This window comes from Pleurodeles waltl, chromosome 10 (genome assembly GCF_031143425.1).
Source record: "Pleurodeles waltl isolate 20211129_DDA chromosome 10, aPleWal1.hap1.20221129, whole genome shotgun sequence".
Lineage (NCBI taxonomy): Eukaryota > Metazoa > Chordata > Amphibia > Caudata > Salamandridae > Pleurodeles > Pleurodeles waltl.
In genome coordinates, this window is record NC_090449.1 from 421869660 (window position 1) to 421941748 (window position 72089).

A 72089-nucleotide genomic window follows, 5' to 3' on the forward strand; every position below is an offset into this window, starting at 1 on the left:
GCCCTTGATCCCCACCTCCTACAGGTAATTGATATACTGGTGGCCATGGGACAGTGGGGCTTTATGCCCTACAGGATGACCAGACACAATCTCCATAGGCTGAAAGGCTGCCTAGTGCGGTGTGAACAGATTGCAGAGCCATCGCTCCTTCTTTTTTTGATGCTGAAAAGATGTTTGACTCCCTTGGCTAGCCTATGAAGAATGGGGATAGGTATGAGGTTTATGTAATGGATGGGCCTACTGTGCAAAGACTAGGTGGTCAGGGTGAAGAGGACCTTCTCTAGAGGGGCACCAGGCGGGGGTGTCAGCTCTCCCCTCTGCTGTTCATGCTGTCCATGCTGGCGATCAAATCTCTGGCATGCTGGTTGCAAACAGATGCGCTACTGCTCAGACTGAGATAGGACCCAGACTGAGAAGATTTTGTATATACTACACACAAACAACATACTACTGTACTTGGCTGATCCTCATCAATCAGTACCCAGGGTGCTGGAAATGCTGCAGGTGTTTGGCTCCTTTTCAGGGCTGCAAATTAACTAGCACAACAGTATTGTGTTCCTGCTTTCCGGGGGGACGGCAGGCAAGGCCTGGCACTATCCTCTGTTGTGGCAGCCCAAGGGGGTCATATATATGGGAATATTTGCTACAGAAAATCAGGACCTGTTCTTGGCAGAAAACCTCAGAACAATCCTGGACTCCTATAAACTGAGGCAGAAAGATGGAAAAACCTGCCACTATTGGAGAGACCCTCTACAAAATGATTTACTTCCCAAAATTTCTCTATGTCCTTTAAAATATCCTGTTCATGGTCCCTGAAGAGTTCTTTCGGGTGGTGGCAGAAGTCTTGTGGGGCTTATTGTGGGGGTGGCAGGACACTGAGAATAGCCTGGATATTCCTTACAAGAAAATCGCTGGCTGCTGGCATAGTCCTCCCCGACCTACATTTGTACTATTGGGTGACCAAACTGGAGACAGTCAATGACTGGGCCTTTTCCTCACAACAGGAATCCTGGGTAATGGCTCACAGGAGATCAGAGGACATGGAAGGGTATGTCTGATGACATATGATAAAAAGGGGTGACTCTGCTGCTGATCCCACGGTGGTCGAGATGCTACCAGAGCTGTGGGATGGAGGGGTGGATTACTCTATGGGCCTCTGACCTGTTGAGGGAACTTTGGGCTGTTGATGGCCATGCTAATTGGGACCTGATAAGAATATCCAAGGTGGCAGTTGTCTGGAGGGGCCACATGATGATACAATATTTGGTAGGTGCAGAACCAATTCAGACTGTCTTGGGGTGAATATCTGCACTACCTGCACCCACAACATCTCCTTTGACAACATGTGGAGGCCCTGAGGGAGGCCCCGGATATATCACCCCTGGAATACAGAGTACTGGGGCTCCCTCACTAATCAAGCAGTGTCCAGGCTTTACTTGACTATCCAACAAAATAGCATCCTCCCACTGGACTACCTCCAAGAAAAGTGGGAGTGGAACTTGGGTAGACCAGAGGATGAGGACTGTGGGATTGCCTGTAGGTACACCTGAAAGGTTGGACATGAGCTCCAGATTTCAATTAGTTAAATTGAAACTCTTCCATAGGGTCTACTTCACTAGAACTAGACTGTTTCACATTGGAACTGAATTTGGCACCACTTGGCAATTGAGGACTTTCAGCAAGAAAGTCCAGGTGCTGGCAGATGAAGTCTTTGATATCCCTGAAACTTCTAACAGGATGCAAGCTAAGTTCAAGCCCTTAAAGAACCTTGGAGAGCAGGATGTAGGAAGCAAAGTCCAGTCTTTTTACTCTCAGGACAGATGCAGCAAGCAGCAGGCCAGCACAGCAAAGCAGTCCCTCTTACGGCATCTAGCTCTTCTTCCTTGCAGAATGTCCTCAGTCCAGAAGTGTTCTGAAGTTGTGGTCTCAGAGGCCCAATACTTATACTCATTTCTGCCGTTCAAGTAGGCAAACAGGAAAGTCTTTGTAGTGCAGAAGACCCTTCTCTCCTGTCCTGGCCCCAGATACACTCCGGGACATTGGAGACTGCTTTGTGTAAGGGCAGGCACAGTCCTATTCAGGTTGCAAGTGTCAGCTCCTCCCACCACTCTAGCCCAGGAAGACCCATCAGGATAGCCAGGCACAACTCAGCTTCCTTTGTGTGATTTTCTAGAGTGAATTCACAAACAGTCCAACTGTTATTCTGACACAGATGTGTATCCCACAGACAGGCAGAGGCACAGAATGGTTAAGAAAGAAAATGCCCACTTTCTAAACGTGGCATTTTAAACTTACAATCTAAAAAACAACTTAATCAAAAGATGTATTTTTAAATTGTGGGTTCAGAGACCCCAAACTCCATATCTCTATCTGCTCCCAATGAGAAATTACACTTAAAAGATATTTCAAGGCCTGCCCCATTTTAACCTATGAGAGAGATACTCCTTGCAATAGTGAATATAGCAGTATTTCACTATCAGGACATGTTAAACACACCAGTACATGCCATACCTTTTAAATACACTGCACCCTAACCATGGGGCTGCCTTTGGCCTACCTTAGGGGTGACTTACATGTAGTAAAAGGAAAGGTTTGGGCCTGGCAAGTGGGTACATTTGCCAGGTCGAACTAGCAGTTCCAAACTGTCCATACAGGCACTGCAGGAGCAGGTCTGAGACGTTAACAGGGCTACTCATATGGGTAGCACAATCAGTGCTGCAGGCCCACGAGTAGCGTTTGATGTATTTTTATATTGTGAGTTCAGAGAGCCCAAACTCCACATCTCTATCTGCTCCCAATGTGAAAATACACTTAAAATATATTTCAATGAAATCCCCATGTTACCCTATGGGAGAGATAAGCCTTGCAATAGTGAAAAACGAATTTAGCAGTATTTCACTATCAGGACGTGTAAAACCCACCAGTGCATGTCCTACCTTTGAACTACTAATAGCATTTGATTTACAGGCCCTGGACACACACATTGCACTTTACTAGGAACTTACCAGTGAATCAAATATGCCAATCATACATAAACCAATCACCCATACAATTTAGACAAAGAGCACTTGCACTTTAGCACTGGTCAGCAGTTACCCCCACTTTTGGCCTGTTTGTGAGTGTGTGTCAGTGTGTTTTTACTGTGTCAAATAGTGCACACATTATTTCACAGCCATTTTCACTGCACTTAAGTAACTTAGAAGTCACCTATATGTCTAACCTTCATTAAATGAAGGCTAGGTGCAAAGTTACTGAGTGTGAGGGCACCCTTGCTCTAGAAAAGGTGCCCCCACATAGTTCAGGGCCAATTACCGGGATTTTGTGAGTGCGGGAACGCCATTACACGTGTGCACTACATATAGGTCAACACCTATATGTAGCTTCACATAGGCAGTCAACTTAATAAATGGTGATGAGGCCCAGGCCACTGGGACACAGGTGCCAGTATCACTTTGGTGACTGAAAACTTGGTGTCATCTGCACAACACCTCCTTGGACAGAAGTACCAAGTTACTGATGTTAATAACTCCACTCAGTCTCTCCCCTTAGCTGTAGTTCAACTTAGTTGGGGTGGAATTACTGGCCCAAAGCAGGTGGTAGTATCACCTAGCTTACCTGTAGATTGTCTCTTAGAGAATGACCTTGAGGCCTCAGGTTGGGCTGAGGTAGAGTTTAGGACCCATGCATCCATGCTGGGTATCCCTGAGGAATTGCTTCCTCTCATTTCTAGTGAAATAAAAAAAGCAAAGGAGAGATAAATGCCTGAAATCTCAGGATGCCCCTCCACCAACAAGTAAAAAGGGTGTCAAAGTATCTCTTCCCCACCCTGCCACTAAGGATACCTTTCCTGTGGTGGGAGAAGCCTATTCTGGGGTGGAACCTGTACCAAAGGAGCCCTCAGCTACCACAGCTGGACTCCCAGAGGTAAAAGTACCTCTCTGTGGTACTACTAATCCGGATGTGCAAAATTGTGCCATTTTAGTAAATATGGAGCATCCCTCCAGCACTCCCTGAGAAACTTTAGTGCAGCAGCCCTGCACTGCCTCTAAACACTTAGGACAGCAGCTCTGTCCCAGTGTGGAGCTTATAGGACAGCAGCCCTGCTCCAACTCAAGAGAAACTGCAACCCTGTTCTATCTTACAGCCACACGGACAAACTTTTTTCCCAGCTATGGCTTTGTTGAAACAGCATCCCTTCCTAGCATTCTCTTCATTTGACATAGGCCCAGTGGACCAATACCACTGCCCAACTTTAAAACCTACTAATAGGAACTCTGAAAATTTACACTCACACTTTTGGTTAGGTAAAAATCTCCAAACAGGGTGGTTTACATCCCCACAGGGAAGTAATCATACAGTGCATAATAAAGGGAGTAGCCACTCTATTGCAGAACTACTCCCCACTTATCACCACTTAGACAATAAAGTCTCAACTGGCCAAGGTTAGCCTTATTGTCCTTCGTTTGGGGGGAGGGTTATGTGAGAAAGTAGTCTCTTTCTAGCATGGTTACCCCTACTTTCGGCCCGTTTGTGAGTGTGTGTCAGTGTGTTTTCACTGTGTCACTGGGATCCTGCTAGCCAGGACCCCAGTGGTCATAGTGAAAACCCTATATGTCAGTGTGTTTTGCCTGTCTCACAGGGATCCTACAACCAGGACCCCAGTGCTCATAGTTTGAGGCCTAATGTTTGTGTTGTCAGTAGTGCTTAACTGTGTCACTGAGGCTCTGCTAACCAGAATCGCAGTGCTTATGCTCTCTCTGCTTTTAAAATTGTCGCTATAGGCTAGTTACTTTGTTTACCAATTTCAATTGACACACTGGACCCCCTCTTATAAGTCCCTAGTATATGGTACCTAGGTACCCAGGGCATTAGGGTTCCATGAGATCCTTATGGGTTGCAGCATTTCTTTAGCCACCCATAAGGAGCTCAGACAAACCCTTTCACAGGACTGCCACTGCAGCCTGCGTGAGATAGTCTAACTTTCCTTTAATGAAGGCTAGGTGCAAAGTTAATAAGTGTGAGGGCACCCTTGCACTAGCAAAGGTGCCCCCACATAGTTCAGGGCCACTTCCCAGGACTTTCGGGGACGCCATTACACGTGTGCACTACATATAGGTCAATACCGATATGTAGCTTCACAATGGTAACTCCAAATATGGCCATGTAAGGTGTCTCAGGTCATGGAATTGTCCCTCCCCTCCCATTCCAAATCTGGTATTGGGGAGCCAATTCCATGCACCCACCATGGACCCCCAGTACTGCCAAACCAGCTTTCTGGGGCCTGCAATGCAGCTACAGCTGCTGCCATCTCACAGACAGGGCTCTGCCCTCCTGGGGTCTGAGAAGCTCAGTCCCAGGAAGGCAGAACAAAGCATTTCCTTTGGGAGCAGGGTGTCACACCCCTTCCCCTTGGAAATAGGTGTTACAGGCTGGGGAGGGGTAGCATCCCCCAACCTCTGGAAATGCTTTGAAGGAACAGATGGTGCCCTCCTTGCATAAGCCAGTCTACACCGGTTTAGAGACCCCCAGTCCCGGCTCTGGTGCAAAACTGGACAAAGGAAAGGGAAGTGACCACTCCCGTGTCCATCACCACCCCAGGGGTGGTGCCCAGAACTCCTCCAGTGACTCCCAGACCTCAGCCGTCTTGCTTTCCAAGGTGTGGGGACACTCTGGGGGCCTCTGAGTAGCCAGTGCCAGTAGGTGACGTCAGAAACCCCTCCTGATAGGTCCATACCTGATAAGGAAGCCAATCTCCCTCTCAGGGCTATTTAGGGTCTCTCCTGTGGGTTTCACTTCAGATTCTACTTGCAAGTTTCCAGGACGAATCCTCTGCAACTATTACTTCAACCTCTGACCTCAGATCGACCGCAGACTGCTCCAGGAACTGCTTTAACAGCAACAAAGTATCTAGAAGGGCTACTTTTCCTCAGCAACTTCAGCTCCAGCCAGCAACTGCAACAGTTTCCATGGTGTGCACGCTCTGGGGACTTCCTGTCTTCACCCTGCACCAGAAGGACTGAAGAAATCTCCCGTGGAGTGACAGAGACACTTCCCTCCTCACGCAGGCACCTTCTAAGTCGACGACCGGTTCTCTTGGACTCCTCTCCTTGTGACGAGCGTGCTCCTTGGAACACAGGTGGTGGACCCCTTCAACACAGATTGTCCTAAGGTCCTGCTGTCCCAATTTGGAGGAGATAAGAGCTTACCTTCCCCGAGTACGACAGTACTCCTGTGCACCGCATCTTCTTCACCTCCTGAGGCCTCGGTGCACTATTAGCAAACTTCATTCATGCATAGCCTGGCCCAGGTCCCCAGCAGTCTATCCTGCGATGCTCAACACGCTGAGTTGACCTCTGGCGGCGTGGGACCTTCCTTTATAGTGCTGCACCAACTGCATTTTGCACCTCCTTTGTCCCCATGTCCTGGGACTCCCGTGGGTGCTGTCTGGTCGACTGAGGGCTCACAGAAGTGCTGAGCACCCCCTCTTCCTCCTCACGCAGAGTTGAGGCCCCCAGGTTCCTCCTGGGTCCAGACAGCGCAACTTTGACACAAAATGCAACTTTGCTGGAATCAAGGCTTTTTGGATGAATCCAGCGCCAAAACTTGCCTGCTTCCAACATCTCTTTGTGGGACATCCATTGCATCATGCAGGAACCCGCTGACATCTTCCTTGGGTGCATTTCTGCAGTCTTCGTCCAACCAGGGACTCTTCTTTTGCACCCTCTTCTGGGTTGGCAGGGGCTCCTGTCCTTCCTGGAACTTCTTCCGACTTATGGACTTGGTCTCCTTCCTTTGCAGGTCTTCAGGTCCAGGAATCCACCATTTGTTGTTTGCAGTCTTGCTTGGTTCTTGCAATAACTCTAATCACGACTTGTAGTGTGTCCTATGGAAACTTGCAGTATTTTACTCCTACTTTCCTGGGCTCTAGGGTGGGGTATTTTACTTACCTTTGCTGTATTCTTACTCTCCCAGCGATTCTCTACACACTACACTTGTCTAGGGGGAATTCATGATTCGCATTCCACTTTCTTAGTATATGGTTTGTGTTGCCCCTAAACCTATTTTCTCCCATTGCATTGTATAGCATTTTCTATTGCTTGCACTATCCTATATCTAAGTACTTACCTTATTTTGGTGTCTAGTGTATATATTGTGTATAATATTTACCTCCAGAAGGAGTATTGCCTATGAGATATTTTTGGCCTTGTGTCACCCAAATAAACTACCTTTATTTTTGGTAACACTGAGTATTGTCTTTGCTTGTGTATAAGTACTGTGGAACTATAAGTGGTATTGCAGGAGATTTGCATGTCTCCTAGGTCAGCCTACGCTGCTCTGCTATAGCTACCTCTATCAGCCTAAGCTGCTTCAACACTACTACATTTCACTAATAAGGGATAACTGGACCTGGTGTGAGGCGTAAGTACCCAAGGTACCCACTACAAACCAGGCCAGCCTCCTACAAGGATTAACATCAACATTTTGAAGCAAAGTTCCGAACTAGAGTCAAACATTTTGATGCCAGTTCCCCTAACTGCCAACATGGTGCGTCGTATCTTAGATATGGCGCACACATGGTAGTGTTAGGAGTGCTCTAAGGGGCGCCAGGACAGTGGCGCTGCACTGGGTGCGGCGCCACTTTCCTTAAATCAGGCTCTTTCTGCGCCTTGTAAATGAGGCCCTCTGTGTTTTTTTTGTTTAAGAATAACCCCCCTTCCCTTATCGGCGATGCTGGTGTTTTTTTAAGTGTGGCCACTGCCCCCCAGCATTTTCATCCACCATCTTTATCTTTTTTTTACCTACCTGAGCTCTTGCTTAGTCATCTTTTTCTGTCTGTTTTCTTTCTTCTTTTCTTCCCGTTTTCTTGTTTTTATCTTTCCAAGTCACAGTAGACAAAAAACAAACAAAAAACTGCTGCTTATTTTTTTTATGTAACCATTTCCTCCTATTTTTAATATATTTCTTCTTACAATTCTTAATATTTTAGGAATTGCAATAAATGTTTTTTTATTGCCATCCAGGATTTATCTCTGGGACACTGGAACAAAACCTGGCATCCAAACCAGTGTCTGGTATACTTTTTTAATGAAAATATTCATATTTTCATGAAAAATGTGTTCCTCATTATAACATTTCCCTAACTTGTAGATCCATCAACCTTTTTTCTATCAGGCTGGCTTTCTCCATTTTGAAACTGGGCCAAAAGAAAATCAGTATATAAATCACTCGCATTGGTTACTCTGGGCAAGGGTGCACATCCATCTAATATGCAGGAAGAGCCCGGTCCCAATAATAACTGGTCCATAGCTTCCTTTCAGTGCATCATTATATGGATCAGTACAGGATAATGTTCTGAACATAGGAAGAAGTTATCCAGGACAGCTTAACCTTTGTTACTGGTATATGAAACCATCAATGGTGCAATACAGAATGATTGGAGCCCCTGCAATATGTGATGTGTTATCCCTGAGTCACGCATATCTCACAGATATTAATTGGCTTTGGCTCATTGAAGCCCCCTTAAGTATTTGGGTGGGGGGCAGGGTCTGAAAGTCTGCCACCCCAGTGCACTGTGGCTGCGAGGGTCTACGTTGCGCCACGGGAAACCATTACTGCATATTATGCAAAGGCTTGACACTAAGGTGCGTGTGACACAAAAATAGAGCTTGTCGGGTCAATGCTCTGTTCCCTTCAGATGGACAAGTAAACCTCAACCAAAGACCATTTGTGACCTGTCAATCAGGTAACAGCTGGGCTGGCTTAAAGGAGAAGGGTAAGGAGAATTGTGGGGAAAATCAGTTTTGCAGTGGACAAAGCCGAGGCAAAAAACTCATTTTACAGCAAAAGGCCTAAGAACCTGTATGTGACGGCACAATTACTTTTACGAAAAGAACAGATGATGGACGGAATGCTGAACAATGCAAACATTCACCCCCAGTCACAAAGATCTGGGTTTAATCCATTGTTTTTTGCTCACCACCCCAGTTTGGACCCAGCCATATGCAGATCAGTCTTGACCATGTTCCCCATGGGAACAGTCCAGCCCGAACTGCCAAAAGAATTGATGGATTAAACCCAGATTTGTGACTGGGGTGAATGTTTGATTGGTTCCGCATTCTGTTCCCCATTTGTGTTTGTTTGCTTTTGTCGCCAAAAGTGCGCTGAGTATGCCCAGACGTGGGTTTCAGGCTCACTGTGCCACTGGATTCAAGCTAGCCTGGCTGATGAAAGGTGATATCCTGAAACTGGTCCCAGGATGCTTGTTTACAGTCTAGGGAGGACCTGGCCAGGCAGGCTGGGCTGGACTTTTCCCATGGGAAACAGGGTCAAGATTGATTTGCATATGGCTGGGTCAAAACTAAGGTGGCATTGTGAGCAAAAGAATTGATGGATTAAACCCAGATCTGTGACTGTGGGTGAATGTTTGCTTGGTTCCGCATTCCGTCCATCATTTGTGTTTGTTTACAATTACTTTTACTGCAAAGGGACTATAAACCTGCATGTGAACCCAGAACAGTGACTCTGTGCAGCGAGTTTGTTCCCCTACATTGTTCCTGGAACTGACCCTAGTAAGCTTGTGTTGCCACCTGGCCATGTTTTCGACTGGCTTAGTCAGTATTTCCCAGTCGGTACAAAATTATGAAATACAAGAAAACATTGTAACATGTATCCTAGAACTGCCATACTGCTCTACGTCTGACAGTTAAAGTAAACAAGGAAAGAAAAGCCATATTAGAAATGATTAGGGACGATTTTATATCAAAGTATTTTGTCTGGGCCTTTCGAGAAATCTTAAAACGCGAACAAATAACTGGTATTGTTTTCTCAAATAGTTGGCAATCCTATCACAACACTCAGCCAAAGGCTAATAAAAGTTGTGGGTCAAAGTCCCTTTTACACTTCACAACTCTGCCATGCCCCAGTGCCGAGTCCTGCTTGCAGACCATTTGTGAATAGCTTTGTGAATAAATACTAAAATTCGTATATGAAAAATAAAATATAATAAACACAAGTATGTAATAGGAAACAAGGGAAGAAAAGAAGGAAGAAAAAGAAATGGAAAAAAATATTTGACAGCTTATACTGCAATGTTCTTAGATAGGTTACTTGGTTGTAGAGCAGAGTTTTCCTCGGTACATTATATACCACTACATTTTACATATCGGACGCTAAAACGATGTGTTTAGGAGTATCTAGTCAGTTATATTTGGGATCATATCTCGCCCCGTAGATGCTCCCTTAGTTTTTTTTGATTCATCTTATTTACTCCAGTTTTCCTGGCTGAATATAAGTCCTTTTAAAAGTAACAGCGCCGGCTGGATATTGACCTGTATTCTGTTTGATTACTGTGTTTTCATTCTAGGGACCCACACATTTACCACCTTCGACAGTAAGTAAGCGTTGACTGATTCAACACATGACTATGAAAAGTAAAACATACACAGAAAGCCTTGGCTAACTTTTCGCAGCACAGTAGTACCTACATGCCCGGGAGTGTTTAAAACTGACAAGGTGGGCTTTGACCAGTAAGTGGGATGTGACAGGAGCTCCTGGGTTTCAGATGAATCAGTGGGACTTTCTAGACATCTGACCACCCACCTTCGATTTTTCCCGAATAAGTCTCCTTATTTTGTTCATCCACCGTGGATGGTCTACTTACTGTTGGGGTTCCTTTGATGTGTGCAACGTGATCCTTGTTTTAATCTCGCTTCATGTCCCAAAGTATGGTATGGTGTGCATCTCCAGTCACAGGTGGGGTGTCAGTGTTCCATCCATTTTCGCTACTCCTTATGTTGCAGCTGCTGCACATTTTCTCATTCCTCTTTCTGCTGCCTGTTTTGTTGTTCTCACTCACTTCGATGCCCACCACGAATTTCCCTTGTTTACTCCGGCCATGGGTTTCATAGTATTTTTTTCACTCTTTAGTTCTAGATCAGTTTAGGGTAGGGTGCAACACTTTGCTTCTGGGTGCCTCTAAATGGGATCCATGTCACAAGGCTAAACGTGGCCTCTTCCCACCCAGTCCTGTGTTTTGTGGGCAGGACCACGGAGAGATGGGACAAAGTTCGGTAGTTGTGGCCCACACTTCGATTTTGGCCTGAAGTTGAGCAGTGGGCTTCGAGGAGGAGGCCAGGGTACGCAAAAAATATGCAGGAATAAAAGGATGGAGCGATGGGGTCGATGTGTTCAGCAGTATAGTGATTTTCCATTTCTTTAAAATGAAAGCTCCAATCCCATGATGCAGTTTTAGCAGTCTTTCTATCTTCTTCACCACACACACCAGCCGTCTCAACGGTATGACTGCACGGAGAGCTGGTTTACTGTCCTGAAGTCAATGCTTTTACTTCCTTTTAATACAGAGGCCTAATTGTAGATTTGGCCACAGTAAATGCTTGGTGTCTAAAGAAGAAGACTTATTGTTAATGCTATTCTATAAGCTGGGTCACTAATGGAGCCCTCTAGGTAAAGATCACATGACATTGTTTATGTTCATGTAAAATTCAATAGGTTTTCTTTATTGCTTTTTAAATGTAGTGACAAAGGCAGTAGGCTGCTCAAAAAATACAAGCTGTCTTATTGCGAAAGACATATTATGGGCTTGATAAATACCTACGGGGCTTGCAGCCCACCATTGGTTTACCATTTAATGGCTTTACTTGCTTGCTGTCTATTGAATGTCTCTTCTTGTTTCAGCTTGTACATTTTGTTTTTGTCCCTCCACTAGAGCATAGCCTTTTTACCAGCCCCTTTAATTGGTTGGCTTCTATACTTCCTCTGCTTACTTTTAGGAAACAACTTGTTATATTTTGTTTAAGCACTCCATGAAAGAGCATGTTGTTTCAATCTGCCGCCCTCGTGTGTTTCTCCCCCATTCTGTTCTCTGTCACCCATTTGCATCTCTTCACTCACCTGCACTTGTGCTGCTCTCTCACACCCATGGGCTTCTCCACACATATCCCAAGTTGCTTCTTTCACCTGTGTTTTTGCCCCTGTGTTGCTTCCTACCACCCCTGCTTCTCCTCCAGCCTGCCATGTTACGTCACCCACCCACTCACCGTGTTGCTTCAGCCCCACCCGGTCTCCATCCTGCTCCCACTCATCAGTTTAATTTTTTAGAAAAGATTTCATATTACTTTTTCAAAAGAGTGTTTTGATGCTACTTCTTTTTATTTACAGACACATCTCTAACTGGCATGTGCATGCATGCATGTTGAATTCATGCACATACCTACAAAAGGATGCTGTGATTGTGTTTTATTTAACCATGCTGCCCAGGAGCCATGATGCTGTACAGCACTGGCAAAGACAATAGGTTTTATAGGTGAGACCTATTGTATTTGGCATTGCCTGTTGACTTTGTGACCAATTTCAGAAAGCCTGTAGACCTAACCTTTTTGATTTGGAAAACCCTCATCTTGACTATTAAGTCCACATAAGACCTGTGAGAAAACACACATGTTTGCATGTCACCCCCATTTGTTTTGCTGAAGTTCTTGCTGTTTTTTGCTGTCTGCACAGAGGGGTACCTCTGTCCAGTGCCCAGAGTAAGTTATGTGACAACCTAAAACACATAGAAATTGACTAATCCCTGAATGGTGCATTCAACTAACCTATTAAGCCTTAGTATATAGTGTAGAAACTGCACCCATGGCATGGAAAGATTAATGTAATCTGTGAACTGCAGCAGGCAATGTACCATCCACTAGTGTGTCAAGGAAACAATGTCTTTAGGCCTACCATTATAGCCTGCAGTTTAAACCTGTAGTGTGACCTGTTAAAATATCCTTTTGTGATGGGACAAAACATCCTTTTAAATATGAGTAAGTCATCACCCCTATGTGCATGATGTTTAAAAGTAGGACATGTAGAAAATTGAAAATTAATGTTAACATGTCCCTACAGTGACAAGACCCCAAAAATTATTTTCCCTATGTGCAGATTAAAATTCTAGTAACTCAGAGACCACCACCTACACCTAGAAGCAAGGGTGATGTACTGGGTGAAACAAGGCAGGCTGTATGAGGTAGACAACAAGGCGAGTACGCTGCTATTGTGGCTTGTCATAAAGGAAGAGGGTCAAGGTGGATCACAGAAGTTGAGAAAGAACCAGGGATGAGGGTGGGGGCCCACTCATATAGCACAAGTATTTGTGGCGCATTTCAAGGTTCTATACCGGGCTAGGGGGACTCACCTGTAGAATCTTGAGAATTTCACAAATGAAGTACCGGTTCCCAAATTACAGAGAAATTTGATTGAATCCCTTGATGCAGAATTGGCCGAGACAATAGGTCAGATGAAAAGTCCCTAAGATCTAATGGGTTTCCCTCAGAACTGTTAAAATGTGCAAATGTACAACTAACAGGCCCGCTCAGGTCAATGTACAACTGAGCCCAGAGGGGAGGCATCTTACTCCAGAACCTCTGTAGGATGCTGATTGTCTTATTCCATAAACAGAGAAAGCCCACAGAAGAACTCTCCTCCTATCGGCCTTTATCCCTTCTCAATTTGGAGGTAAAAATTCTGGTGAAGGCCCTTGATCCCCACCTCCTACAGGTAATTGATATACTGGTGGCCATGGGACAGTGGGGCTTTATGCCCTACAGGATGACCAGACACAATCTCCATAGGCTGAAAGGCTGCCTAGTGCGGTGTGAACAGATTGCAGAGCCATCGCTCCTTCTTTTTTTGATGCTGAAAAGATGTTTGACTCCCTTGGCTAGCCTATGAAGAATGGGGATAGGTATGAGGTTTATGTAATGGATGGGCCTACTGTGCAAAGACTAGGTGGTCAGGGTGAAGAGGACCTTCTCTAGAGGGGCACCAGGCGGGGGTGTCAGCTCTCCCCTCTGCTGTTCATGCTGTCCATGCTGGCGATCAAATCTCTGGCATGCTGGTTGCAAACAGATGCGCTACTGCTCAGACTGAGATAGGACCCAGACTGAGAAGATTTTGTATATACTACACACAAACAACATACTACTGTACTTGGCTGATCCTCATCAATCAGTACCCAGGGTGCTGGAAATGCTGCAGGTGTTTGGCTCCTTTTCAGGGCTGCAAATTAACTAGCACAACAGTATTGTGTTCCTGCTTTCCGGGGGGACGGCAGGCAAGGCCTGGCACTATCCTCTGTTGTGGCAGCCCAAGGGGGTCATATATATGGGAATATTTGCTACAGAAAATCAGGACCTGTTCTTGGCAGAAAACCTCAGAACAATCCTGGACTCCTATAAACTGAGGCAGAAAGATGGAAAAACCTGCCACTATTGGAGAGACCCTCTACAAAATGATTTACTTCCCAAAATTTCTCTATGTCCTTTAAAATATCCTGTTCATGGTCCCTGAAGAGTTCTTTCGGGTGGTGGCAGAAGTCTTGTGGGGCTTATTGTGGGGGTGGCAGGACACTGAGAATAGCCTGGATATTCCTTACAAGAAAATCGCTGGCTGCTGGCATAGTCCTCCCCGACCTACATTTGTACTATTGGGTGACCAAACTGGAGACAGTCAATGACTGGGCCTTTTCCTCACAACAGGAATCCTGGGTAATGGCTCACAGGAGATCAGAGGACATGGAAGGGTATGTCTGATGACATATGATAAAAAGGGGTGACTCTGCTGCTGATCCCACGGTGGTCGAGATGCTACCAGAGCTGTGGGATGGAGGGGTGGATTACTCTATGGGCCTCTGACCTGTTGAGGGAACTTTGGGCTGTTGATGGCCATGCTAATTGGGACCTGATAAGAATATCCAAGGTGGCAGTTGTCTGGAGGGGCCACATGATGATACAATATTTGGTAGGTGCAGAACCAATTCAGACTGTCTTGGGGTGAATATCTGCACTACCTGCACCCACAACATCTCCTTTGACAACATGTGGAGGCCCTGAGGGAGGCCCCGGATATATCACCCCTGGAATACAGAGTACTGGGGCTCCCTCACTAATCAAGCAGTGTCCAGGCTTTACTTGACTATCCAACAAAATAGCATCCTCCCACTGGACTACCTCCAAGAAAAGTGGGAGTGGAACTTGGGTAGACCAGAGGATGAGGACTGTGGGATTGCCTGTAGGTACACCTGAAAGGTTGGACATGAGCTCCAGATTTCAATTAGTTAAATTGAAACTCTTCCATAGGGTCTACTTCACTAGAACTAGACTGTTTCACATTGGAACTGAATTTGGCACCACTTGGCAATTGAGGACTTTCAGCAAGAAAGTCCAGGTGCTGGCAGATGAAGTCTTTGATATCCCTGAAACTTCTAACAGGATGCAAGCTAAGTTCAAGCCCTTAAAGAACCTTGGAGAGCAGGATGTAGGAAGCAAAGTCCAGTCTTTTTACTCTCAGGACAGATGCAGCAAGCAGCAGGCCAGCACAGCAAAGCAGTCCCTCTTACGGCATCTAGCTCTTCTTCCTTGCAGAATGTCCTCAGTCCAGAAGTGTTCTGAAGTTGTGGTCTCAGAGGCCCAATACTTATACTCATTTCTGCCGTTCAAGTAGGCAAACAGGAAAGTCTTTGTAGTGCAGAAGACCCTTCTCTCCTGTCCTGGCCCCAGATACACTCCGGGACATTGGAGACTGCTTTGTGTAAGGGCAGGCACAGTCCTATTCAGGTTGCAAGTGTCAGCTCCTCCCACCACTCTAGCCCAGGAAGACCCATCAGGATAGCCAGGCACAACTCAGCTTCCTTTGTGTGATTTTCTAGAGTGAATTCACAAACAGTCCAACTGTTATTCTGACACAGATGTGTATCCCACAGACAGGCAGAGGCACAGAATGGTTAAGAAAGAAAATGCCCACTTTCTAAACGTGGCATTTTAAACTTACAATCTAAAAAACAACTTAATCAAAAGATGTATTTTTAAATTGTGGGTTCAGAGACCCCAAACTCCATATCTCTATCTGCTCCCAATGAGAAATTACACTTAAAAGATATTTCAAGGCCTGCCCCATTTTAACCTATGAGAGAGATACTCCTTGCAATAGTGAATATAGCAGTATTTCACTATCAGGACATGTTAAACACACCAGTACATGCCATACCTTTTAAATACACTGCACCCTAACCATGGGGCTGCCTTTGGCCTACCTTAGGGGTGACTTACATGTAGTAAAAGGAAAGGTTTGGGCCTGGCAAGTGGGTACATTTGCCAGGTCGAACTAGCAGTTCCAAACTGTCCATACAGGCACTGCAGGAGCAGGTCTGAGACGTTAACAGGGCTACTCATATGGGTAGCACAATCAGTGCTGCAGGCCCACGAGTAGCGTTTGATGTATTTTTATATTGTGAGTTCAGAGAGCCCAAACTCCACATCTCTATCTGCTCCCAATGTGAAAATACACTTAAAATATATTTCAATGAAATCCCCATGTTACCCTATGGGAGAGATAAGCCTTGCAATAGTGAAAAACGAATTTAGCAGTATTTCACTATCAGGACGTGTAAAACCCACCAGTGCATGTCCTACCTTTGAACTACTAATAGCATTTGATTTACAGGCCCTGGACACACACATTGCACTTTACTAGGAACTTACCAGTGAATCAAATATGCCAATCATACATAAACCAATCACCCATACAATTTAGACAAAGAGCACTTGCACTTTAGCACTGGTCAGCAGTTACCCCCACTTTTGGCCTGTTTGTGAGTGTGTGTCAGTGTGTTTTTACTGTGTCAAATAGTGCACACATTATTTCACAGCCATTTTCACTGCACTTAAGTAACTTAGAAGTCACCTATATGTCTAACCTTCATTAAATGAAGGCTAGGTGCAAAGTTACTGAGTGTGAGGGCACCCTTGCTCTAGAAAAGGTGCCCCCACATAGTTCAGGGCCAATTACCGGGATTTTGTGAGTGCGGGAACGCCATTACACGTGTGCACTACATATAGGTCAACACCTATATGTAGCTTCACATAGGCAGTCAACTTAATAAATGGTGATGAGGCCCAGGCCACTGGGACACAGGTGCCAGTATCACTTTGGTGACTGAAAACTTGGTGTCATCTGCACAACACCTCCTTGGACAGAAGTACCAAGTTACTGATGTTAATAACTCCACTCAGTCTCTCCCCTTAGCTGTAGTTCAACTTAGTTGGGGTGGAATTACTGGCCCAAAGCAGGTGGTAGTATCACCTAGCTTACCTGTAGATTGTCTCTTAGAGAATGACCTTGAGGCCTCAGGTTGGGCTGAGGTAGAGTTTAGGACCCATGCATCCATGCTGGGTATCCCTGAGGAATTGCTTCCTCTCATTTCTAGTGAAATAAAAAAAGCAAAGGAGAGATAAATGCCTGAAATCTCAGGATGCCCCTCCACCAACAAGTAAAAAGGGTGTCAAAGTATCTCTTCCCCACCCTGCCACTAAGGATACCTTTCCTGTGGTGGGAGAAGCCTATTCTGGGGTGGAACCTGTACCAAAGGAGCCCTCAGCTACCACAGCTGGACTCCCAGAGGTAAAAGTACCTCTCTGTGGTACTACTAATCCGGATGTGCAAAATTGTGCCATTTTAGTAAATATGGAGCATCCCTCCAGCACTCCCTGAGAAACTTTAGTGCAGCAGCCCTGCACTGCCTCTAAACACTTAGGACAGCAGCTCTGTCCCAGTGTGGAGCTTATAGGACAGCAGCCCTGCTCCAACTCAAGAGAAACTGCAACCCTGTTCTATCTTACAGCCACACGGACAAACTTTTTTCCCAGCTATGGCTTTGTTGAAACAGCATCCCTTCCTAGCATTCTCTTCATTTGACATAGGCCCAGTGGACCAATACCACTGCCCAACTTTAAAACCTACTAATAGGAACTCTGAAAATTTACACTCACACTTTTGGTTAGGTAAAAATCTCCAAACAGGGTGGTTTACATCCCCACAGGGAAGTAATCATACAGTGCATAATAAAGGGAGTAGCCACTCTATTGCAGAACTACTCCCCACTTATCACCACTTAGACAATAAAGTCTCAACTGGCCAAGGTTAGCCTTATTGTCCTTCGTTTGGGGGGAGGGTTATGTGAGAAAGTAGTCTCTTTCTAGCATGGTTACCCCTACTTTCGGCCCGTTTGTGAGTGTGTGTCAGTGTGTTTTCACTGTGTCACTGGGATCCTGCTAGCCAGGACCCCAGTGGTCATAGTGAAAACCCTATATGTCAGTGTGTTTTGCCTGTCTCACAGGGATCCTACAACCAGGACCCCAGTGCTCATAGTTTGAGGCCTAATGTTTGTGTTGTCAGTAGTGCTTAACTGTGTCACTGAGGCTCTGCTAACCAGAATCGCAGTGCTTATGCTCTCTCTGCTTTTAAAATTGTCGCTATAGGCTAGTTACTTTGTTTACCAATTTCAATTGACACACTGGACCCCCTCTTATAAGTCCCTAGTATATGGTACCTAGGTACCCAGGGCATTAGGGTTCCATGAGATCCTTATGGGTTGCAGCATTTCTTTAGCCACCCATAAGGAGCTCAGACAAACCCTTTCACAGGACTGCCACTGCAGCCTGCGTGAGATAGTCTAACTTTCCTTTAATGAAGGCTAGGTGCAAAGTTAATAAGTGTGAGGGCACCCTTGCACTAGCAAAGGTGCCCCCACATAGTTCAGGGCCACTTCCCAGGACTTTCGGGGACGCCATTACACGTGTGCACTACATATAGGTCAATACCGATATGTAGCTTCACAATGGTAACTCCAAATATGGCCATGTAAGGTGTCTCAGGTCATGGAATTGTCCCTCCCCTCCCATTCCAAATCTGGTATTGGGGAGCCAATTCCATGCACCCACCATGGACCCCCAGTACTGCCAAACCAGCTTTCTGGGGCCTGCAATGCAGCTACAGCTGCTGCCATCTCACAGACAGGGCTCTGCCCTCCTGGGGTCTGAGAAGCTCAGTCCCAGGAAGGCAGAACAAAGCATTTCCTTTGGGAGCAGGGTGTCACACCCCTTCCCCTTGGAAATAGGTGTTACAGGCTGGGGAGGGGTAGCATCCCCCAACCTCTGGAAATGCTTTGAAGGAACAGATGGTGCCCTCCTTGCATAAGCCAGTCTACACCGGTTTAGAGACCCCCAGTCCCGGCTCTGGTGCAAAACTGGACAAAGGAAAGGGAAGTGACCACTCCCGTGTCCATCACCACCCCAGGGGTGGTGCCCAGAACTCCTCCAGTGACTCCCAGACCTCAGCCGTCTTGCTTTCCAAGGTGTGGGGACACTCTGGGGGCCTCTGAGTAGCCAGTGCCAGTAGGTGACGTCAGAAACCCCTCCTGATAGGTCCATACCTGATAAGGAAGCCAATCTCCCTCTCAGGGCTATTTAGGGTCTCTCCTGTGGGTTTCACTTCAGATTCTACTTGCAAGTTTCCAGGACGAATCCTCTGCAACTATTACTTCAACCTCTGACCTCAGATCGACCGCAGACTGCTCCAGGAACTGCTTTAACAGCAACAAAGTATCTAGAAGGGCTACTTTTCCTCAGCAACTTCAGCTCCAGCCAGCAACTGCAACAGTTTCCATGGTGTGCACGCTCTGGGGACTTCCTGTCTTCACCCTGCACCAGAAGGACTGAAGAAATCTCCCGTGGAGTGACAGAGACACTTCCCTCCTCACGCAGGCACCTTCTAAGTCGACGACCGGTTCTCTTGGACTCCTCTCCTTGTGACGAGCGTGCTCCTTGGAACACAGGTGGTGGACCCCTTCAACACAGATTGTCCTAAGGTCCTGCTGTCCCAATTTGGAGGAGATAAGAGCTTACCTTCCCCGAGTACGACAGTACTCCTGTGCACCGCATCTTCTTCACCTCCTGAGGCCTCGGTGCACTATTAGCAAACTTCATTCATGCATAGCCTGGCCCAGGTCCCCAGCAGTCTATCCTGCGATGCTCAACACGCTGAGTTGACCTCTGGCGGCGTGGGACCTTCCTTTATAGTGCTGCACCAACTGCATTTTGCACCTCCTTTGTCCCCATGTCCTGGGACTCCCGTGGGTGCTGTCTGGTCGACTGAGGGCTCACAGAAGTGCTGAGCACCCCCTCTTCCTCCTCACGCAGAGTTGAGGCCCCCAGGTTCCTCCTGGGTCCAGACAGCGCAACTTTGACACAAAATGCAACTTTGCTGGAATCAAGGCTTTTTGGATGAATCCAGCGCCAAAACTTGCCTGCTTCCAACATCTCTTTGTGGGACATCCATTGCATCATGCAGGAACCCGCTGACATCTTCCTTGGGTGCATTTCTGCAGTCTTCGTCCAACCAGGGACTCTTCTTTTGCACCCTCTTCTGGGTTGGCAGGGGCTCCTGTCCTTCCTGGAACTTCTTCCGACTTATGGACTTGGTCTCCTTCCTTTGCAGGTCTTCAGGTCCAGGAATCCACCATTTGTTGTTTGCAGTCTTGCTTGGTTCTTGCAATAACTCTAATCACGACTTGTAGTGTGTCCTATGGAAACTTGCAGTATTTTACTCCTACTTTCCTGGGCTCTAGGGTGGGGTATTTTACTTACCTTTGCTGTATTCTTACTCTCCCAGCGATTCTCTACACACTACACTTGTCTAGGGGGAATTCATGATTCGCATTCCACTTTCTTAGTATATGGTTTGTGTTGCCCCTAAACCTATTTTCTCCCATTGCATTGTATAGCATTTTCTATTGCTTGCACTATCCTATATCTAAGTACTTACCTTATTTTGGTGTCTAGTGTATATATTGTGTATAATATTTACCTCCAGAAGGAGTATTGCCTATGAGATATTTTTGGCCTTGTGTCACCCAAATAAACTACCTTTATTTTTGGTAACACTGAGTATTGTCTTTGCTTGTGTATAAGTACTGTGGAACTATAAGTGGTATTGCAGGAGATTTGCATGTCTCCTAGGTCAGCCTACGCTGCTCTGCTATAGCTACCTCTATCAGCCTAAGCTGCTTCAACACTACTACATTTCACTAATAAGGGATAACTGGACCTGGTGTGAGGCGTAAGTACCCAAGGTACCCACTACAAACCAGGCCAGCCTCCTACAAGGATTAACATCAACATTTTGAAGCAAAGTTCCGAACTAGAGTCAAACATTTTGATGCCAGTTCCCCTAACTGCCAACATGGTGCGTCGTATCTTAGATATGGCGCACACATGGTAGTGTTAGGAGTGCTCTAAGGGGCGCCAGGACAGTGGCGCTGCACTGGGTGCGGCGCCACTTTCCTTAAATCAGGCTCTTTCTGCGCCTTGTAAATGAGGCCCTCTGTGTTTTTTTTGTTTAAGAATAACCCCCCTTCCCTTATCGGCGATGCTGGTGTTTTTTTAAGTGTGGCCACTGCCCCCCAGCATTTTCATCCACCATCTTTATCTTTTTTTTACCTACCTGAGCTCTTGCTTAGTCATCTTTTTCTGTCTGTTTTCTTTCTTCTTTTCTTCCCGTTTTCTTGTTTTTATCTTTCCAAGTCACAGTAGACAAAAAACAAACAAAAAACTGCTGCTTATTTTTTTTATGTAACCATTTCCTCCTATTTTTAATATATTTCTTCTTACAATTCTTAATATTTTAGGAATTGCAATAAATGTTTTTTTATTGCCATCCAGGATTTATCTCTGGGACACTGGAACAAAACCTGGCATCCAAACCAGTGTCTGGTATACTTTTTTAATGAAAATATTCATATTTTCATGAAAAATGTGTTCCTCATTATAACATTTCCCTAACTTGTAGATCCATCAACCTTTTTTCTATCAGGCTGGCTTTCTCCATTTTGAAACTGGGCCAAAAGAAAATCAGTATATAAATCACTCGCATTGGTTACTCTGGGCAAGGGTGCACATCCATCTAATATGCAGGAAGAGCCCGGTCCCAATAATAACTGGTCCATAGCTTCCTTTCAGTGCATCATTATATGGATCAGTACAGGATAATGTTCTGAACATAGGAAGAAGTTATCCAGGACAGCTTAACCTTTGTTACTGGTATATGAAACCATCAATGGTGCAATACAGAATGATTGGAGCCCCTGCAATATGTGATGTGTTATCCCTGAGTCACGCATATCTCACAGATATTAATTGGCTTTGGCTCATTGAAGCCCCCTTAAGTATTTGGGTGGGGGGCAGGGTCTGAAAGTCTGCCACCCCAGTGCACTGTGGCTGCGAGGGTCTACGTTGCGCCACGGGAAACCATTACTGCATATTATGCAAAGGCTTGACACTAAGGTGCGTGTGACACAAAAATAGAGCTTGTCGGGTCAATGCTCTGTTCCCTTCAGATGGACAAGTAAACCTCAACCAAAGACCATTTGTGACCTGTCAATCAGGTAACAGCTGGGCTGGCTTAAAGGAGAAGGGTAAGGAGAATTGTGGGGAAAATCAGTTTTGCAGTGGACAAAGCCGAGGCAAAAAACTCATTTTACAGCAAAAGGCCTAAGAACCTGTATGTGACGGCACAATTACTTTTACGAAAAGAACAGATGATGGACGGAATGCTGAACAATGCAAACATTCACCCCCAGTCACAAAGATCTGGGTTTAATCCATTGTTTTTTGCTCACCACCCCAGTTTGGACCCAGCCATATGCAGATCAGTCTTGACCATGTTCCCCATGGGAACAGTCCAGCCCGAACTGCCAAAAGAATTGATGGATTAAACCCAGATTTGTGACTGGGGTGAATGTTTGATTGGTTCCGCATTCTGTTCCCCATTTGTGTTTGTTTGCTTTTGTCGCCAAAAGTGCGCTGAGTATGCCCAGACGTGGGTTTCAGGCTCACTGTGCCACTGGATTCAAGCTAGCCTGGCTGATGAAAGGTGATATCCTGAAACTGGTCCCAGGATGCTTGTTTACAGTCTAGGGAGGACCTGGCCAGGCAGGCTGGGCTGGACTTTTCCCATGGGAAACAGGGTCAAGATTGATTTGCATATGGCTGGGTCAAAACTAAGGTGGCATTGTGAGCAAAAGAATTGATGGATTAAACCCAGATCTGTGACTGTGGGTGAATGTTTGCTTGGTTCCGCATTCCGTCCATCATTTGTGTTTGTTTACAATTACTTTTACTGCAAAGGGACTATAAACCTGCATGTGAACCCAGAACAGTGACTCTGTGCAGCGAGTTTGTTCCCCTACATTGTTCCTGGAACTGACCCTAGTAAGCTTGTGTTGCCACCTGGCCATGTTTTCGACTGGCTTAGTCAGTATTTCCCAGTCGGTACAAAATTATGAAATACAAGAAAACATTGTAACATGTATCCTAGAACTGCCATACTGCTCTACGTCTGACAGTTAAAGTAAACAAGGAAAGAAAAGCCATATTAGAAATGATTAGGGACGATTTTATATCAAAGTATTTTGTCTGGGCCTTTCGAGAAATCTTAAAACGCGAACAAATAACTGGTATTGTTTTCTCAAATAGTTGGCAATCCTATCACAACACTCAGCCAAAGGCTAATAAAAGTTGTGGGTCAAAGTCCCTTTTACACTTCACAACTCTGCCATGCCCCAGTGCCGAGTCCTGCTTGCAGACCATTTGTGAATAGCTTTGTGAATAAATACTAAAATTCGTATATGAAAAATAAAATATAATAAACACAAGTATGTAATAGGAAACAAGGGAAGAAAAGAAGGAAGAAAAAGAAATGGAAAAAAATATTTGACAGCTTATACTGCAATGTTCTTAGATAGGTTACTTGGTTGTAGAGCAGAGTTTTCCTCGGTACATTATATACCACTACATTTTACATATCGGACGCTAAAACGATGTGTTTAGGAGTATCTAGTCAGTTATATTTGGGATCATATCTCGCCCCGTAGATGCTCCCTTAGTTTTTTTTGATTCATCTTATTTACTCCAGTTTTCCTGGCTGAATATAAGTCCTTTTAAAAGTAACAGCGCCGGCTGGATATTGACCTGTATTCTGTTTGATTACTGTGTTTTCATTCTAGGGACCCACACATTTACCACCTTCGACAGTAAGTAAGCGTTGACTGATTCAACACATGACTATGAAAAGTAAAACATACACAGAAAGCCTTGGCTAACTTTTCGCAGCACAGTAGTACCTACATGCCCGGGAGTGTTTAAAACTGACAAGGTGGGCTTTGACCAGTAAGTGGGATGTGACAGGAGCTCCTGGGTTTCAGATGAATCAGTGGGACTTTCTAGACATCTGACCACCCACCTTCGATTTTTCCCGAATAAGTCTCCTTATTTTGTTCATCCACCGTGGATGGTCTACTTACTGTTGGGGTTCCTTTGATGTGTGCAACGTGATCCTTGTTTTAATCTCGCTTCATGTCCCAAAGTATGGTATGGTGTGCATCTCCAGTCACAGGTGGGGTGTCAGTGTTCCATCCATTTTCGCTACTCCTTATGTTGCAGCTGCTGCACATTTTCTCATTCCTCTTTCTGCTGCCTGTTTTGTTGTTCTCACTCACTTCGATGCCCACCACGAATTTCCCTTGTTTACTCCGGCCATGGGTTTCATAGTATTTTTTTCACTCTTTAGTTCTAGATCAGTTTAGGGTAGGGTGCAACACTTTGCTTCTGGGTGCCTCTAAATGGGATCCATGTCACAAGGCTAAACGTGGCCTCTTCCCACCCAGTCCTGTGTTTTGTGGGCAGGACCACGGAGAGATGGGACAAAGTTCGGTAGTTGTGGCCCACACTTCGATTTTGGCCTGAAGTTGAGCAGTGGGCTTCGAGGAGGAGGCCAGGGTACGCAAAAAATATGCAGGAATAAAAGGATGGAGCGATGGGGTCGATGTGTTCAGCAGTATAGTGATTTTCCATTTCTTTAAAATGAAAGCTCCAATCCCATGATGCAGTTTTAGCAGTCTTTCTATCTTCTTCACCACACACACCAGCCGTCTCAACGGTATGACTGCACGGAGAGCTGGTTTACTGTCCTGAAGTCAATGCTTTTACTTCCTTTTAATACAGAGGCCTAATTGTAGATTTGGCCACAGTAAATGCTTGGTGTCTAAAGAAGAAGACTTATTGTTAATGCTATTCTATAAGCTGGGTCACTAATGGAGCCCTCTAGGTAAAGATCACATGACATTGTTTATGTTCATGTAAAATTCAATAGGTTTTCTTTATTGCTTTTTAAATGTAGTGACAAAGGCAGTAGGCTGCTCAAAAAATACAAGCTGTCTTATTGCGAAAGACATATTATGGGCTTGATAAATACCTACGGGGCTTGCAGCCCACCATTGGTTTACCATTTAATGGCTTTACTTGCTTGCTGTCTATTGAATGTCTCTTCTTGTTTCAGCTTGTACATTTTGTTTTTGTCCCTCCACTAGAGCATAGCCTTTTTACCAGCCCCTTTAATTGGTTGGCTTCTATACTTCCTCTGCTTACTTTTAGGAAACAACTTGTTATATTTTGTTTAAGCACTCCATGAAAGAGCATGTTGTTTCAATCTGCCGCCCTCGTGTGTTTCTCCCCCATTCTGTTCTCTGTCACCCATTTGCATCTCTTCACTCACCTGCACTTGTGCTGCTCTCTCACACCCATGGGCTTCTCCACACATATCCCAAGTTGCTTCTTTCACCTGTGTTTTTGCCCCTGTGTTGCTTCCTACCACCCCTGCTTCTCCTCCAGCCTGCCATGTTACGTCACCCACCCACTCACCGTGTTGCTTCAGCCCCACCCGGTCTCCATCCTGCTCCCACTCATCAGTTTAATTTTTTAGAAAAGATTTCATATTACTTTTTCAAAAGAGTGTTTTGATGCTACTTCTTTTTATTTACAGACACATCTCTAACTGGCATGTGCATGCATGCATGTTGAATTCATGCACATACCTACAAAAGGATGCTGTGATTGTGTTTTATTTAACCATGCTGCCCAGGAGCCATGATGCTGTACAGCACTGGCAAAGACAATAGGTTTTATAGGTGAGACCTATTGTATTTGGCATTGCCTGTTGACTTTGTGACCAATTTCAGAAAGCCTGTAGACCTAACCTTTTTGATTTGGAAAACCCTCATCTTGACTATTAAGTCCACATAAGACCTGTGAGAAAACACACATGTTTGCATGTCACCCCCATTTGTTTTGCTGAAGTTCTTGCTGTTTTTTGCTGTCTGCACAGAGGGGTACCTCTGTCCAGTGCCCAGAGTAAGTTATGTGACAACCTAAAACACATAGAAATTGACTAATCCCTGAATGGTGCATTCAACTAACCTATTAAGCCTTAGTATATAGTGTAGAAACTGCACCCATGGCATGGAAAGATTAATGTAATCTGTGAACTGCAGCAGGCAATGTACCATCCACTAGTGTGTCAAGGAAACAATGTCTTTAGGCCTACCATTATAGCCTGCAGTTTAAACCTGTAGTGTGACCTGTTAAAATATCCTTTTGTGATGGGACAAAACATCCTTTTAAATATGAGTAAGTCATCACCCCTATGTGCATGATGTTTAAAAGTAGGACATGTAGAAAATTGAAAATTAATGTTAACATGTCCCTACAGTGACAAGACCCCAAAAATTATTTTCCCTATGTGCAGATTAAAATTCTAGTAACTCAGAGACCACCACCTACACCTAGAAGCAAGGGTGATGTACTGGGTGAAACAAGGCAGGCTGTATGAGGTAGACAACAAGGCGAGCACGCTGCTATTGTGGCTTGTCATAAAGGAAGAGGGTCAAGGTGGATCACAGAAGTTGAGAAAGAACCAGGGATGAGGGTGGGGGCCCACTCATATAGCACAAGTATTTGTGGCGCATTTCAAGGTTCTATACCGGGCTAGGGGGACTCACCTGTAGAATCTTGAGAATTTCACAAATGAAGTACCGGTTCCCAAATTACAGAGAAATTTGATTGAATCCCTTGATGCAGAATTGGCCGAGACAATAGGTCAGATGAAAAGTCCCTAAGATCTAATGGGTTTCCCTCAGAACTGTTAAAATGTGCAAATGTACAACTAACAGGCCCGCTCAGGTCAATGTACAACTGAGCCCAGAGGGGAGGCATCTTACTCCAGAACCTCTGTAGGATGCTGATTGTCTTATTCCATAAACAGAGAAAGCCCACAGAAGAACTCTCCTCCTATCGGCCTTTATCCCTTCTCAATTTGGAGGTAAAAATTCTGGTGAAGGCCCTTGATCCCCACCTCCTACAGGTAATTGATATACTGGTGGCCATGGGACAGTGGGGCTTTATGCCCTACAGGATGACCAGACACAATCTCCATAGGCTGAAAGGCTGCCTAGTGCGGTGTGAACAGATTGCAGAGCCATCGCTCCTTCTTTTTTTGATGCTGAAAAGATGTTTGACTCCCTTGGCTAGCCTATGAAGAATGGGGATAGGTATGAGGTTTATGTAATGGATGGGCCTACTGTGCAAAGACTAGGTGGTCAGGGTGAAGAGGACCTTCTCTAGAGGGGCACCAGGCGGGGGTGTCAGCTCTCCCCTCTGCTGTTCATGCTGTCCATGCTGGCGATCAAATCTCTGGCATGCTGGTTGCAAACAGATGCGCTACTGCTCAGACTGAGATAGGACCCAGACTGAGAAGATTTTGTATATACTACACACAAACAACATACTACTGTACTTGGCTGATCCTCATCAATCAGTACCCAGGGTGCTGGAAATGCTGCAGGTGTTTGGCTCCTTTTCAGGGCTGCAAATTAACTAGCACAACAGTATTGTGTTCCTGCTTTCCGGGGGGACGGCAGGCAAGGCCTGGCACTATCCTCTGTTGTGGCAGCCCAAGGGGGTCATATATATGGGAATATTTGCTACAGAAAATCAGGACCTGTTCTTGGCAGAAAACCTCAGAACAATCCTGGACTCCTATAAACTGAGGCTGAAAGATGGAAAAACCTGCCACTATTGGAGAGACCCTCTACAAAATGATTTACTTCCCAAAATTTCTCTATGTCCTTTAAAATATCCTGTTCATGGTCCCTGAAGAGTTCTTTCGGGTGGTGGCAGAAGTCTTGTGGGGCTTATTGTGGGGGTGGCAGGACACTGAGAATAGCCTGGATATTCCTTACAAGAAAATCGCTGGCTGCTGGCATAGTCCTCCCCGACCTACATTTGTACTATTGGGTGACCAAACTGGAGACAGTCAATGACTGGGCCTTTTCCTCACAACAGGAATCCTGGGTAATGGCTCACAGGAGATCAGAGGACATGGAAGGGTATGTCTGATGACATATGATAAAAAGGGGTGACTCTGCTGCTGATCCCACGGTGGTCGAGATGCTACCAGAGCTGTGGGATGGAGGGGTGGATTACTCTATGGGCCTCTGACCTGTTGAGGGAACTTTGGGCTGTTGATGGCCATGCTAATTGGGACCTGATAAGAATATCCAAGGTGGCAGTTGTCTGGAGGGGCCACATGATGATACAATATTTGGTAGGTGCAGAACCAATTCAGACTGTCTTGGGGTGAATATCTGCACTACCTGCACCCACAACATCTCCTTTGACAACATGTGGAGGCCCTGAGGGAGGCCCCGGATATATCACCCCTGGAATACAGAGTACTGGGGCTCCCTCACTAATCAAGCAGTGTCCAGGCTTTACTTGACTATCCAACAAAATAGCATCCTCCCACTGGACTACCTCCAAGAAAAGTGGGAGTGGAACTTGGGTAGACCAGAGGATGAGGACTGTGGGATTGCCTGTAGGTACACCTGAAAGGTTGGACATGAGCTCCAGATTTCAATTAGTTAAATTGAAACTCTTCCATAGGGTCTACTTCACTAGAACTAGACTGTTTCACATTGGAAGGGCAAACTCAGATCAGTGTTTGAGGGGGTGTAGACTTTAGGGTACACTAATATACATCATATGGGGGATGCCTCGGTGCTAGGCGGGGCACCATCCAAGCTATTTACTGTGGAAAGGGCGCACAGAATTCCGGGTAGGCCTCCGCTACCTGGTCAACCATCCAGACCATTGATCGCCAGATTCCTAAACTTCCGGGATCGAGATGCAATCCTACAACAGTTCCGCAACAAAGGCCCATTTAACTATCAAGAATCAACCATTAACGCATACCCAGACTTGACTCAAGAGGTGCAAAGAAAACGCAACTCATATGTCAGGGTTAAGCAACGCCTGCGAGAACTTAACATTAAATATGCATTACTCTTCCCCGCTAAGCTGAGAGTGATATCAGAGGACCGCACCCATATATTCAACTCCCCTGAAGATGCCTGGACATGGCTACACGCTAAAGGCCTCGCGCGAATGGCTGATGAAGCGGAGAGAGAAGAGGAGTGGTCGACCTCGACGTCAAGGAAACGCTCAAAAAGGCGCACAAGGGTCCAACCTTCCGCCCAACAAGTAGCGGAAGAGAGAGCAAAAGTTCTGAAAGAAACTCCACTGCTAACACAAAACACTTTCGAAGCAATCAGGGAGCGACCTGAGATCAATTCGGACTCGGATACGATCAGCTCGGTCTTTACTATAATGGACGATGCAAAAGGCCCGAGGATCACCCCCAGAACTGCCGACGATCTCTGACGAGGCCCAGCGGAGCTACTCAAGGATTTGACACTAGTGGATGAGTGGGCTGAACGTCCCAGAGATCCCCTGGCACGCCGTGGGCGCACGGAGAACGAGCATCCTCCAAAATGTGTATCTTTTGCATAATCTTGCTCTCAAATGGAGGGGTTGCGACGCGAACGCGGGCGGGGCATTTCTTCTCGGGGTGGTGGGGGTGCACAAGCCTCGGGGGCGTCCACCAATAATCACAGACGTAGTCTGCGGTCCGGTGCGAGCTCCGCTAATGAGTCACATGGGACCGTTAAGTTACCACCACCAGGGAAATCCAAACGGATATAGATTTTTTTCTTTTTATATTCACGAGTTAAGTAGTTTTATTTTAGTAGACATGAGTGAGTGGGGTAAAGTTGGGGGGGTGGGTAGTAGCAATCCAACAAAAACACACACTATAGAGCCGCCGCAAACAAGCAATCACTACTGGAACAAGCAGTCAGCGCTATCAGAGGGGCAGCAAATTGGAAGACCAGGGAGCAAGACTGAGGCAGTCAAACGGGACCACCCTACATCTTCCCGTGGCACCACAAATCAGTTGCAATAGTAATCAATATGATATAATGACATGGAATGTGAGGGGAATGAGCACAACAAATAAAAGATCCCGTATTGACGCACGCCTCAAGCGACTGGGAACGCACATCGCTATCCTCCAAGAGACACACTTACTTGAACCAGATTTGCAGGAAATACGCGCGAAGTGGGGCGGACAGCTGATAGGTACAACATACTCTGCGTTCGCACGGGGGGTTCTGATATGGATTGCAGGAGGAGTCCCATACAACCAAACAGCACACAGAATAGACCCAGGTGGTAGGTTTGTGGTGATGGAAGGTCAACTGGATGGTAGACAACTCTCGATAGTCGGTATATACGCTCCAAATGGAGGTACAGCTGGATTCTTGGGCAATCTCACACCGGCACTACTAGCAAACCCATCGGCCCGGCCATTTGGGGCGGGGATTTTAATAGCATACCAGACATAACTTTGGATAGATCCAGCGCCCCAAAGAACGCAGTAGCAAGGAAGAACATCATAACCCCACTGCAACATTGGGCCGGCGACATGAGGCTTCATGATATATGGCGCACAAAAAATCCCAGTCAGAGGGAATACTCATTTTACTCACCCCCACATAGAATACATACTAGAATAGACACAATCTGGGGCACGCAGGACATAGTCGCACTGGTAGTAGGAACGGAATACCTAGCGAAGACAATTTCGGATCACTCGCTGCTGAGGGTGTCACTGGACTGGGGTGGGAGTCGACGGGTGATCCCAGCTTGGCGCTTACAAGTAGATGCGCTGCAGGACCAGGCACTGGTAGATATATTAAATACTACAATACGACAGTTCTGGGAAACAAATGACCTAACTGCAAACTCACGTGCTGTGGAATGGGATGCCCATAAAGCGGTGGTTAGAGGGCAGTGTATCACCACAAGTTGGGGAGTAAGGCGCACACTACATATCGAAATTGTTAAATTAGAAAAGGAACTAAGAAAAGCGGAAATAGCAGCTGCACGGGGAGAATCCCCTTACTCAATACTACAAGCAGCCCGCATAAAATATAACGAAGTAGACAGTAGACTCCGCTGCCATGACTATAACCACTACTTAACACGTTTGCAAACAGAGGGCGACAGGTCGGGTAGAATGTTGGCCTGGTTACTACGAGAGGACAAACTACACTCTCCCATAGGTGCCATCCGGGTAGATGCACACACCACGATTACCACACAGGCAGAGATAAAAGGAAAGTTCAGAGACTACTATAAGAACTTATATGCGAAGAACACCTTGTGTACGGCTACACAATTTGAATCCTTCTTGGGGGACACCCACCTGCCGCAAATATCTCAAGCACATAGGGACACCCTAGAAGCCCCCCTCACAATGGGTGAAATAGATCTAGCTTTAACGCAGATGCCCAGGAATAAATCGCCGGGAACAGATGGCCTCCCAATAGAGTATTACTCTACATTCTCTCCCCCCCTGAAGCCCCAGCTACTGAAGGTGTTTGAGGAAGCTTGGACAACCGAACAGCTACCCCCGTCCCAGACAGAGGCCATGATAGTAGTACTCCCCAAACCGGGTCGGGACCCCACGGACGTAAAATCCTATAGACCACTTTCACTCCTGAACTTAGACTGTAAGATATTGGGTAAAATACTGGCTAATAGACTTGCCCCCATCATGCACACTCTAATACACGAAGACCAAAACGGTTTCATCCCAAAGAGGAACACCTTTTTAAATATCTGCAGGCTTCTGAGTGTAATGGGGGATTCCCCACCTGATGCATATGACGAAATAGTGCTCTCACTAGACATAGAAAAGGCGTTTGATACCCTGGAATGGGATTACGTCTTGACTACAATGAGACAGATGGGAATAGGCCCTAATTATGAGCGTTGGATCCGCACACTATACTCAAAAGCACAAGCTAGAGTGAAGACGGGTGCAGTGATCTCCGACAGTTTCCCTATAACAAGTGGTATGAGACTCCCCACTATTGTTTGCGATTGCAATGGAGCCACTGGCGACTAAAGTGCGCTCTATGGCGGTCGAATGGGAACTAATCAGGGAAAAAACATACCACGTAATCTCGCTATATGCAGAAGACGCACTTATATACACTCAGAAAGGCGTAGAAACGATACCCTCCATAATGTCACTCCTAGAGGAGTTTGGTAGGATATCTGGCCTAGCAGTAAACTGGGACAAATCGTGTGTGTTCCCACTGACCAGATGGCCACCAGGAAGACAGGAGGTGGCACCACATGGGCGCCTGAAATGGTGCTTTGAAACATATAAATACTTGGGGGTCCACATATGCCACAGCACAGACGACCTTAGAGACGGTAATCTGGGAAGAGCATTAACCTCCATAAAGGGCTCTTTACGTTTCTGGAATAAACTACCGCTCTCCCCACCGGGTAGGGTAGCGATCGCAAATATGCTGATCTTGCCCAGACTACTATATTACTTCACGGCACTGCCAATTGTCCTCCCACGTGGCTTTTTTAATAATCTGAACACAATACTGACACAGCTCGTATGGGGGGGAGGCAGAGCACGGGTGGCACTACCCACACTGCAGCGCCCAGTGGACTCAGGTGGACTAGGTGCACCTAACTTTGAGCTTTATTATGCAGCGGCACAGTTGCAATGGCTGCAACTGTGGCTCCACAGGCCGCTCTCAGCCGAGGCAGTACGGATGCAGACTCAGTTAAAAGGAGTCCGCTTGCTAACATGGCTGTCAAACAAACACCCCAAAAATGAGCCCACCAATGCATTACTAGCAGTGGCATATGCATGCTGGGGGAGGTATGTCCAGAAGGGACACGGAACACTTCCTTATACCCCACACATCCCGCTGGAGTGTCTCCTTGAGCAACAGAGTAGCGCATCGCACATTGCATCGGTGTGGTCGGAGGCGGGAATACGTCTGGTAGGTGATTGTTTTGAAGATGGTAAACTAATGCCATTTGAGGCCATACAGGCCCTTACAGACGTGAGCCCGGGTCAATTCCTATCGTACCACACTATATGCCATGCAATCAAGAAAGCATGGGTAATGGGGGCCCAAGAGCCAGAGACATCCCTCACAATACACCATATGTTACAGGATGACGCCCACACTAAAGCAATTTCCAACCTATATAAAATACTTACCAAGCCCTCAGAACCTCACTTAGAGAGGGCTAGGGAGAGATGGAACAAGGTCTTTCCCACCCCGATCCTCCAAGAAGACTGGTCGAACGCATTGCTACACGCCCGGGGGGTATCGAGGAACCCCAGATTCCAATACACCCAGTTCAACTTTATACATCAGACCTATCTCCCACCGGCCAGGCTGAAACGCATGTTCCCCGACACAGCACCGACATGCCCTAGATGCATGGAAGCAGCTGCTCACTTCTATCATATGGTCTGGGAATGCCCACGGGTGCAATTAGAATGGAACAGGATAGTGAAGTCGCTATCAGACTGGACGGGACTAGAACTGGAAACGGACCCTAGATCTTGCTTATTGGGAGTGAGGACAAGAACAAAAAAGCACAGACACCTACACAAATTTATAGACTTAGCCTTCGTGATGTATAAAAGGCTTATAGCAATGCACTGGAAAGCACCAAACGCCCCAGACCAGAAATCCTGGCACTCCCTCACATTGCGATGGGCCCGCACAGAACAATAGGTACAACTGACACGAGAAGGTCAAACACACACTGGGTGCGACACCTGGGGTACAATGGTATCTAAACTTGAAGCAAAAAATGACGACAAACCTCCATGAAGGGGACTACACAACACTTAACCCGCATACGCCAGAAGCCTAACTAACCACAACAGCACAGTACACGACCAAAACAAGAAAACGTCCCAGGGGTACACATCCTCACTCCTCCCAAACGGGACCACCCCGAGCGAGCATACAATCATAGGAGCACGAGTAAAGACACCTGGAAAGCAGGCTCACCTACTACCTACCTTCTACAAAGGCAAGAAAGCACACCTAGGTCCCCCACAGGAGTGAGCTCATAAACAGTAGGCGTCTCACAGTAACTAAAAAGGGAGCCTCTTTGATTTCTAGTACAAGCGCAATAATATAAGCCTTGCAGTAGGAATATTAACATTGTTTGTAATAATGGCTAGTTAAGTGTGTAAAAGGGGGGGTTAACTGTTCAAACGAAATATCAAACAGATAACTGTGATTCTGTAAGTGTATTTGACAAATGCATGTACTATATATCTGTTATATAAAAAAAATTAAAAAAAAATTCAAAAAAATATATGGGGGATGCCTCATACTCCAGAAATATTGGAGGAGAATAGAGAAGCAGCTCTCCATGGTCTTAGACTGCACAATAGCACTGAGTTCCCAACTGATTGTCCTGGGTATATGGGGTGACATGTCCCTGGACAGATATTCCCTACTCTTTTGCAACACAGCACTAATGGTGGCGAAGAGTGATGTCAGATTGTGGGAGAGCAGAGAGATCTCGATGGAGAGGACCTTGGAATCTAACATAGATTGCTGTATGTGATTTGAAAAAATAGTTTATCGGGCACGTGGCTGCCTTAAGAACTTATGGTGACCCTGGAAGTAAGCCGTAGGAGACATTTCTTGAGGGAGGGTCTTGGGTAGGGGACCTGGCTGGGTCCAGGAACTGTGAAAACATATGGGCTAATAAGCTCCTCCAGGTGGGAGTCTCTAAGGTGTCTACTCCAGCATTCTGGCCCTGCAAGGGTTAGGTTGGTGCCTCAGGAAATAGATTCTGAAATGTTGTACTTCTTATGCCTTAAGTTTGTTTGTTTGCCGATGGGTGGCTGCTTTCCATCCTATTGTATAAAAATCTATAGAGATTTTTAAAAAAATACTGCTAACTAGGGAAAGGGGCCAGCCAGAAAAAAATAATTTAATAACTATTTGTAATAGTTTTTGAATTTCCAATTCAATGGTGAAGTTGATTTGTAATAAATATTAAGAAAAAGTAATTTTTAGAAAGTTACCCTTTTTTTGTCTGTCTGAGCTTTAGGAAGACTAACTTGCATTAGTTCTCCCAGTCAATGCTCAGCTTTGAATGAGGTGTGAATGAGGTATTAAATTCCTCCATCGAGCACATAACATAATTCCTCTGAGCTCCATAGGGTATGCTGGGTGGGGGATGCGCCCCTCCTGTTGACACTCTGGTGTCAAATCCTGCACAATAGGTCTGCTGTGAAGCACCTTGTAAAAGGTTTGCACCCTTCAAAGAGAGCAAACAGAATGCCAGGACAATTCTTGTATATTGCCTAATTGGTTGCTGAAGGACTCTGATTTTGTTCTACCAGACTTCTGTCCCCTGTGTTGTGTGAGTACAGTTCCTGCTTCCAACTGGATTGTAGTATTAGATGTGGGAGGACACTACCACTAGGATTGCCACAGTACAATCCCCCACACACCCCTGGCCAAAAAAGCCAAGTGCTGTGTGGCCGAAGACTTTCACCATCTTGAAAGTGTCCAGACACAAGACATTTTGGACCTGTTTTCAGTAAACGAAACAGGAACTACTGCAAAGGCAGGTGCGTATGGGTCTGATAACCTTTGCTCCAGTGGTCTTGGAGGAACTAGAAGTGGTGTAGGGTGTCTCCCACTCAGAGGCTGATGAGCCCTACACAGCTGGATTCCTACCCAGCCTTTATTAGAACACTGCTGGACCTGCATAAGGATATCAGATGGACTGTTGCACTTGGCATCTATTATCTGTGAGAAGGATCTAAAGAGGTTGGACCTCTTCTGATTGAAATGCAGGGACTGAAAGATCTTCATGGGTCATTATGATGATCCCCTGGCTGGTCCAGGAACATAAAAAAAAGCTGAGGAGGACATTCCTATGAAGAATCCCAATTGATCAATGGCAACTGGACCAGGACTGGATTATGTTGTAACCCTCAGCCTGACAATCTGACAGTGTCTAAGTGCTCCTTCTGAATTCCTGTGGGTCTTGGTAGTCTATTCCTGGGGTTGTTTGGGACACCAAGAGAAGTTTGGAAACTTTTTAAAAACGTTTGCTTCAGAGCTTCAAGATGACAAAAGGTATCCGGCCAGCTGTTTCATGGCATAGGATTAATTCCAGGTTTGTCCCGTGGGAAGAAGGGTTTTCTTTAGAAAAACTACAAAGCCCCTTTTCAGATTTGGACTTACAGACTTTTTTGCACTCCCCTACTTTCAGGTCCTGGTGGGACCAATCTACCTGGTGTGTCTCCACACATGCTCCATTGTGGTTGCCCTCATATTGCACTAAGGTCTCAGTCTACCATGACTATTAACTACCATGGACTTAAATGTTTAAACATTCATATCTCTAGTTTCACTTTATGGATTATTTTCATGTTGGTGTTATTTTGTTTATTACATTGTATTCTACTTTTCTTAATTGGAGTGAGATTTTTATTCATCATCATGGTAAACTTTATTTCGGTAAGTAAAAACATACCATAAAAGTACAATACAGGCATCAAAAAAATTGTATGATTTTTAAGATTGATAAAACACTGAAAATATAAGCACAATAAAAAATTTAAGAAGATAAAAAGAAGTTAAAAAACAGACAGCGTAATCAAAATATATGTCTCCTAAAAATGGAATGTTTCACTCAACAAAGGCCCTATTTCCTGCACCCATAGATGCTCGATAATTTTTTATTGTAGTGTGTTCCCAACCTATTATCTGCCTTGATACTTCTAAATGCTTTACACATTTTCTCCAAGTTAAGCCTGTTTGCTCTGTGCCATGGTTACCAGGGTTTCAGCACAGGTGTAAAATATTGAAATCTTTGTCTGGACCTAACAGGATAGTGACTGTATTACTTGTGGTGGACACCAATCCATTTCAACTTTGCTAGTTTTTATAATTAGAGGCTGTAATTGCACAGACTATCTAATGGTGCTGCACAGTTAATGAGAGTAAACTACATGTGTAAAGTTAGTTGCTCCCTATGATGTTTATTTAGAGTGCATGGCACGTACCTTGGGTTTTCTGCAAGGTTCGAGTGGGCGGGCTTCCTGTTTGTAATTCCACCTAAAATCTTGTGAATATTTTTCATTTTAACTATGATATTTAGTTTGTATGCATTAAAGAACTTTTATGTTTGGAAAAAAAGCACTGACTGGACACAAATGTATTAAGTGGCAATGGTATCCATTGGTGTCTGAATTTCTAGTCCTCAGCATCTCCTGAGGTCAACCTTCAATTGTTCTGCCTAGATACCCTTGGAGTCAAATGTTTAAAGGGGACTTGAGCTCCAATTTTAGGGTCTGGAGGCCATGGGGCAGCAGGGGTCAAAATGCCCAGGCCACATTTGGAACTAGTGACCAACAGGCCTGGGATCTCCTGAACTGTATTTCTCAAATACAATAGAAAAGGCTTTTACATTGTGAACTCCTTGCCAAAGACCATAAGAAGGGGCTTTACATTGTGGACCATCTTACAAATGCAATAGGAAAAATTTTTTAATTGGGGACTAACAAAAGCAGTATCAAAGGAATGCCATTGCAAATATCACAGGAATGGTTGTATATTTTGATCTATGTGACAAATACAACAGAAAGGGAATTTGCATTGTGAACTATCTGAAAAATATAATATGAAAAGTTAAATGCATATGTCCAGTTGTAAGTCTGGGCACATACAACCCTTAGTGTGATGGTAGGGAAATCTTATGCTCAGGTTAATGTATACTTTCGGTCGGCTTAAAATGTTTGATGTGTCTCTCTGTGTAGAGATGTGGAAATGTTTGAAATTCCACATGAAATCTGGCAATTGTTCATGATATAGTGCATAGTATTCAGTTGGGTGTTCATTATGGTACTTTTTCTCTCTAAAGATACATAGGCTGGATGTTTTGTTAATGCTATTTTTCTGCGTTATTTAGCTTTAATTTTCCAACCAACATCCCTCCCTGAGTCAGTCTCAGACTGCTTTGCCTAATTACCCTGAGATTCAAGTGCTAAAAGAGGTAGTTGGTTGCCAGTTTGATGAAAAGAGGAACAGAGGCTCTTGGACACTAAAGGAAAATGTGGAGGTTGGAGGAAAAGTGGGGCTGCCAGGGACCAGCAAGGTCCAAGGGGGACTCAACCCACGGGGGTAGAGAGTCTGAAGTAGACGAGGCTGTCCCCACAGAAGTCCCACAGATGAGGAGCCCAGGAGTCGCAGAGAGACCCATGCAGCACACCTGAAGAGAGGTCCAATCTCGCAGGAGAAGCATGCATACAGCTGTGCGTCTCAGGGAAAAGTGCCGGGGCTGGGGCTACACAAAGCCCGAAGATCCTTTGGAGGGGATGTCGACAAGCCTTGGTAGCTGCAAGAGACAAGGCACAAGGGGGTAGTGTCCTGCGTGTGAAGGCAAGGGCTTACCTTCACCAAAGTGGGATAGCTGGCAGAGAGGACCAAGGTAACCACTCCAGACCACCACCTGTGATGCAGGATCCACACAGCTCAGGATGAAAGGAGACCCATGCAGCCAGTCGTCATTGCAGTTGGTGCCTGCGGATGCAGTGAAGTGACTCCTTCACTCCAAGGGAGATTCCATCTTGCTTCTTGTGCAGGCTGAAGACTTGCTACCCTCAGAGGATGCACAGCCGGTAAAATGTTGCAGTTGCTGGAAAGAGCCAGAGAAACAATGTTGCAGAGCAGAGTCCTCGCTGTAGCTTCAGATTGTAGGTTCCTGTGGAGTCTAGTTGCAGTTCCAGTGGCCAGAAGTCGAAGTAAACAGTGAAGAGGAGTCCTGCTGGACTCTTGCCCATCGAATCTGAGGACCTACCCAAGAGGGAGACCCTAAATAGCCCTAGAAGGGGGATTGGTCACCTAGCGAGGTTACCACTTTTCAGGAGAGGGCTCTGATGTCACCTGCCTGATCTGGCCACTCAGATGCTCCCAGAGACCTCTGCCCACCTTGGATTCAAAATGGCAGAAGCTCTGGGGCGGTGATGGACAGGGCAGTGGTCACTCCCCTTTCCATTGTCCAGTTTCCCACCAGAGCAGGGACCAGAGGTCCCTGAACCTCTGTAGACTAGTTTACGCAAGGAGGGCACCAAATGTGCCCTTCAAAGCATACCAGTGGCTTGGGCTTGCCCAGGCTTGGAGTTCCCATTATGTAGCTGGACATAAGTAGTGACCTATGTCCAGTACACACGTAAAATGGTGTCCCCGCACTCACGAAGTCAAGGAAAATGGAGCTGGAGTTCGTGGAGGCACCTCTGCTTCTGCAGGGGTACCCTCACACACAGGCACCAGCACCCTGCCCTGTGGGAAAGGAGGGTCTACCATAGGGGTGACTTACAGTGACCTGGTGCAGTGCCCTGTAGTGAAAAGGGTGCATGCATCCTTTCATGCAGGCTGCAATGGCAGGTCTGCAGATACACTTTGCATGGGCTCCCCACAGGTGGCATAAAACATGCTGCAGCCCATGGGGGATCCCACACCATCTCTCTTCCTGCAAGACCAGGAACTCTCCTTCCCTCTCTGAGCAGTTAGTCAGGCATCTAGACACTTTTGGTAGACCCTCAGATTCTCAGACAAGTTGCAGACTGCTTCTGTCCCCTTACCTCTGGGAGACTGGCTGTCATGGGGATACCAGTTCTGGTCACACAGCAGTCCTTTGACCACCCTGTGAAGCACTCTTTCCTTTTGTCAGGAACAACCTGGAATTGAAAGAAAGTGGGATGGTTTAGAACTCATATTTATGCTCATTTGTCAGACAGGGGATGTGGATTCACTTTAGTACCAGTTTGGGTTGGTTCTCTCTAAAGAATCATTTTCTGGATGTTTTTCACATGCAACCATTTTTCAAGGTGATGGCTCTCACAGCAGGTAGCCATGGTACTGGTTTCAAGCAGACGTATCCAAAACAAGGGCACAATGGAGTGTGATATCTCTGCGCCGTACTGTCATCAGCCTTCCAGAATCAGTAATCAGAATAGACGAGAGATCAGACACTCCCTAGAAACTCACCCTGAAAAACAGAAATAGCAGTCCAAACTTTCACTCCTACATATACTGAACAGCAGTGCTCAGGTGGAACTAAGCAGCAGCCCTTTGCTAACCAAATCCTCTTTGAATTTCTAAAGGTCGGCATATCTCCATCCTTCCTCACTTCAGTGTCCCAATCTCCACACAGCAGCCACAATAAAGAAACCAATACACTTCCACTTTTAGGCAAAGCTGTACCCATTGTCCACCTTGTGCCATACTAAATCAGGGGCCAACCAAAATGGATACCACTGCCCTATTATCAGACTCTCACCAGAGAGTACTACTACCTCACATGTTAGACACCTATTACACATACACACACAACATGCAAACAGTATGTCAGTGCAAAATCGGGGGTTCAAATGCAAACCAACATTTTAATATAGAGGATTTAATAGACCATGCTGTAGGAAAGTACCCTCTTTCTTGACATGGTTACCCCCTTTTTCTGCCTGATGTCAGTGTCTTTTACTGTGTTCACTGGGATCCTGCTAAGCAGGACCACAGTGATTATGTTCTCTCTCCCAAAACTCTGTATTTCATCCACAATTGGCACATTGGTACCCCATTATAAGTCCCTGGTATATGGTAACTAGGTACCCAGGGCATTGGGGTTCCAGGGGATCCCTATGGGCTGCAGCACATATTTTGCCACACATCGGGAGCCCAAGCAAAGGGTTCTGCAGGACTGCCATTGCAGCCTGAGTGAAAAGGTGCATGCACCCTTTTGCTGCCATTTACACTGCACCAGGTCACTTATAAGTCACCCCTCTAGCAGGCCTCCAGCCCCGAGGGTAGGCTGCAGAGTACCTGTGTGTGAGGGCACCCCTGTACTAGCAGAGGTGCCCCCACAACCTCCAGGACCATTTTCCCGTACTTCGTGAGTGCGGGATGTCATTTTACATGTGTACTGAACATAGGTCACTACCTATGTCCAGCTACATAATGGTAACTCCGAACATAGGCATAGTTGGTATCAAACATGTTGGGTTCATATCCCAAGGCTTTTGCAAGCAAGGGTCACTAAGGCTAGGGATGGATCCACCTCTGCTCACTCTCACATTACTTCAGTGTCTGAGGGATCACACTGCACAACTCCAGGGGATTACTCAATAGATAGAGAGCTCAGGATACTGAGACTGGAGTAGGCCAGGCTGAGGCTGCAGCAGCAACAGTTAGCCGTAAGTAGGGAGGCCTTGGCAGTGGAGAGAGATAGACAGGGGTTGGGGTTAGCACCCATGGTGGCAGCAGCAACTCATGTTTCAGGGATTACAGAGGCAGGGAGGACTCATTGGGTTCCAGAAACTTACACAAAATTGTTCCCCCATACAATGATGATATCTACAAGTTGTTTGCTGCACTTGAGAGGGTCTGTAAAGTTCAGAGGGTCCCTCAAAGGCAGTGGGCTGCTATTCTTTGGGTGTCCTTCTCTGAGAAGGGAAGGGATAGACTTCTCACTGTCAGGGAAGAGGATGCAGACCACTACACAATTCTCAAAACTGCACTCTCACAACTGAGAAATACAGAATTAAGTTCAGAGAGACCAGAAAAGAGGCCTCACAAGATTGAGTTTACTTTGTGAACTGTTCTGTCAAAGCTTTGGAAGGCTGGTTACATGGCAGCAAAGTGTCTGTCTATGAGGGCTTGTATGATTTGCTATTGAGAGAGCATATTTGTGTGTATGATTTGTTGCACCAATATTTGGTAAACTCAGATCTGACCTCTCCCTAAAAACTGGGAAAGAAGGCAGACAAATGGGCCAGAACAAGGGTGAGCAAAAAAGCTCATACAGGTGGTGCAAAGACAAGAAGAAGTAAGGTGGTAAGTCACATGACAAAGGTGGGGACAAATATAAGAAAGAGTTTTCATAAAGCCCACAAAATTCTGCTGGGGGTGGGTCTAAATCATCTTCCCACAACAATCAGAACAAAAAGCCTTGGTGCTATATTTGTAAAAACAAAGGCCATAGGGCCTGTCCTAAGAAAAGCTCCAAACCTCCCACCACTACTACCCCCACTCCTACAACTAGAACCCCTAGCAATATCAGTGGCGGTGGGAAGTCTAATACTGCCAATAGTCAATCCAGGGGTGTAGCAGGGCTAACTCTGGGAAGTGTAGTGAGAGCTGGTTTGGTTAGGGAAACCACTTAGGCTGTTTTAGTCTCTGATGGTGGCATTGACCTTGCCACCCTTGTTGCTTGTCATCCTTAATAGGGACACAGGTGCCAGTGTCACAATGGTGACTGAAAAACTGGTGTCCCCTGAGCAACACCTACTTGGTCATCAGTACCAAGTGACTGACACCCACAACAATACTGTGAGCCACCCATGGCAGTTGTTGATCTCAGCTTAGGGGGGGGGGTTACTGATCCTAAAAAAGTTGTGGTGTCCACAGACCTACCTGTAGAATGTCTAATAGGGAATGACTTGGAGACTTCAGCTTGTGCTGAGGTAGAGTTGGAGGCCCATGCAGCCATGCTGGGCATTCCTGGGCATATCTTTGCTTTCACAAGGGCTCAGACTAAAAAGCAATGAGAACAGGGAAACTTGGATCCTGAAACTATGGACCAAGAGCGTCCCACTAGCAAGGGTAGAAAGGGTAAGAAATTATTCCCTATCCCTCCCTCCACTGATGATTACCCCTTTGAGGAGGAGGAATCTACTCCTTGAACAGAACCTACACCTGAAAAACTTCAAGCTAACACAGCTGAAATCTTAGGTGCAGGGGGGGGCTGCCAGGGAGGAGTTAAGTGTGGCTCAACAGACTTGTCTCACACTTGAGGGTTTGAGACAGCAGGCTGTCAAACAGGAAGCTGGGGATGTCAGTGGCACCCACAGGGTGTACTGGGAAAACAACCTCCTGTATTCAGAACCCCGGGAGCCTAAACCTGGTGCCACCAGAAGATTGGTAATCCCTCTGCAAAACAGAGAGTTTGTGTTGACCTTAGACCATGACTGTAGGAAGTTGGCTCTGTATGTGCTATTTCAAAGTAAGGAATAGCATGCACAGAGTCCAAGGGTTCCCCTTAGAGGTAAGATAGTGGCAAAAAGAGATAATACTAATGCTCTATTTTGTGGTAGTGTGGTCGAGCAGTAGGCTTACCCAAGGAGTAGTGTTAAGCATTTGTTGTACATACACATAGACAATAAATGAGGTACACACACTCAGAGACAAATCCAGCCAATAGGTTTTTGTATAGAAAAATATCTTTTCTTAGTTTATTTTAAGAACCACAGGTTCAAATTCTACATGTAATATCTCATTCGAAAGGTATTGCAGGTAAGTACTTTAGGAACTTCAAATCATCAAAATTGCATGTATACTTTTCTAGTTATTCACAAATAGCTGTTTTAAAAGTGGACACTTAGTGCAATTTTCACAGTTCCTAGGGGACGTAAGTATTTGTTAGGTTAACCAGGTAAGTAAGACACTTACAGGGCTTAGTTCTTGGTCCAAGGTAGCCCACCGTTGGGGGTTCAGAGCAACCCCAAAGTCACCACACCAGCAGCTCAGGGCCGGTCAGGTGCAGAGTTCAAAGTGGTGCCCAAAACGCATAGGCTAGAATGGAGAGAAGGGGGTGCCCCGGTTCCGGTCTGCTTGCAGGTAAGTACCCGCGTCTTCGGAGGGCAGACCAGGGGGGTTTTGTAGGGCACCGGGGGGGACACAAGTCCACACAGAAATTTCACCCTCAGCGGCGCGGGGGCGGCCGGGTGCAGTGTAGAAACAAGCGTCGGGTTCGCAATGTTAGTCTATGAGAGATCTCGGGATCTCTTCAGCGCTGCAGGCAGGCAAGGGGGGGATTCCTCGGGGAAACCTCCACTTGGGCAAGGGAGAGGGACTCCTGGGGGTCACTCCTCCAGTGAAAGTCCGGTCCTTCAGGTCCTGGGGGCTGCGGGTGCAGGGTCTCTCCCAGGCGTCGGGACTTTAGGTTCAAAGAGTCGCGGTCAGGGGAAGCCTCGGGATTCCCTCTGCAGGCGGCGCTGTGGGGGCTCAGGGGGGACAGGTTTTTGTACTCACAGTCTTAGAGTAGTCCTGGGGTCCCTCCTGAGGTGTTGGATCGCCACCAGCCGAGTCGGGGTCGCCGGGTGCAGTGTTGCAAGTCTCACGCTTCTTGCGGGGAGCTTGCAGGGTTCTTTAAAGCTGCTGGAAACAAAGTTGCAGCTTTTCTTGGAGCAGGTCCGCTGTCCTCGGGAGTTTCTTGTCTTTTCGAAGCAGGGGCAGTCCTCAGAGGATGTCGAGGTCGCTGGTCCCTTTGGAAGGCGTCGCTGGAGCAGGATCTTTGGAAGGCAGGAGACAGGCCGGTGAGTTTCTGGAGCCAAGGCAGTTGTCGTCTTCTGGTCTTCCGCTGCAGGGGTTTTCAGCTGGGCAGTCCTTCTTCTTGTAGTTGCAGGAATCTAATTTTCTAGGGTTCAGGGTAGCCCTTAAATACTAAATTTAAGGGCGTGTTTAGGTCTGGGGGGTTAGTAGCCAATGGCTACTAGCCCTGAGGGTGGGTACACCCTCTTTGTGCCTCCTCCCAAGGGGAGGGGGTCACAATCCTAACCCTATTGGGGGAATCCTCCATCTGCAAGATGGAGGATTTCTAAAAGTCAGAGTCACCTCAGCTCAGGACACCTTAGGGGCTGTCCTGGCTGGCCAGTGACTCCTCCTTGTTGCTTTCTTTGTTCCCTCCAGCCTTGCCGCCAAAAGTGGGGGCCGTGGCCGGAGGGGGCGGGCAACTCCACTAAGCTGGAGTGCCCTGCTGGGCTGTGACAAAGGGGTGAGCCTTTGAGGCTCACCGCCAGGTGTCACAGCTCCTGCCTGGGGGAGGTGTTAGCATCTCCACCCAGTGCAGGCTTTGTTACTGGCCTCAGAGTGACAAAGGCACTCTCCCCATGGGGCCAGCAACATGTCTCTGGTGTGGCAGGCTGCTGGAACTAGTCAGCCTACACAGACAGTCGGTTAAGTTTCAGGGGGCACCTCTAAGGTGCCCTCGGTGGTGTATTTTACAATAAAATGTACACTGGCATCAGTGTGCATTTATTGTGCTGAGAAGTTTGATACCAAACTTCCCAGTTTTCAGTGTAGCCATTATGGTGCTGTGGAGTTCGTGTTTGACAGACTCCCAGACCATATACTCTTATGGCTACCCTGCACTTACAATGTCTAAGGTTTTGTTTAGACACTGTAGGGGTACCATGCTCATGCACTGGTACCCTCACCTATGGTATAGTGCACCCTGCCTTAGGGCTGTAAGGCCTGCTAGAGGGGTGTCTTACCTATACTGCATAGGCAGTGAGAGGCTGGCATGGCACCCTGAGGGGAGTGCCATGTCGACTTACTCGTTTTGTCCTCACTAGCACACACAAGCTGGCAAGCAGGGTGTCTGTGCTGAGTGAGAGGTTTCCAGGGTGGCATAAGACATGCTGCAGCCCTTAGAGAACTTCCTTGGCATCAGGGCCCTTGGTACTAGAAGTACCAGTTACAAGGGACTTATCTGGATGCCAGGGTCTGCCAATTGTGGATACAAAAGTACAGGTTAGGGAAAGAACACTGGTGCTGGGGCCTGGTTAGCAGGCCTCAGCACACTTTCAATTGTAAACATAGCATCAGCAAAGGCAAAAAGTCAGGGGGCAACCATGCCAAGGAGGCATTTCCTTACAATGACATTCTCCTTGCTGGTCACCTGGAGCAAAGCAGAACTTGGAACAGACTGGTCCCCCACTTTTACTGTCCCCATATGTAAGAGGACACAAAAGAGTTTTGTTGCTCCTGTGTCACCTGTGAAGTCAGTGGCAACACATGTGGCACCCCAACTGCCCCCTTAATTCCACTTCCAGTTGTTGGGGTACCCTTTGAAATGGCAGGGGTTGACATTGGTGGCCCCCTTGACCCTCTCACAGCTTCTGGGAACAGATTTATTCTGGTGGTGGTGGACCATGCCACCAGGTATCGAGAAGCCATACCTCTTAGGACCACTACAGCTCCTGCAGAGGCCAAGGCCCTCCTGGGAATCTTTTCTAGGGTGGGTTTCCCAAAAGAAGTTGTATCACACAGAGGTAGTAACTTCATGTCTGCCTACTTGAAAGTTATGTGGAAGGAGTGTGGGGTAACTTATAAATTCACCACACCTTACTATACCCAAACAAATGGGTTGGTTTAGCATTTTAACAAACTACTCAAAGGCATGATTATGGGACTCTCTGAAAAACGCAGGAGGAGAAGGGATGTCATGTTACCATGTCTCCTCTTTGCCTACACGGAGGTACCCCAGAAAGGAGTGATCTACATCCCCTTTGAACTCCTCGTTGGTCACCCTGTTAGGGGTCCACTTGCTCTTGTGAAGGAGGGTTGGGAGCAACCCCTGAAGCTCCGTAAACAAGATATAGTGGATTATGTACTTGGCCTCAGATCCAGAATGGCTGAGTACATGAAGAAGACCAGTAAAAACCTTCAGGCAAGCCAAAAATTGCATATGCAATGGAATGACCAGAAGGCTGTCCTGACTGTGTACTAACAAGGGCAGAAAGTGTGGGTCCTGGAGCCTGTGGCACCCAGAGCACTTCAAGACAAGTGGAGTTGATCACACATCATAGAGGAGAAAAAGGGTGAGGTCGCTTATTTAGTAGACCTTGGCACTGCAAGAAGGCTTCTCAGGGTACTTCATGTGAACCGCCTAGGGCCCTACAATAACAGGTCTGACTTAACCCTGCTCATGGCCACTGATGAGGGACAGGAAGAAGAGAGTGACCCTCTCCCTGACCTCTTCTCCAGTTCTGCAGCTGATGGCTCAGTTGAGGGGATAGTCTTAGCAGATTGCCTTTCTGAGTCTCAAAAAGAAGGCTGCAGAAATCTCTCAGGGCAGTTCTCAGAACTGTTTTCCATTACACCTGGACAAACCACATGGTGTGAACACACCATTGTTACAGGGAACAGCCTACCTGTCAAGAGTAAAATCTACAGGCAGCCTGACCCTGTAAAGGACTGCATAACAGCAGAAGTGCAAATTTTTTTTTACCTAGGAGTCATTGAGCACTCTTATAGCCCCTGGTCTAGCCCAGTGGTTCTGGTCCCCGGTCCCAAAACTACACTCTCAAAATGGGAAACGAGAGATGGGGTTTTGTGTTGACTATAAAGGGCTCAATACAGTAACCAAAACTGATGCTCATTCTATCCCCAGGGCAGATGAGCTCATAGATACACTGGCATCTACCAAGTATCTTAGCACTTTTGACCTTACTGCTGGCTATTGGTAGATCAAGTTGTCAGAAGATGCTAAACCAAAAACTGCATTGTCTACCATTGGAGGGCACTACCAATTTACAGTAATGCCCTTTGATCTGAAGAATGCACCTGCCACTTTGTAGAGGCTGGTGAAAACAGTCCTTGAAAGTCTAGAAGCCTTTGGACCATCATATCTAGATGATACAGCTGTCTTTACCTCCACCTGGGATGATCACCTGGTCCACCTCTGGAAGGTTCTGGAGGCCCTGCAAAAGGCAGGCCTCACTATCAAGGCCTCAAAGGGCCAGATAGGGCAGTGGAAGGTGGTTTATCTGGGACACCTGGTCGGTGGAGAACTAATTCAGACATTACAGGGGAAGATCCAAAATATCTTGGATTGGGCTCCTCTACTACTCAAACCCAGGTCAAAACCTTCTTAAGTCTCACTGGGTATTACAGGAGGTTCATTAAGAACTATGGCTCCATTGTAGCCCCTCTTAAGGACCTCACTTCCAAGAAAATGCCATAAAAGGTATAATGGACAGCCAGCTGCCAAAATGCTTTGGATGAACTCAAACAGGCCATGTGCTCTGCATCTGTTCTAAAGAGCCCTAACTACTCCAAGAAGTTCATAGTTCAGACTTATGCTTCAGAGGTAGGGGTTGGGGCAGTTCTCTCTCAACTTAATACAGAGGGCCAGGATCAACCAGTAGCTTTCATTAGCAGAAGGTTGACCCCCCAGAGAAAAGTGTTGGTAAGCCATAGAGAGGGAGACCTTTGGTGTGTTCTGGGCCTTGAAGAAGCTGAGACCATAACTCTTTGGTACTCACTTCATTGTTCAGATAGAGCACAAACCTTTTTTATGGCTTAAACAGATGACAGGAGACAACCCCAAATTGTTGAGGTAGTCCATTTCCCTAAAGGGTATGGACTTTACAGTGGAACAGAGACCCAGGAATAACCACTCCAATGCAGATGGACTCTCCAGATAGTTCCACTTAGACACAGAAGACTCATCTGGGCAAGGTTAGCCTTCTTGTCCCTCGTTTGGAAGGGGGGTTGTGTAGGAAATTACCCTCTTTTTTGGCATGGATACTCCCTTTTCAGATGATGTCAGTGTGTTTGACTGTGTTTACTGGGATCCTGCTAACCAGGACCCCAGTGATTATGCTCTCTCTCCCAAAACTCTGTATTCAATCCGCAATTGGCACATTGGTGCCTGATTATAAGTCCCTAGTATATGGTACCTAGGTACCCAGGGCATTGGGGTTCCAGGGGATCCCTATGGGCTGCAGCATATGTTTTGCCACCCATAGGGAGCCCAAGCAAAGTGTTCTGCAGGACTTCCATTGCAGCCTGCGTGAAAAGGCGCAAGCACCCTTTCACTGCAACTTTTCACTGCACTAGGTCACTTATAAGTCACCCCTGTGGCAGGCCTTCCAGCCCAGAGGGCAGGGTGCAAAATACCTGTGTGTGAGGGCACCATTGCACTAGCAAAGGTGTCCCCACAAACTCCAGGCCCATTTTCACAGACTTCCTGAGTGCGGGACATCATTTTATGCATGTATTGGACATAGCTCACTCCCTATGGTCCTGATGTCCTACTGTCCAACCTTGGTAGAGGTAAGAATTTGCCAAGGATTGTTGGCAACCTTCCATGAAGTTCTTCATGCATCGTGCAACTCCGGCCCCCAGCACTCTATCCTGCTATGCACAGCTTCCTGAGTGGGTCTCCGGTGGCGTGGGATCCTTTTTTGTAGTGCTGCATGGGACTCCTTTTGCGCCTTCTTTATCCCCATGCTGTGGGACTCCTGTGTGCGCTGCCTGGTCTTCTGAGGGCTCTCTGAGTTGCTGAGAGCCCCCTCTGACTCCTCCTGTGGGGTAGAGTCCACCAGGTCACCCCTGGTCCGGGTAGCACCATTTTCCACGAACCACGAGCTTTGCTTGTGCCAAGGCTTGTTGGCGGAATCCAGTGATGCAAACCAGATTGCAATCTTCCATTCGGCATGGGACATCATCTTCGACAACCAGGAACCTTCATCCATCTTCTTGGGGGCAGTACTGACTGTTGTTCCTCACCAGTGGTTCTTCTTTTGCACCTTCATTTGGGTCAGCGGGGGCTCCTGTTCTCCCTCGACTCTTCTGTGCGTCTTGGACTCGGTCCCCTTCTTCCACAGGTCTTCAGGTCCAGGAATCCACTGTTGGTGTCTTGCAGTCTCTTCTGGTTCTTGCATTATCTTCTTTCTCATGTTTTTGTGTGTTCTAGGAATGTTATTGTGATTTACTCCTGGTTTCCTGGGCTCTGGGGTGGGTTTTATTACTTACCTTTTGTATTTTCTAATACTCCCAGCACCCCTCTACGCACTACACTTGCCTAGATCGGAAACCGACATTCACATTCCAATATATGGTTTGTGTTCCCCCAGGCCCATTTCTAAGTATTGTGATTTTCACTATTTGCACTGTTTTCTAACAGTTTTTACACCTGATTTTGCTAACTAGTGTATATCATTTGTGTATTACTTACCTCCTAAGGGAGTATAGTCTCTATGGTATTTTGGGCATTTGTGTCACCAAAATAAAGTACTACTAGTTTTGTAACACTGAGTATTTTCTCTCATGTGTGTCAGTACTGTACGACTACAGCGGTATTGCATGAGCTTTGCATGTCTCCTAGATAAGCCTTGGCTGCCCAGCTACAGCTGCCCTTAGAGAGCCTGGCTTCTAGACACTGCCTGCATTTCACTAATAAAGGATAGCTGGACCTGGTATAAGGTGCAGGTATCCACTACAAACCAGGCTGCCCTCCTACATCCTGCCCTTCCTGGACTTTTCTGTGCTTCTTGGACTTGGTCCCCTTCTTCCACAGGTCCTCTCGTCCAGGAATCCACTATTGGTGTCTTGCAGTCTCTTCTGGGTTTTGCATAATTCTTCTTTTCTTCTCTGTGTGTGCTCTAGGAAACTTGCTGTGATTTACTTTTGCTTTCCTGGTCGCTGGGGTGGGTTTGTGGTACTTACCTTTGGGCTTTTCTAGTACTCCCAGATCCCCCCTTCACACTACACTTACCTAGGTGGGGGACTGACTTTCGCATTCCACATTTGTAATATATGGTGTGTGCTCCCCCTAGGCCTATTTCTCTATATTGTGATTTTCAGTAATTACACTATTTTCTAACTGTTTTTATGTCTATTTCTGCATACTAGTGTATATAATTTGTGCATTACTTACCTCCTAACTGAGTATAGCCTCTATGGTATTTTTGGTATTTGTGTCACCATAATAAAGTGCCTTTATTTTTGTAGCACTGAGTATTTTCTTTCATGTGTGTGAGTACTGTGTGACTACAGTGGTACTGCATGAGCTTTTCATGTCTCCTAGATAATCCTTGGCTGCTCATCCACAACTACCTCTAGAGAGCCTGGCTTCTAGACACTGACTACACTAAAAAGGGGTAACTGGACCTGATATAAGGTGTAAGTAGCATAGGTACCCACCACACACCACGCAGCTTCCTACACATGCTTCCTCATAACACAGAAAACAAACTTTGGCAAAGCAAATAGCTTTCACTTTTGGGACCTACTGGCTTTGCAAATGGTTTTTAGTGATGTTATGCAGAATGTGTGATCACTTGAGAGTCAAAGATGTCCTAGGTTATGTTATGTTATGCAAATTTGCAGATTGCACTATTACTCAGAAGGGTATCCTGGGCTGAGCATATGTGAGTCTAGGCACACCTAGGGCCTACTGGGACTACCCAAAAATCCAGATCTTCAGCTCCTTGCGGAATTAATGAAGTGAGGAGGAGGCTGTTTTGTGTTGAGACAGGTCGTTCCATACTTTTAGAGCAATGTAGGAGATGGCTCAACCACCTGATCTGTTTTTCCATATGCATGGGATTTGTGCAAATAGGAGTCCGAAGGAGCGGAGGTGTATGGGATGTTTGTGAACGCAGATGCAATTGTAGAGGTGTCCTAGGTCAGTGTTATGTAGAGCTTTGAAAGAGTGGGTAAGAACTTTTAATTGGGCTCGTTTGTGAATGGGGAGTCCGTGGAGCTCATTCAGGTGTGGTGTGATGCAAGTGCATAGTATGAGGTTGAGAGTAATTGTGGCTACTAAATTCTGAATGGTCTGCAGCCTTTTGGTGAGTTTTGTCTTGATCTCGGCATAGAAAGGGTGTTCCCATAGACCAGCTTACTTGTGACCAGGGCATGCTTGTCAGTTTTCCTGGTGCTAACTGAGAGTCGTTTGAAAATCTTCCTCAGCATCTTCAGTGTATGGAAGCATGAGGTGATGACAGAACCGACTTGGGTGGTCATATCAAGTTTGCTGTTGATGATGATCCCGAGGTTCTTGGCATGGGTGTGGGGGAGGGTGTCAGTTCCAACTCTTGTGGCTGCTAGGTGAAGTCCCACGGTGATGTACTCTTCCCGAAGTTCAAAACTTCGGTCTCTTCGGTTTTCAGCTATAGGCAGTTGGTCTTCATCCAGTGGACAATTTCAGTCATGGAGGTATTGAATATGAGCTCTGAACATCGAAGGATAACTCCTGTTGATGGGCTTGCACTGAACCTTGCTGGTCTTTGTCAGAGCATACCGTACCCTTCATGAAGCCTAAGCGGACATATGGGATTTCTTCTTTCACTCTATGTTCGTGCTTTGTGGCTCGTCACACTAATTCTAAAACTGCTGGACCATCTATCTATGACATACAGTTCTGGAGACATGTACCTCACTTTAAACCAGTGTTCACTGTATTGCTGGTGGGAACCAGACAGTAGTTCCAGTTCCTGCTTTATGACTCATGAGCCCCCCTAGCTCTGGAAAGTGTCAACTTGATATCTGTAATGTATGGGCCTTAAAGTAAGTCTGGTCAAAATTTGCATAAGTGCCCTGGTAGGAATTATGTAAAAAGCCCATTAAATTTACATTATTATGTGAAATGCTGGACTGCCGTTTTGCTCTATTTGTTTTAGGAACAAATACATCTTTGCGTCCAATTTAGATGCAAGGACGCAGTTTGTTCTAAATAAATAGCACAAAATGCACACAACAGCCGCTTGTGTTCTGTTCAATCACATTGTTCCCATACTCTCACAATACTATTTTGATCTAAATTAAGTCTCAATTACGCAGTGTAGCATAATGGTGCAATCTCAAACATTTTGTGTAACAGGAGTAACTAAAAACAGAAGAAATTACATAAGATTATACCAGAGTACACAAGATGTCATCCGGGCCTAAGTTAAAGTTCTAAAGTGAAACCAAACGTAAGAGTTGGATTTATCCTTTGCATCAGTGGAACCCCAAATAATAACTGGGTCCAGTATGCCCAAAACAACAATATGATTTTCAGTTGGCACCATTAACAGGACACCAATGAACTACAAATGCTGCCTAATTTACTATGTGACAACCAGTAACACCTCCATTTGTAGGTAAGAAGGCAGTTCTGATATTGAAGTTGTATTTGGGAAATGATCACTGAAGCACAAGCAGCATGAGCAACTAAGACACGCACCTCACAGCCCTGACACATCCCATAGCATAAGAGTAACCCATTGTCTAGTGCAACATTGATGCACTGTGCATAGTTCTTTGTGTGATACTAAGGCCCAGATTTATACCTTTTTGCTGCAAAAACTAAACAAATGCAGTTTTGCGGCAAAAAGTATAGTGCTGGCATGCGTCATTCCAAAGTGCCAGCCGGGCCCCAAATTTATGGAATGCCGCAAGCCGGTGCTAAGCTTGGGCTACCCTCAGTAAAAATGACTTTAGCCGGGTGGGGATGGCAATAGGGGTGAAGGGGCTTTTGCCTCAAAAAATGACGCTAGGCTGGTTAGAGAAAAAAAATGCAGTTAACCTGTCTAGCGCCATTTCCTGACGCACAACCATCCTAACACATGACTCCTGTCTTACAAAAGACAGAAGTCATTCCCACCACCCCAATAGCCAGCACAGGGGACCAGGGTCCCCTGGGTATGGCCATTGCACCCAGTGCCATGCAGAGGGCCCCAAGTTAGGGCACCCGATGGCCCTTAAACAAATACTTACCAATACTTACCCTACTTACCTGGGATTGGGTGCCCCATACTCTGGTGTCCCTCTGGTGTGGGTGCTCCTGGGGGTTGGGGAGGGCACCTGTAGACCCATTCCATGTTGTTTAACCATGGAAATGGGTCCACAGGTCCCCTAACGCCTGGTCTGACTCAGGCATTAAATAATGGTGCAAAGCAAGCTTTGTGCCATTATTTAGCCCCTCCTTCCACCCGTGTGTCATTTTAGCAAGGGGGGATAAATATGGGGCTGTGGGATTAGCACCATTTTTTAGATGGGAAAGCTGACCTTGCATCTCATTGATGCAAGGTAGGTGCACACATCCAAAAAATGGTGCTAACTCCAATAGTTTGATGCTAGACGTGTCTAGTGTCAAAATATAAATATGGAGCTAGGTTTGTGCCGAATTTGCGTAAAACAAATTACGCAAATTCGGCACAAACATAGTATAAATATGCCCCTAAATGTAGAAGGCCCTCACGAAAGGGGAAACACCTAATATAAAATGGTTTGTTAGAATCCCCGGAATCCAGGCTAGAGTTAGACAATTTTTTTCTCTGAACCTTTATGTGAGGTTTAAGCCAATTTGTCTCAGTTAAGGACAGATGCTTCCCGTTACTAGTATCTACTATGCCTGAACCGGAGGTGATGGATATTAACACAAAGTGTCATGATAGAAGCCTGCTTTGGTTCTTTAGTAGCTACCTTACCCTAGTAGCTACACTAGCTCCTTGGTTTGAAGCCTGTTCAAGTGATTTGAGCTTATCTTGTTTGATTTCAGTGACCTGCAGCTCTCGCTGAAGTTCTACTATAAAGTCAAGGTAGTTACTTTTTTTTGATTGTCTAACAGCAGGTTACTAAATAGCACGGTGTAGGAGGCTGGCCTGGCTTGTAGTGGGTACCAGAGGTACTTACACATTGTGACAGGTCCAGTTATCCCTTATTAGTGCAGAAGAGGTGTTTCGAGCAGCTTAGGCTGATAGAAGGTAGCTATGGCAAAGCAGCTTAGGCTGAACTAGGAGACATGTAAAGCTCCTACTATACCACTGGTGTCATATGCACAATATCATAAGAAAACACAATACACAGAATTACTAAAAATAAAGGTACTTCATTTTTATGACCATATGCCAAAAGTATATCAGTGAGTACCCTCAGTATGAGGATAAGTTATATACACAAGATATATGTACACAAACCAAAATTATGCAGGTAATAGCAAAAGGAAGTAATGCAAGCAATGTAAAGTTAAAGTAGATTGCAATAGGAGCACATAGGTATAGGGGCAACACAAACCATATACTCCAAAAGTGGAATGCGAACCACGAATGGACCCCAATCCTATGTGAGCTTGTAGAGGGTCACTGGGACTGTAAGAAAACAGTGAGGGTTAGAAAAATAGCCCACCCCAAGACCCTGAAAGGTAGGTGTAAGCACTACCTACTACCCCCAGGGAGCACAGAAGTCGTGATAGGGGGATTCTGCAGGAAGAACAAACACCAGCAATGTCACAACAGTGGATTTCTGGACCTGAGTACCTGTAAGACAAGGGGACCAAGTCCAATAGTCGCGACAGTGTCGTGAGTGGGCAGGAGCCCAGGAAATGCCAGCTGAGGGTGCAAGGAAGCTGCCACCGGTTGGAAGAAGCTTGGAGTTCTGCAAGAAAGAAGAGGACTAGGAACTTTCCCTTTGGAGGATGGGTGTCCCACGTCGTGAAGAAGCTTGCAGAGGTGTTCCCATGCAGAAAGACCGCAAACAAGCCTTGGTAGCTGCAAGGGTCGCGGTTAGGGTTTTTGGATGCTGCTGTGGCCCAGGAGGGACCAGGATGTCGCCACTTAGATGAGGAGACAGAGGGGGCACCCAGCAAGTCAGGGAGCCCTCACAGAAGCAGGCAGCACCTGCAGAAGCACCTGAACAGGCACTTGGACGACGAGTGAACTGGAGTCCATGCGAAGTCACAAAAGGGAGTCCCACGACGCCGGAGGACAACTCAGAAGGTTGTGCACTGCAGGTTAGAGTGTCGGGGACCCAGGCTTGGCTGTGCATGAAGGAAATCCTGGAAGAGTGCACAGGAGCCGGAGCAGCTGCAAATCACGCAGTACCCAGCAATGCAGTCTAGCGTGGGGAGGCAAGGACTTACCTCCACCAAACTTGGACTGAAGAGTCACTGGACTGTGGAAGTCACTTGGACAGAGTTGCTGAGTTCCAGGTACCATGCTCGTCATGCTGAGAGGGGACCCAGAGGACCAGTGATGCAGTCTTTTGTTGCCTGTGTTTGCAGGGGGAAGATTCCGTCGACCCACGGGAGATTTCTTCAGAGCTCCTGGTGCAGAAAGGAGGCAGGCTACCCCCAGAGCATGCACCACCTGGAAACAGTCGAGAAAGCCGGCAGGATGAAGTGATACAAGGTTGCTAGTAGTCGTCTTGCTACTTTGTTGCGGTTTTGCAGGCGTCCTGAGCAGTCAGCGGTCGATCCTTTGACAGAAGGTGAAGAGGGAGATGCAGAGGAACTCTGATGAGCTCTTGCATTCGTTATCTGGTGAGATTCCCAAAGCAGAGACCCTAAATAGCCAGTAAAGGAGGTTTGGCTACCTAGGAAGGAGGATTGGCTACCAAGAGAGGTAAGAGCCTATCAGAAGGAGCCTCTGATGTCACCTGCTGGCACTGGCCATTCAGAGCAGTCCAGTGTGCCACAGACACCTCTGTTTCCAAGATGGCAGAGGTCTGGGACACACTGGAGGAGCTCTGGGCACCTCCCCTGGGACGTGCAGGTCAGGGGAGTGGTCACTCCCGTTTCCTTTGTCCAGTTTCGCGCCAGAGCAGGGCTGGGGGATCCCTGAACCAGTGTAGACTGGCTTATGCAGAGATGGGCACCATCTGTGCCCATCAAAGCATTTCCAGAGGCTGGGGGAGGCTACTCCTCTCCAGCCTTCACACCTATTTCCAAAGGGAGAGGGTGTTACACCCTCTCTCAGAGGAAATCCTTTGTTCTGCCTTCCTAGGTCAGGGCTGCCTGGACCCCAGGAGGGCAGAAACCTGTCTGAGGGGTTGGCATCAGCAGCAGCTGCAGTGGAGACCCCGGAAAAGCAGTTTGGCAGTACCAGGGTTCTGTGCTAGAGACCCGGGGGATCATGGAATTGTCCCCCAAATGCCAGAATGGCATTGGGGTGACAATTCCATGATCTTAGACATGTTACATGGCCATGCTCGGAGTTACCATTGTGACGCTGTACATAGGTAGTGACCTATGTACAGTGCACGCGTGTAATGGTGTCCCCGCACTCACAATGTCCAGGGAATTTGCCCTGAACGATGTGGGGGCACCTTGGCTAGTGCCAGGGTGCCCACACACTAAGTAACTTTGCACCCAACCTTCACCAGGTGAAGGTTAGACATATAGGTGACTTATAAGTTATTTCACTCAGGCTGTACTGGCAGGCCTGTGTAAGAATTGTCAGAGCTCCCTATGGGTGGCAAAAGAAATGCTGCAGCCCATAGGGATCTCCTGGAACCCCAATACCCTGGGTACCTCAGTACCATATACTAGGGAATTATATGGGTGTACCAGTATGCCAATGTGAATTGGTAAATTTAGTCACTAGCCTGTTAGTGACACATTTGGAAAGCAGAGAGAGCATAACCACTGAGGTTCTGGTCAGCAGAGCCTCAGTGAGACAGGCATCACACAGGGAACACATACATATAGGCCGCAAACTTATGAGCACTGGGGTCCTAACTAGCAAGGTCCCAGTGACACATAACAAACATACTGACAACATAGGGTTTTCAGTATGAGCACTGGGCCCTGGCTAGCAGGATCCCAGTGAGACAGTGAAAAAACCCTGACATATACTCACAAACAGGCCAAAAGTGGGGGTAACAAGGCTAGAAAGAGGCTACTTTCTCACACAACCCCCCAAAACGAAGGACAAGAAGGCTAACCTTGGCCAGTTGAGTCTTTATTGTCTAAGTCGTGATAAGTGGAGAGTAGCTCTGCAATAGACTGGTTACTCCCTTTATCATCCACTATATGGTTACTTCCCTGTGGGGATGTAAACCACCCTGTTTGAAGTTTTTTAGCTAACCAACAATGTGAAGATATATTTTCTGAGTTCCTATCAGTAAGTTTTAGTTTAGAACAGTGGGAATCGTCCACTGGACCTATTTCTAGTGATGAGAATGCCAGACAGGGATGCTGTCTCAGTAAAGCCATAGCTGGGCAAAAACTTTGTCCATATGGCTGTAAGAGAGAACAGGGGTGCTGTTTCTCTTTAGTTGGAGCAGGGCAGGGATGCTGTCCTATGAGCTCCACACTAGGGCAGGGCTGCTGTCCTAAGTGTTGTGAGGCAGTGCAGGGTTTCTGCACTAAAGTTTCTCTGGGAGGGTTGGAGGGATGCTCCATGTTAACTAAAATGGTGCCCTTTTTCTCACCAATATTAGTTATCCCACAGAGAGGTACTTTCACCTCAGGGAGTACAGCTGTGCCAGCTGATGATTCCCTTGGTATAGGTGCCAGCCCAGAAGAGGTTTCTCCCACCACAGGAATGGTATCCTGAATAGCAGGGTGGTTAGGGGATATTGTGATACCCTTTTTACCTGTTGTTGGAGAAGGATCCTGAGTTTTCAGGCCTTTTTCTCTCCTTTGCTTTTTCATTTCAGCTGAAATGAGAGGAATCAATTCCTCAGGGATACCCAGCATGGCTGCATGGGTATAAAACTCTACCTCAGCCCAACCTGAGGTCTCTAGGTCATTACCTAAGAGACAGTCTACAGGTAAGCTAGGTGATGCTACCACCTGCTTAGGGCCAGTAACTCCACCCCAACTAAGCCGAACTATAGCTAAGGGAAGAAACTTAGTGGAGTTATGGACATCAATAATCTTGTACTGTTGTCCAATGATGTGTTGTTCAGGGGGCACTAGGTTTTCAGTCACCAGAGTGATACTGGCACCTGTGTCCCTGTAGGCCTGGGCCTCAACACCATTTATTGAAACTGTCTGCCTGTACTTATCCTTTGTAAGGGGACAAGCAGCCAGTGTGGCAAGGCCAATGCCACTAGGTGTGACAGAAACTGTCTTGGGAATGACTACCCCAGTTTCTATGATGGACCCATAAGTGAACCCAACTACACCCTTACTTTGACTGTTGCCAGCAGTCCCACCACTATTACCACTACTGCTAGGGGCACTAGAGTTTGATGTATTAGTGGTGGTTAGCTCAGGGGGTTTACCTGTACAGGACTTATCCCCTTGCCAATGGCCTTTATTTTTACACACATAGCACCAAGGCTTTTTAATGTTTGTATGTTGTGAAGAAGAGGAGGAATTTGATTTATCCCCACCCCCTGAAGAGTGTTTAGGATTTGAAGAAGGATCTTTGGTTTTACCCTTATCCCCATGCTTATCCTGAGATCTCTCACCATTTTTCTTCTTGCCATCCTTGTCATCATCATCAAAGAAACTTTATTCGATTGTTTTTAGCAATCATAAAAGTGATTTTACATAAAAAACAATTTTCAGCAGCAGAAGGGATGCAAAGAGTAAAATACATATAAATATGAATATGAATATAAACAGATAAAATTTAAAAATTTAAGAAAGAAATAAAAGTTAATGAACAGTTTGATTAAGAGGAGTAATAAAAAGGCCTTGAATATAGTACTTGGAAATCATACCCATTTGCCTCAAGACATTTTCTGGCCTTAATCACTGAACACAGGAATAAAGCTAATCCATTACAAACCATGATAGATGGAAGGTATAAAAGATACAAGAAAGCTGGACGACATTGTTTAAAATGCATTAATTTTAAAAGTGGTATTACAAACAGTTTCCTAAAAGTTGAATAATGTTTGCAAAAGAAAAGTGTGTGCATTGTATTTTGGTCAGAAACATTATCACAGGGAAATTTTTCCAATTGTGAAGACCAATCATTAATCAGGGGGAAACTAACGAGGCGGTGAAAGGACTCTAGTCTCAAACGCGTAAGGACAAACCGATGTCTTGGGTTCGTGACTTTGCATAAGTATGGTTCCATGCCATTCGTTTGTTGTATCATATGGTTTCTCCTGACACTATATTTATTTGCCTCCACGTCCCATCTCAATTCAGCCAGATGGGTGAGGCAAGTATTTTTCAGGTCTTTCCTGGAGATTGTTTTCAATTCATCTGGGGTAAAAAACAGCTCAGGGTGGCCTAATTTAATAAGAAAGTGCTTTATATAATTTAGCCATGGAATTTTGGACGAGTGAGTAAGTGCTAGGGCATCTACTATAATAGTCCTATTCAACCTCGCAGGATCTGAAGTCCATACTTTATGCCAAAGTAGGATTGGTTGAACACGAATGAGATCTGTAAGGTATGTTACTCTCATTTCTGAATGGCATACTACTGTTGATGTTGATTGCGGGACACTTAGGACTGTTTTCAGGAGAGCATTTTCTGTCAGCTGTAAAGTAGTGCAGTCTCGATATCCCCAAAGTCTGGCCCCGTACAGTGCTACTGAGACACATTTCGCATTGTAAAGAGTCATCATGTCTTTGGGAATTACTCTCCTCACTCTTTTAGAAAAGTTTTTTACCGCCATAACGGTTTTCGTAAATAACAATTTTCTTGCTTTTATGGCTTGTACTCATGTACCTTTATCATCAAACATAATACCTAAGTATGAAAATGTCCCTGTGTTGACTAGTTTTACACCTTTTAAGGCTATATGGCAATTTTTTGTGCTGCATCCAGGATATGTCATAGAAAACGTTTTAGTGTGATTGATTTTGAGGCCCAAAACATCCATGCAGTTTTCAAAGGTTGTAACTAATCTTTGCAGAGCAACTGGGGTGCGGGCCATCAAAACAGCATCATCCGCATACAAGAGGGCCGGAATTTTCCGAAAGCCTACTTGTGGAAGATCATTACAGGCATCAGAAAGGGTCCCCTCTAAGCTGTTAATATACAAGGCGAACGTTAGGGAGCTAACACGCAACCTTGACGCACCCCTCGTTCGATGGGGAAAGATGAAGTACATTCCCCTTGACGCCCATAGCGAACCTTAGCGTTTGCACCAGCATACAATTCCCTAATAAAATGGACTATGGTGGTATCGACCCCCATGTCCAGCAAAATGGGCCACAATTTTGAATGCACCACACAATCGAATGCAGAAGTTAAATCGACAAATGCAAGGTATAATGCTCCGGGCTTCGCCCTTGTATATTTACCAAGTATGATCTCTAAGTTAAGAGCCTGTTCCGTTGTCCCTATGCCAGCCCTAAACCCGTATTGTAGATCAGAGAGGATATGATTTTCCTCCATCCAATCTTGTAGTCTGTTTAGGATGATACGTCCGCAATCTTTGCAAGTGTGTCAAGCAGTGAAATAGGACGATAACATGCGGGGTTATGGCGATCTTCCTTTTTATAGATTGGAATAATTATTGACTCAGCCCAGGTCGAGATGAAAGTAGTCGAACAACAGGCGCGTAGCACCTGCGTCAATAGTGGACCCCAAAGAGAGGTATTAGATTTATAGATATCAACTGGAACTCCATCTGGGCCTGGGGCTTTTCCGCTTTTACTTGCGTTAATAGCGTCAGTGACCTCATTTAGAGTAAATGGTAAGATGGGGTCATAGGAGTCTAGTTTAGGGTGATTTATTTCTAGTGCCAAATTTTCTGAGGAGTATATAGCGGAAAAGAAGGCAACCCACTCTTCTTCCGTGATGGCAATTTCAATTTTGGGTATTTCTTCATCACATAGGAGGGGGGAATTCACAATTTTCCAGAAATTTACATTATCGTTCCGGATGCTCGCATCATAGAGGGATTGCCATGCCTCATTTTTTAAGTTCTGTTTCCTTTTCTTTATGGCATTTTTATACTCCTTCCTCTTTAAACTTAGTTGGCGTTTATCCGGGTTTTGTGAATGTAAGTAACTTTTTAAATTCTTACGAGCTTGTGTGCATTCAGCGTTGAACCAGCCTTTGCCTTCTTTCGCTTTCGGTTTACTAAAAGTTGCCTTAAGAGACTGTTTTATACCAGCTGTAATTACCATGAAGGCCTCAATACAGTCTCGTGGACACGTGTTGTCTGCAAGGCAAGTATTAAATTAGTTAGCATAATTGGTCACTAGTTGGTTCATAAAACCTATAGGTTCAATATCTGACCACCGTATGGTGTAACCATTTCTTGCTCCTAATTCAATATTTCCTACTATCTCTTCCGTGTCCCTGTGTATAAAGGCGTGTTGGGGAAATGTAAGGCCTAAGATTTGAGGGTTATGTTCGCTGAATATGGTGTCTTGAATGTTGTAATCAAGTACATAAGGAAAGAGATTGTTGGAAAAAAAAAAAATAATAATTATCGTGTTGGCTTGCCTACCGTTAAAGGTGGGTTTCAGTTGTGGTCTACCCTGAGTGAGGGAGTTGCATAGGATGAGGTCAAGGCTAAATAGAACTTCATTCAACGAGTTGCCTGAGTTGTTGTGTATGAAATGTAATGAATCATTTTCACCATCAGGGGCGTGGGGGCAGTAGCCCTTAGTTGAGCTGGGGCACAGGTATATGTTAAAATCGCCTCCCCACACAATATAAGATTGTTTATTTGAGGAGTCACATACTATGTCTATGTCGTCCTGGAGGAGGTTAAGTATTAATCGAAGATCTTGAAAAGGTACATTATTATAGAAATTGATGACCACCAATTGTGCAATATTTTTTAGATGACATGAAATTACTTGGTAGAACATATTAGATATTAAAGCAAGGTCGTTGATTATATCACACTTGTTGGATATAAAGGTGCACAAGCCACCCTTAGCCCTGCCCCGTACCGAGGGAATGGCAGGAGTATGTAGTGTCCTGTAGCCATTTATATGAATCGGATTCACACACCAGGTCTCTTGGAGACATACCCAGGGAAAACACTGAATGTATTCTAGCCAGACCTCGTTCTCCACCTTAGATCGGAGGCCAGCCACATTCCAGAATAAGGAAGAAAGATGGTCTTTATGCATTGTTCTAGCCTGATCAACAGAAGACTTGTCAATTGTCTGAGTTTTCCCTGAGATAGTAATGGTTTCTGTGCATACCAAAGGAGTCAGGGCACAGGTAAAAGTTTTTTTTGGCAGGGCTCTTAATAAGGATTCATGGTTGACAGGTTGCCTAGAAGAAGGTTCCATGTTCGATCGTTCTTCTCCATTGTCTGCTACTGAATTATCTACAACCAGATGGGCGTGGTCCGATATTTCTGTAAGGTGCTTGAGTCTACAAGGTTCCTTGTCGGATAATAGTCAATCAGTATCTTCCATACTGAGCCCCCAAAATCTGTTCACAGTAGAAATCATATATTGCGACTCAGGCCTGATTCTATGATCCTCAAGACAAAGGCCAGGTCCATCGTAGTTTTTGGTGCTCGTATAAAAGAAACCCAGAGGAAGCAGGGCAACACCGTGATCGGTAATCTGATGTGGGCTTTAAATTCTTAAGATATCTTTGACCTGCATAGGGGTTTTAAATGAAAGAACTACACAATCACCCTTGAATATTTTACGATTTCTACCCACCCATTTTACCCTTCTGACCATCTTGATGTCTTCAAAAAGTTTGTTTGTCAGGCCAGGTTTCAGGCGAGTTGCAATCCAGTGCAGGGCCTTGTTCCTCAGAGCTGCCCATGATTCCCCCCCTGCTCCAGATAAAATGGGGACATTGGCAATAATTGCCACATAAGGGGTTGCCGCAAGCGGAAGGTCAAGTATATCTCTCTCTGTTAAAGGGGCACCCTGGTAAACTTTAGGAGTGATTACGTGTTCCCTTCTTTTTGGAGATATTTTGTGGGGTTGGGCATTGCCAATTCTTTCAGGTGAGGCACAGGGGTCGACTTGTTTTTGGGTAATCTGTAAAGCGGGTGGTTGGGCCTGATGCGTTAAAGGAGACCTTACGTTGAAATCAGAATAACAAAGCTGTTGTGCAGTTGGGGATGAGGGGTTTATTAATTGTGGTTTCAGTGTTTTAAGTATTTAATCAATTTTCCCCTCCAATTGAGTTAGACGTTCCGTTACTTGATCAAAACGTGTACTGACTAATTTTTCTAGAACAGTCAGTGTCTCTGCGATATTAGTTTTCCCTTTCACTATATGAGGTTTATTCTTATGGTCAGATTTTTGATTTTGGGGGCAGGTTTGAGCATTTTGGATACATGCATTGGGTTGTACTTTCGAGGAGCCATGTCTAGCGTTCACAGGCAGCTCTTGTTTGGGTGGGGCATCCTTCCTTGCTGGTTGGGGTTTCCTCTTACGTTTTGGTGAGGGAGGATGGCCATCACCATCTGAGATTGTGTCAATTATATCTTGGATACAGCCATTAGTAATTTTAGACTGGGTTTCACTTCCGAAAAGCTTTGCCAGATGTTCAGGGATTGTTGTTAAAGGGGGAGAGTTAGGGATTACTAATGACTTATTCTGGGTGAGTATTTTCCCCTCGACATTGGTGAGAGATGAATTTCAGGATTGACGTGTGATTTTTTTTTAATGGAATGTCATTTACACTGGGTTGTTTCCTTTTTCCCATTATTACTGGCTGCCTTGAGAACAAAAGTTCTATGATAATTGTTTACTGAGAGAAAGTACACTTAAGAGGTGGAATAGCAGACTGCTGTTTTTTAAAAAGGATGGAAGCAAGAGAAGGCGAGATGCCGGATACAGAAGTATAGTCACGGAGGGCCAAGGGAGAGAGACACAGTACCTGTTTTGGAGATGTGAATACCAGATCCTGGGGTCGCGGAGAAGATCTCAGGGGGGTGGCCCAGCCCAGCCTCTGCCGGCCGCTGACGGGCACAGGACGGGCCCGCACTTGGCCCGGGCTTGGCCCGGGCACCGCAGGCGTGCGTCCCGCGAGCGGGAGCGCGAGAAAGGAATTTAAAGGGCTCCTGCCCGATTGAAGGGCTGCCGCTGGTGCCGCCTCCTTCCTTTGATGAAAGACGCGCTTCCCTTGTCACCCCCTGTATGAACTTTTCTGTTCACTCTTGTTCTGACCCATTTGTCTGCCTTCTTTCCCAATTCTTGGGGAGAGGTCAGATCTGAGTCCACTAGATATTGGTGTAACAAGTCAGACACACAGTTATTCAGAATATGCTCTCTCAGAATAAGATTATACAGGCTTTCATAGTCAGAATCTTTAATGCCATGTAACCACTCCTCCAAGGCCTTCACTGAACAGTCAACAAAGTCTATCCAGTCTTGTGAGGACTCTTTTCTGGTGTCTCTGAACTTAATCCTGTATTGTTCAGTGGTTAAGCCAAATCCATCCGAGTGCATCCTTCAAAACTGCAAAATTGTTAGCATCACTTTCTCTAACAGTAAGGAGCCTATCCCTACCTTTTCCATTAAAAGATAGCCACAATATAGCACCTCACCGCCTTTGAGGGATCCCCCTGTACCATACAGGCCCTCTCAAGTGCAGCAAACCACTTGTTGATGTCATCCCCTCCTTGTAACGTGGGACTATCTTGTGCAGATTCCTGTAAATCATGCTCTCTAACAGGATTACTATCAGGAATACTGCTGCTGCCACCATGGGGTCCAAACCCCAATCTCTGTCTCTCCTTCTCCAGGTCTAGGGATTCCCTATCTAGAGCCAGCTGTTGCTGTTTAAGCTTCAGTCTGGTCTCTTCCGCTCTCAACTTTTTGAGTTCCCTTTCTAACATGTTGTCTTCAGGATGGGTGGGTTGGGAATGCTTGGACACAGAAGATAAATTGGAAACAACAGAGGGAGATCTGTCCCTAACTGACTGGACTCTAACAACCTGGCCTCCAGGAATAAAAACACCCCTACTATGATGGGAGCTTCTATTACTACCAGCATTGCTAGGTGGTCTGCTAAGGGGTAGATTTTGAACAGAACCCTCCCCACCTCCCTCAAGGAGATCCCCTGTGTCAGAATGGGAGCCATCTATTAACTTCTCATTTGAAGTGCCTGCTTGGACTCATAATTCACAATCAGCATGTTATATAGAAATTCTTTAGTGGGGTTATTTCCTATCACTAAACCTCTATCTAAGCAGAGACTCCTTAGGCTCTTGTAATTCAAATTGTCATAGGTAGTATTGACTATTTTAAGAACAGACTCTACATCAGACATGATAAAAGAAGATCTAGAGCCAGCTGTTGCTGTTTAAGCTTCAGTCTGGTCTCTTCCGCTCTCAACTTTTTGAGTTCCCTTTCTAACATGTTGTCTTCAGGATGGGTGGGTTGGGAATGCTTGGACACAGAAGATAAATTGGAAACAACAGAGGGAGATCTGTCCCTAACTGACTGGACTCTAACAACCTGGCCTCCAGGAATAAAAACACCCCTACTATGATGGGAGCTTCTATTACTACCAGCATTGCTAGGTGGTCTGCTAAGGGGTAGATTTTGAACAGAACCCTCCCCACCTCCCTCAAGGAGATCCCCTGTGTCAGAATGGGAGCCATCTATTAACTTCTCATTTGAAGTGCCTGCTTGGACTCATAATTCACAATCAGCATGTTATATAGAAATTCTTTAGTGGGGTTATTTCCTATCACTAAACCTCTATCTAAGCAGAGACTCCTTAGGCTCTTGTAATTCAAATTGTCATAGGTAGTATTGACTATTTTAAGAACAGACTCTACATCAGACATGATAAAAGAAGATTTAGAGACAGTGAGAAGAAATACAAAGTTTCAGAACTTTTTAAAGAACATAGAAAACACTTTTTCTAACTTTTAGAAACTTTTAGAAGTTTAGAGAAACTTTTCAGAACTTTGTAAAAAGTTTGAGAGAAGAAAAGCAAAACCTTTTGGTTAGGTGTACATACACTGAACTTGTTTTGTATATTATTCTCTTATGAAAAGTACACAATGACAAAGTGGTAAGTAGTTACAAGTACTTATCCCACCGCTTCACAACCAATGTAGGAGGCTGGCCTGGCTTGTAGCGGGTACCAAAGGTACTTACACCTTGTGCCAGGTCCAGTTATCCCTTATTAGTGTAGAAGAGGTGTTTCTAGCAGCTTAGGCTGATAGAAGGTAGCTATGGCAAAGCAGCTTAGGCTGAACTAGGAGACATGTAAAGCTCCTACAATACCACTGGTGTCATATGCACAATATCATAAGAAAACACAATACAAGAATTACTAAAAATAAAGGTACTTTATTTTTATGACCATATGCCAAAAGTATATCAGTGAGTACCCTCAGTATGAGTATAAGTTATATACACAAGATATATGTACACAAAACAAAATTATGCAGGTAATAGCAAAAGGAAGTAATGCAAGCAATGTAAAGTTACAGTAGATTGCAATAGGAGCACATATGTATAGGGGAAACACAAACCATATACTCCAAAAGTGGAATGCGAACCACGAATGGACCCCAAACCTATGTGAGCTTGTAGAGGGTCGCTGGGACTGTAAGAAAACAGTGAGGGTTAGAAAAATAGCCCACCCCAAGACCATGAAAGGTAGGTCTAAAGTGCACCTACTACCCCCAGAGAGCACAGAAGACGTGATAGGGGGATTCTGCAGGAAGAACAAAAAACAGCAATGCCACAACAGTGGATTTCCGGACCTGAGTACCTGTAAGACAAGGGGACCAAGTCCAATAGTCGCGACAGTGTCGAGAGTTGGCAGGAGCCCAGGAAATGCCAGCTGAGGGTGCAAGGAAGCTGCCACCGGTTGGAAGAAGCTTGGAGTTCTGCAAGAAAGAAGAGGACTAGGAACTTCCCCTTTGGAGGATGGATGCCCCACGCAGAAAGACCGCAAACAAGCCTTGCTAGCTGCAAGGGTCGCGGTTAGGGTTTTTGGATGCTGCTGTGGCCCAGGAGGGACCAGGATGTCGCCACTTGGATGAGGACACAGAGGGGGCGCCCAGCAAGTCAGGGAGCCCTCACAGAAGCAGGCAGCACCCGCAGAAGCACCTGAACAGGCACTTGGAAGAAGAGTGAACCGGAGTCCATGCGAAGTCACAAAAGGGAGTCCCACGACGCCGGAGGACAACTCAGAAGGTTGTGCACTGCAGGTTTGAGTGTCGGGGACCCAGGCTTGGCTGTGCATGAAGGAAATCCTGGAAGAGTGCACAGGAGCCGGAGCAGCTGCAAATCACGTGGTACCCAGCAATGCAGTCTAGCGCGGGGAGGCAAGAACTTACCTCCACCAAACTTGGACTGAAGAGTCACTGGACTGTGGGAGTCACTTGCAAAAACAACAAGTGATGGACGGAATGCTGAACATTGTCAAACATTCACCCCCAGTCACAGATCTGGGTTTAATCCATCGTTTTTTTGCTGCCCATGCCATTCCAGTTTGGACCCAGCCATATGCAAATCAGTCTTGACCCTGTTCCCCATGGGAACTGTCCAGCCCGAACTGCTAGGCCAGGTCTTCCCTGGACTTGAAACAAGCATCCTGGGACCAGTTTCGGGGTTTCACCCCTCATCAGCCAGGCTAGCTTGAATCCAGTGGCATGGGAAGCACGGGAATAGAACGATGGATTAAACCCAGATCTATGACTGGGGGTGAGTGTTTGACAATGTTCAGCATTCCGTCCATCACTTGTTGTTTTTGCTTTGTTGCCCTAAGTGGGAAGGGTATGCCCAGACGTGGGTCCCGTGCTTCCCATGCCACTGGATTCAAGCTAGCCTGGCTGATGAGGGGTGAAACCCCGAAACCGGTCCCAGGATGCTTGTTTCCGGTCCAGTGAGGACCTGGCTTGGCAGTTCGGTCTGGACTGTTCCCATGAGGAACAGGGTCGAGACTGATTTGCATATGGCTGGGTCCAAACTGGGGTGGCATGGTGAGCAAAAGAACGATGGATTAAACCCAGATCTATGACTGGGGGTGAGTGTTTGACAATGTTCAGCATTCCGTCCATCACTTGTTGTTTTTGCTTTGTGGGAGTCACTTGGACAGAGTTGCTGAGTTCCAGGGACCACGCTCGTCGTGCTGAGAGGGGACCCAGAGGACCGGTGATGCAGTCTTTTGTTGCCTGCGGTTGCAGGGGGAAGATTCCGTCAACCCACTGGAGATTTCTTCAGAGCTTCTGGTGCAGAAAGGAGGCAGGCTACCCCCAGAGCATGCACCACCTGGAAACAGTCGAGAAAGCCGGCAGGACGAAGCGATACAAGGTTGCTAGTAGTCTACTTGCTACTTTGTTGCGGTTTTGCAGGTGTCCTGAGCAGTCAGTGGTCGATCCTTTGGCAGAAGGTGAAGAGGGAGATGCAGAGGAACACTGATGAGCTCTTGCATTCGTTATCTGGTGAGATTCCCAAAGCAGAGATCCTAAATAGCCAGAAAAGGAGGTTTGGCTACCTAGGAAGGAGGATTGGCTACCAAGAGAGGTAAGAGCCTATCAGAACGAGCCTCTGACGTCTCCTGCTGGCACTGGCCATTCAGAGCAGTCCAGTGTGCCACAGACACCTCTGTTTCCAAGATGGCAGAGGTCTGGGACACACTGGAGGAGCTCTGGGCACCTCCCCTGGGAGGTGCAAGTCAGGGGAGGGGTCACTCCCCTTTCCTTTGTCCAGTTTCGTGCAAGAACAGGGCTGGGGGATCCCTGAACCGGTGTAGACTGGCTTATGCAGAGATGGGCACCATCTGTGCCCATCAAAGCATTTCCAGAGGCTGGGGGAGGCTACTCGTTCCCCAGGCTTCACACCTATTTCCAAAGGGAGAGGGTGTTACACCCTCTCTCAGAGGAAATCCTTTGTTCTGCCTTCCTGGGCCAGGGCTGCCTGGACCCCAGGATGGCAGAAACCTGTCTGAGGGGTTGGCAGCAGCAGCAGCTGCAGTGGAGACCCCGGAAAGGCAGTTTCGCAGTACCCGGGTTCTGTGCTAGAGACCCGGGGGATCATGGAATTGTCCCCCCAATGCCAGAATGGCATTGGGGGGACAATTCCATGATCTTAGACATGTTACATTGCCATGTTTGGAGTTACCATTGTGACGCTGTACATAGGTAGTGACCTATGTACAGTGCACACGTGTAATGGTGTCCCCACGCTCACAAAGTCCGGGGAATTTGCCCTCAACGATGTGGGGGTACCTTGGCTAGTGCCAGGGTGCCCACACACTAAGTAACTTTGCACTCAACCTTCACCAGGTGAAGGTTAGACATATAGGTGACTTATAAGTTACTTAAGTGCAGTGGTAAATGGCTGTGAAATAACGTGGACGTTATTTCACTCAGGCTGTACTGGCAGGCCTGTGTAAGAATTGTTAGAGCTCCCTATGGGTGGCAAAAGAAATGCTGCAGCCCATAGGGATCTCCTGGAACCCCAATACCCTGGGTACCTCAGTACCATATACTAGGGAATTATATGGGTGTACCAGTATGCCAATGTGAATTGGTAAATTTAGTCACTAGCCTGTTAGTGACAAATTTGGAAAGCAGAGAGAGCATAACCACTGAGGTTCTGGTTAGCAGAGCCTCAGTGAGACAGTTAGGCATCACAAAGGGAACACATACATATAGGCCACAAACTTATGAGCACTGGGGTCCTGGCTAGCAGGGTCCCAGTGACACATAACAAACATACTGACAACATAGGGTTTTCACTATGAGGACTGGGCCCTGGCTAGCAGGATCCCAGTGAGACAGTGAAAACACCCTGACATATACTCACAAGCAGGCCAAAAGTGGAGGTAACAAGGCTAGAAAGAGGCTACTTTCTCACACACGGCTGTGTTAGGTGACTGCGATTTTGCAAATCACTCCTACAGGTATTAAGTGGGTCAAAACAGTGACTGCACTGGCCATTTGCATCTGCTGAAGAGTGTGTTCCCTATAGTCCCTGTAGCTCTGTTCTGTTCCTTTAAAGTGACTGAAGACATCAAGAAAAACCTAATAAGAATATGTTAAAAAAGAGACCGAAGGCATCAAAGCACAAATTCATGTGACTACTACCCGGGGGCAGGGTTGCCACTGCTGGCAGACAAGGAGGGCTCACCTACCCTGGCAAGGGTGACCAAATGACCTGGAATTCCAGGATATTTTTGGTTTTGCACACCAGTTCTGGCGTGGCAAAATATTTAAAAGAATTAAATGCACGCCCTGGGTGTGAAAGGAGCTAAGTAAGCACAGGCCCTACAGTTTTGTTTGTCCACTATCTCCCAAGACCAGCACTGGCTAGTAAAGGCAAACATCTCCGAACATGGTGACTGTGCAGCCTTACTCAGCTGTGCTTGCGGCAAGTGGCCTGTAGCAGGTGGCCAGGTATGTAGAAGGGTACTACATTCTCTGCTGTATCTGTGCAGAGTTTTTTTTTTAGCAGCCCTTATTAGTAAACCACTTGAACTGCACGTTTTATAAAGCCCATCTTGCAAACCCCGTCTCATCAAAGTGCCCTTTCTGTTTGTTAATGTATCGTATAGGCCATGAGCCCATCACATCTGATTCAGACGTGACAAACGATTTTTAAACCTAAAAAAAACCTTTATTTTGCCTTTCTCTTTCCAGAAATTGCCCCACTTCAGTGCAAGTCAATGAGAAAATACATTCCATCGATTTATGTTTGGAAATCTGCCTCTGTCCCACGTCTACGTGGTGGTATGCATGATGGAGTCATTTGGCTTCTTCTGTGTCCGCTGGTAGCTGCAAATAATGAAGTCCGACTTCTTTCTATATATTTTTGGTTATGTAAATCTGGACGCCCAAAGCGGCATCTAGCCGTAATCTACACGTGGCATTTGTTCTTGCAATGCAAATATTTCAAAGTTGTGCTATCTGCAAAACCGCCCATCGTTCAGGATTTTACCAGCTCTGTTGACTAGGCAAAGTCCATTGGAGCCTCCGCTATTGGTGTCAAAATATCAGAGAAAGAAGTCTAAAGGCTGCCGGAAGTGGTACATGTGTGTTAGATAGCTGAAGAGTGGAGGGAGTTAAGCAGTGCTCCTTTGCTGAGGGGGTTAACAGTCGAATTTTATTTTCACAATGAGCTAGAAGAGGCATGACGCAGGAGAGGGAAAGATAAGGTAAAGCTGTTAACGCCCTACACCCTGCTGGTAATAAAGCTATTAAAACCTTTCCCATAACGCATTCTACACAGGCAAGTAAACACGACCTCTGTCCCTTTCTGTGTCTACTAACTACTGAGCCATTTTAACCTTTTACATAACCTTCTGTATTTCTGGTGGAAATTCGAGAAATGTCATGTTTTCTCCAGCTTGCAAGGAATAGGGTGCAGTTTATAAAACTATTTTGGGGAGGAAGGCACAGAAACCAGACTCCATGGCTGTGTGTAAAAGGCCGCTTTATTGGAACAGGTGCACTTACAAATAATTCCCCTCGCCTTTGCCTTACAAAATTAAAGCCTCACTAGACATCAAGTTCACCTAAGCACCGTCCTCCCCCCTCCCCTACCCCCACCTCCCCCCTCCCTGTCAAATTCTCCTGCCACCCCTCTCGAGTCTTGTGTATCTATCTCTGAATCCTGGCCGTTCGTTATCATCCCGAGCCTGTCAGTCTTCCCTCCTGCCCGTCGCGACCTGCTGCTGTACCCCCCCTTACTATCCCAACTTGCCCATCAATTCTGCCCATCCGCACATGTTTAGTTGGCTGCAAACTGTAATCACCGCCAAACGCACCTGTTCCCAGCGACAACCACAATACAAAAACCCCTGAGGTGCACACCTGCTCCAATCCAGCACTCTCACAAAACAATAGCCATACGCACAGAAGCGTCCCCACCTGAAGAACCCGAGAAAAAGACAGTAATGATATCTGGGGAGGGAGGGAGGGAAAAATCTTCCGCTCCGCCAAAACTGGACTGGCCACTGTGTCACCTGGGACAAAATGGTGGCCGGTCACAAAATGGAGCC